The sequence below is a fragment of the Octopus bimaculoides genome, chromosome 21, assembly GCF_046866305.1.
Source record: "Octopus bimaculoides isolate indiv1 chromosome 21, ASM4686630v1, whole genome shotgun sequence".
NCBI lineage: Eukaryota > Metazoa > Mollusca > Cephalopoda > Octopoda > Octopodidae > Octopus > Octopus bimaculoides.
The window spans coordinates 31763589-31821250 of record NC_142948.1 but is presented as its reverse complement, the minus strand read 5'-3'; the positions used below and the strand labels follow the sequence as shown (position 1 = coordinate 31821250).

General features: G+C 35.4%; 7 protein-coding genes across 15 annotated transcripts in view; 3 read left to right on the top strand and 4 right to left on the bottom strand.

Annotated features, from left to right (window-relative positions):
* The window catches only part of LOC106876932 (uncharacterized), a 7559-nt gene extending 854 nt beyond the window's left edge, over nt 1-6705 (bottom strand). The window contains exons 1-2 of the mRNA XM_052975294.2: nt 5711-6705; nt 1-194 (exon numbers count right to left, since the gene is read on the bottom strand). The exon at nt 1-194 is cut by the window's left edge and continues 854 nt beyond it. Of these exons, the coding sequence (XP_052831254.2) occupies nt 1-194; nt 5711-6565 (1049 nt within the window). The 5' untranslated portion in view covers nt 6566-6705. The remainder of the gene's footprint in view (nt 195-5710) is intronic.
* A 2970-nt stretch (nt 6706-9675) lies between these two features.
* LOC106876936 (uncharacterized) lies at nt 9676-11072 on the top strand. The gene is made up of 2 exons (XM_014925691.3): nt 9676-9892; nt 10853-11072. Exons 1-2 carry the CDS (start codon nt 9796-9798, stop codon nt 10924-10926), a joined length of 171 nt encoding a protein of 56 aa, XP_014781177.2. The 5' UTR covers nt 9676-9795; the 3' UTR covers nt 10927-11072.
* Nucleotides 11073-11097: 25 nt separating this feature from the next.
* LOC106876937 (uncharacterized) lies at nt 11098-20676 on the top strand. The gene is made up of 3 exons (XM_089339494.1): nt 11098-12090; nt 12175-12339; nt 19870-20676. Exons 1-3 carry the CDS (start codon nt 11235-11237, stop codon nt 20538-20540), a joined length of 1692 nt encoding a protein of 563 aa, XP_089195620.1. The 5' UTR covers nt 11098-11234; the 3' UTR covers nt 20541-20676.
* Nucleotides 20677-30084: 9408 nt separating this feature from the next.
* On the bottom strand, nt 30085-34365 carry LOC149131553 (uncharacterized). Of its 3 annotated transcripts, none has more exons than XM_089339488.1 (2): nt 34247-34365; nt 30085-32407 (listed from the first exon to the last, which is right to left on the bottom strand). In XM_089339488.1, the coding sequence occupies exon 2, from the start codon at nt 32028-32030 to the stop codon at nt 31020-31022; it is 1011 nt and encodes a 336-aa protein (XP_089195614.1). In that variant the 5' UTR covers nt 32031-32407; nt 34247-34365; the 3' UTR covers nt 30085-31019. The 3 variants fall into 3 exon arrangements, with proteins under 3 accessions (XP_089195614.1, XP_089195615.1, XP_089195616.1); XM_089339489.1 differs by having other exon boundaries at nt 34007-34259; XM_089339490.1 differs by lacking the exon at nt 34247-34365 and adding an exon at nt 33992-34233.
* A 47-nt stretch (nt 34366-34412) lies between these two features.
* On the top strand, nt 34413-41301 carry LOC106876940 (uncharacterized). Of its 2 annotated transcripts, XM_052975376.2 has the most exons (3): nt 34413-34716; nt 35521-37500; nt 38976-41301. In XM_052975376.2, exon 3 carries the CDS (start codon nt 39344-39346, stop codon nt 39905-39907), a length of 564 nt encoding a protein of 187 aa, XP_052831336.1. In that variant the 5' UTR covers nt 34413-34716; nt 35521-37500; nt 38976-39343; the 3' UTR covers nt 39908-41301. The 2 variants fall into 2 exon arrangements, with proteins under 2 accessions (XP_052831336.1, XP_014781189.1); XM_014925703.3 differs by lacking the exon at nt 34413-34716 and having other exon boundaries at nt 35521-35660.
* Nucleotides 41302-45632: 4331 nt separating this feature from the next.
* On the bottom strand, nt 45633-46525 carry LOC106876939 (uncharacterized). Its single transcript, XM_089339491.1, has one exon. The coding sequence runs from the start codon at nt 46384-46386 to the stop codon at nt 45769-45771; it is 618 nt and encodes a 205-aa protein (XP_089195617.1). The 5' UTR covers nt 46387-46525; the 3' UTR covers nt 45633-45768.
* Nucleotides 46526-47179: 654 nt separating this feature from the next.
* Nucleotides 47180-55835, bottom strand: LOC106876933 (uncharacterized). Of its 6 annotated transcripts, none has more exons than XM_089339486.1 (3): nt 55742-55812; nt 54797-54905; nt 51567-53630 (listed from the first exon to the last, which is right to left on the bottom strand). In XM_089339486.1, the coding sequence occupies exon 3, from the start codon at nt 53402-53404 to the stop codon at nt 51962-51964; it is 1443 nt and encodes a 480-aa protein (XP_089195612.1). In that variant the 5' UTR covers nt 53405-53630; nt 54797-54905; nt 55742-55812; the 3' UTR covers nt 51567-51961. The 6 variants fall into 6 exon arrangements, 3 of the variants coding, with proteins under 3 accessions (XP_089195612.1, XP_052831427.1, XP_052831428.1); XR_016237836.1 differs by having other exon boundaries at nt 53496-53630; nt 55715-55819; XR_016237835.1 differs by lacking the exons at nt 51567-53630; nt 54797-54905; nt 55742-55812 and adding exons at nt 47180-47319; nt 48276-48392.
* Nucleotides 55836-57662: the final 1827 nt, after the last annotated feature.

The window sequence follows — 57662 nt, the reverse complement described above, 5'->3', positions numbered from 1 at the left end:
TCACAGTGATATGGCTTCTCTCCTGTATGAATGCGTTTGTGTCTTGTTAAATGACCAGTTTCAGAGAATGATTTACCACAGATATCACAGTGATATGGCTTTTCTCCTGTATGAATACGTCTGTGAGTAGTTATGCTAGCTTTCTGATGGAATGTCTTTTTACAGATATCACAGTGGTACAATATTTTTCCAATCTCTTTAGACATCTTATCAGAAAAATCAATGCTTTCATACTGTTTTTTCACATTTAATTTGGTTTTCACATAATCCATTCTCCATAATTTATTTTATATCCCACTACAATATAATTATTTCCGTTTTGTTTTTATACTTCCAATAACAATTTCTGTTGCTCTGTATGTCAACAACTGTAATAACTAGCTGTTAATATCTGAAGATACAAAGTTCTTTGCAAATTTCTCCATGTTTAATTGGTATCCAAACTCATCTTGTAATCATTCCAGACAACGAAGCACAGCAATGTTGCTAATAATCTCAAACAGAGGAAATATTACACAGTAATTGTAGTATATATACATATATATATATATATATATATATATAATTCTCCTGGAGTCTTTAAAGATGATAAATATTGAAGAAGCATCAGAAGTAAAATATTGTTACGCCAGTGACATCTGATATTCTGAAATAGAGAAATAGTATAAGAAATAGAGGACACTTAAAAGCAGGGATTTAACAGTGGAAATTTTATTACAATTCTATAAAGATGAAATGTTGACTTATACATTTACCAGAACAACTGAACTTTACTTTTAATGTTATTAAAATTACATGAAACAACATTGTGTGAAGCCTAAACATTTATGAAAAGTGATTCAATTGTGCTGCAAATTCAGGTGAAACACAGTATTGACTTAAATGCTTTTGATATACTTGGTAGTATATTATGATTGCATAACAAAAACACCATGTCCCTACCAGCAATTAATATTGTATGTTAAGTTTCAGAATAGTAGACATTAAATTTCTTCTCCTTCACAAAACAAAAACATAAAAAACAAAACATCATCAGTTGTTGATTAGCTTCAGGTGATTCCTGATTGGGCAGACTATAATCAAAGGCAGAATATTTTCAGAGATGCTACAAACGTAATGATAGATCAAGCAAAAAGGAACACTACATTAATGAAAGATGGTTGAGCCATATTTTAAAAAATTCCTACAAATCTACTTCAGTCAATGATAGCTGAGTTGGGGAGAAGGTACCTTAGCCTTTATGCTGTTTACCTTACGTATAAAGAAGCATCCATGGAGGAGAAAATTTTGTTTTTCTTTATCAGCTGGGGTGGATTAAGATGGAATAGCAAAAAATTATTACTGATTATTTACAATGTAATACAGGTCTTTATTTTCGAGGAGTGTTTGGGAAAACTTATCGTCTTTGTTGTAACGCTCTTTAAAAAACGGGATGACAGTAGGAATGCTTTAAAAAAAGAAGATTTAGAAAAGTGCAGACGGACGTTTTCACGCAAGCGTGCACTAATTCGGATGCTTTATTTAACATTTTGAAATAGGTCGACTAGCCTACCAAAAATGAAAACTTTTAATGCTGCTAAAAGACACAAAGATATTAATTCTATTCTTTGTGGCAATCTGGATAAAGTATAAGATTTAACGATAAGGTCAATTAACAAACTGCAGATAATTATCTAACGACGAAGTGCATTTTCACAGAAATTAAATGCAAAGTTCCTGTTTCTAATACTGAATGGGTAAATAATACAACGGTAAACATTTTTGAAATTATTTTTCTATCTGTCCTCAGAATTTATTGATTATATATTTGCTTCAATATTTTGAATATAGACCAAGTCTCTCTCACATTGCATACGTAGGACCCGATGACATTCCAGAATGCTTGGAACGTCATTATATCAATAATTAATTCTTTTATTGGCCACAAGGGCTTAATGATTCTCTCAAGATGCAACAAAATGTGTTTCGACACAGGATCTTGTAAACTAATACAAAGACGAAACACAAAAATATTTTCAGAGTAAAAAATAGAATCATAAAACTAAATACACCAATAAATATCATTACGTTTAGATAAAATAAACTCGATTTGTTTCGATATTGTTTAAACCTGCTTAATAATTGATTTCACAATGTGTCGTATACAAAAGTAGACCGTTATTTGACCTTACCATATTTCAGCTCAAATAAACTCCAATTCATTTTGAAAATAATGAAGATTTTTAGTGAAATAACTATCGTCAATAAGCTGGTATTTGGAACATAAATAAACACAACATTTTTGAAGGGTAGTTTTAATTTAGATCACTTGAAAACATAAGGTTTGTATCAAGGCACTAGAGGCGGTCTCGTGTGGATTGGCATCAAAAAGGTTTTTAAATTTCACTTTCGTAGGATTTGATTTGTAGAACTTAGAAGTTTAACAACGGTTAATCCAGGGTTTTCGAAAATTACAGATCAACGAGCGATTGATAGTTTTTATCCTGATGAAGTAATAACTTTTCTCAATGTATCTTCAAAGAGACACGTAATTCTATAATCTTTATTACATTTTTAAAGCCTTAAAGCAAATATTTGTTAACTTACCGTTTTAAAATATACATTGGATTGTGTCTTTTTATCAAACAATAAAATAATTAAAGCATCTTATCGTTAGACTGAGTTGTTTTCAAATGTTTGATCAACACGAAATGAACATAAGTGTAGCTCCCCTTCAGCAGTAAATTCGTAACTTGTTACAACCAAGCAACGAAGCTAACGTTAGGTCTTTCGCCGCAGTTACGATATGAAACATGTGCGTGTGTACGGAGCAGAAACTCGCTATGGAGCGAGCAGACAGTAGGAGAAATCTTTCGAAGAAGAACTCCCGTCAAACAAGTGCTTCGGCCCGTTAGTTCCTGACACTCTAAGGGAGCCAGGACCACCTAAGCAGTAACTGTAGGTGTCCTCCTACTTTTATTTAAATACCACCTTTAGTAGGGATTGAACTCGGAACTTTTGGGTAAGCTTATTGTTTAGCCATACAAATCCCCGCATGAACTTGTGTAAATATTAGGAGCAGAGGTTCTCACCATCTTTTACTTTTTAAATGTTTCAGTCATCATATGGGGGCCATGCTGGGGCACCGCCTTGGAGGATTTTTGTCAAAGAAATCGACCCGGCAGAATCGTTAGCGCGAATTAGTGCACGCGTGCGTGAAAACGTCCGTCTGCACTTTTCTAAATCTTTTTCTTTTTTTTAAAGCATTCCTACTGTCATCCCGTTTTTTTTAAGAGCGTTACAACCAAGACGATAAGTTTTCCCAAACACTCCTCAAAAATAAAGACCTGTATTACATTGTAAATAATCAGTAATCATTTTTTGTTATTCCATCTTAAAGTGCCTCCCCCTTTTGGGAGTTTTATTTATTTAATTTTCTATTTTATATTTGTTTACATGCTTTTAAAACCCATTTGTATTGTCCTGTCTTTGTGTCTTCATGTAACTTTATTTAAGTCCTTGTGGCCAGTAAAAGAATTAATTATTATTATTAGGCAGTGAGCTGGCAGAATTGTTAGCATGCCAGGCACAATGCCATCTTTACAGTCTGGATTCACATGCTGCTGGGTAGGCTTTGCCTTTCATCCTTTTGGGGTTGATAAAATAAGTACCAGTTAAATACTTGGGAAGGCAGGGGGTTGATGTAATCGACTATCTTCTCCCCACAAATTTCGGGCCTTGTGCCTATACAAGAAAGAGTTATTATTATTTCTATTATTGCAGGCAGAATTATTACTGTGCTGGAAAAAATGCGTAGTGGCTTTTTGTCTGCCTCTACTGTCAGAGTTCAAACCCCGCCTAAGTTGACTTTCCTTTTTATCCTTTCAGGGACAATAAAATAAATACTAGTTGAGTACTGGGGTTGATGTAATCACCTTAACTCCTCCCCCAAAATTTCAGGCCTTCTGCTTATAGTAGAAAGGATTATTATAATTGTGCGTCCTTTTAGGAGCACTTTGCTTGACTGTTCAGGACGAGTGGTAGGACAGATAACAGAGCAGACTTCGATATCTGCCTGGACAGCTTTCCACCATTCTTGGTGAGTGAGGCGGAATGCTGTGAAAGGCCAATAACAGCCATGGAAATACAGGAGGTGATGAAGGGCTGCACGAGAGGCAGATCACTGGATTTGGATGGTCTGCCCTGAGCTTTATATTTCGATGCCAGACTTATTTGGAGGCCTCTTAGCAGATATCTACCACAAAAGGCAGCAGAATGAGAGAATTCCCACTTTTGTCTGTGGAGGGGTGGTGGCACTGCTGAGAAAGGACACAAACAAAGGGATACATATTGCAGAATTTCAGGCCCATTACTCTGCTCAATGCAGAGCTGAAGATTTTGGTCAAGGTGTTAGCCAAGTTTCAGGGGGCCCTTAAAATACTATTGAGGATCCCTAATTTACTATTTTATGTGAACCCCTTTGGTTACTATTTTATTCTGGTGGACCCCCATATCCATTTGTTGTTTAAAACTAACTTCTTTCAAAATCCCTATTTTATTTTTCACTCATTAACTTGTGTAAGTCGAATTGTGTAAAAATGTGAGAGACAGAATCCAAGCTGTTTCTTGTAAAACATACATCAAAAGCAAAATTTTTTCAGGGGCCCTTGAAATACTATGGTGGATCCCCAATTTACTGTTTTGTCGTGTGGACCCCAAAAATCTTATTTGGACCCCCAGGGACCACATGAACCCCTGTTGAGAACCACTGAATTGAACCCTCCAATGACTGAAACAAGGAGATGGTAATATTCACAAATAGTATGCGATCAGAACACAGGATTCTGAGCTTCAGAATTGAGATGACAAAAGATTGACAAAATGTGGTATTGTCTTGTGACAGAAATGTTAAACCTATACAAGGATGCAGAATGGACATTCAAACACTAATGATAATGATTTATGTTCACAACCAACTTTGTATTTATTAACACTTGAATTAACATTAAGCTGAACCATACAACATACTTTAAATAAACTTCATAAAAGAATATATATATACGATATAGATAAAAATGTTTTCAAGATCTGGAATATATACATATATATCACAGGATATGAAATATTTCTTTTTATGGTGTATATTATTTATGACATCACTGGTTTTTGAGTATATATTTCTCAGCTATGTACAATGTTAAATAAATAAATAATTATCTTTTCTACCTTCTGGAAATATTTTAGTATATATATATATATTTTGAATGAATATTTTTTATTAAGAACATTAGTGTTTCATACTATCTCACCCATAAAGTGATTATATAAAATATAGAGTCGGGAGGTTTCATTAACTGTACTTTTCCTTTTCAGAGTCGATATATTGATGACTATATCTTTCTTTTTTCATAGAATGATTTTTGATATTGATATGCTTACTCTTTTGTTTGAATACTTGCATAGTTAAGTAATTTTTTGATAATGTTCAATCAGAGACATTAGTTGTTGTTTTTCATTCCTGTATGAATATACTGGTGTCTAGTTAAGCTACATCCAGTCCTGTTGCCAGATTTGGTGCTTGTGGGTGCTTCAGAATATTCTGGGTGAGCACTAATTTGTATAGTGGGATGATTTTTGTGAACTGTATTTTCTAAATATGAAGGTGCACCATTGTATAGCGACAGGCATGTCTACATCTTTGAAAGGTTTACCTGACACGTTGTTGTGTTACAGTCTTCTCTGTTGTATGAATGCGTTTGTGTCTAGTTAAATGATTTATTACAGAGAAGGACTTACCACAGATATCACAGCAATATGGTTTCTCTCCTGTATGAATGCGTTTATGTCTAGTTAAATTACCAGTTTGAGAGAATGAATTACCACAGATATCACAATGATATGGTTTGCCTCCTGTATGAATGTGTTCATGGTTAGTTAATGTACGTCCATGAGAGAATGATTTACCACAGATAACACAGCAATAAGGCTTTTCACCTGTATGAATGCGTCTGTGGTTAGTTAATGTACTTCGTTCAGAGAATGATTTACTGCAGATATCACAGTGGAATGGCTTCTCTCCTGTATGAATGCGTTTATGAGAAGTTAAATGACCTTTTAGCGAGAATGATTTACCACAGATATCACAGTGATATGATCTCTCTCCTGTATGACTATATTTGTGACTAGTTAAGTGACCCCTTAAAGAGAATGATTTACCACAGATATCACAGTGATATGGTTTCTCTCTTGTATGAACATATTTATGATTACTTAAGTGACAAGATACAGAGAACGATTTACCACAGATATCACAGTGATACGGTTTCTCTCCTGTATGAATACGTTTGTGTCTAGTTAAGGTACTACTTACAGCAAATGATTTACCACAGGTATCACAGTTAAATGGTTTTTCTCCTGTATGAATGCGTTTATGAATAGTGAAGTGACCTTTATGAGAGAATGACCTTTTACAGGTATTGCAATGATAAGATGTCTTTCCTATCTCTTTCAGTATATCATCAGAAAAATCAACCACTTTAGACTCTGTTTTACATTTAATTGTGTTCTCACAGAATTCATTTTCCATAACTTTGTTTTTATCACCATAATATATATATTTTATTCTTAAATATTTCTATGGAAAAATTTTTCATCAACTCTTATTTTTATTAATTTCTGAAGTGGCTGGAAAGTCTTTTATAAATTTGTCCAGGTTAAGTAAAATCCAAAGCCATCTTGTTCGCATTCCATATAGTGGAGTACAGAAATGTTGTTACAAATCTCAATTCACAGGAAATATAACATCTTCCTACAGTCTTTAAAGGGTGATAAATATTGATGATACATCTCAAGGGCAAAATTCTTTAATGCCAATGCCATCTGATATTCTGAAATAATAGAAAGACAGTATAAGATACAGAATATATTTAAAAAGTAAAGAGCTAACAGTGGAAATGTTACAACCATCTATTTTGATAAACTGTAGATAAAGGCCTTGAGTGAATAGTTGGAATTTATTTTTTAATTAGTGATTAAAATTCTATCATAGAATCTTGAGTGAACTCTTCGTATATTCAGGCTACAGATACAATGAAAAAACCTGAAAACATCTCAAGCTGCATTCTGATATTTTTTATCTCACATGTGTGGCAGGAAGTTTTATTCCTAATAAAATGGTTCCAGGTTCAGTCCCACTGCATGGAACCTTTGACAAATGTCTTCTACTATAGCATCAGGCTGGACCAAAACCTTGTGAGTGGATTTGGTAGACAGAAACTGAAAGAAGCCTCTGTGTGTGTATGTGTGCATGCATGCGTGTGTGCCTGTGTTTGTTCTCCACCACCACTTGACAACTGGTATTGGTGTGGTCTCATGGTATGTTGATTTAGTCTAGTCCTATCCAAGATCAAAACGTTTTGATCTCCCTAGCTCTGCTGGCATAAAAGTGGCTCTCATTCAACAATAGAAATGGTCACAGACGTTTGGCAATGGAATATGTCACATCTTGAAAATTTGGCGTGTGCTTTAAAGGAATCAGCAAGGACTTCAAAGCTTTCTTGGTGATATATTTTTGATTCTTTACTTTTATCGCTAATGCTTAAGCAAACAAACTGAAAGTTCACAACCTCAAGTACCTAAACGGTTTGCCGAAAAACTGCACTACATAATGAGGGTAACCAGAAAAGGATGCCGGCATGGAAGCTTCATCAGTCACTTCTCTTTGTTCGATGCCAACAGTCTCCATACTTTCGGTTATGATTTACCAAATGTGGCAATTAAACCTGAACAACTAGCATTAAAAATGCCAAATCGGCAGCACTGTTATTGATGTGATATGGGATTAAAAAGCATTTGAAATGTTAGCATTTTATTATTATTATTTTGTGTGGTTAGTTTATATGTTAAACTAAGTGTGAACTGTTCTGTCCTTAGTTGAACAACTTGCACAGATTTGTCTGTAGTGATTACATGTTTGTATTGCACAAAAGATCACTCTATCCAATTGACATTGTACAGGTGCACGGTGAGCCATACGTCAGATGTCGAAGTGATCGTAGAACATGTAATGAAGTGTTTTTTTTTGCTCAAGAACACAACGCACCGCCCGGTCTAGGAATCGAAACCACACTCTAACCACTCGCCTTTATGAAACTGCAGTGTCGTAGATTACATAATCTTTATCATCAGAAACGTAATTCACTTGTGCTCAGTTGCTGTCTAAGCCTCGGGTGATTCTTTACTCAGTTGACCCACGACCAAATTCACATTGCTTTCAGAGGTGCCAAGAATTTTACAACATACCAAACAAAAACAAATATTATACTAATGAAAGGAAGGACGATCGACAATAACAAAAATAATTTTGTATAATTCTTTCTCCAGTAATGATTGTTGAATTCGGAGAAAGGTGTTTTGATTTCTATCTATCCACCTTTTACTATATTTCCAATAGTTAAAAATTATTGTAGCTTATTTTACATGCGATTACAGTTGCGACACATAATGGTAAAGCGTTGAAGAGAAATATACCTTGCGAGTGAAATTTGGTAGATAGACACTGTGCAGAATATGACCTAGTTCTAAGGAATGAATGATTAGTACTCAATGGATTTAGGGTTTAACACTGAGAGAAAATGTTTACCTTAGTTTATTTCTGGATTAAAGATGTAGCGGAAGTAGAAATATTGGATTTTCATTGGTCAGCTTAGGTCATGTGATAAGAGGTACACCAATGCTGAAGAGGTTCTCTGAAAGGGTATAGAGCTGCATTATCAATTATGATGTATTCCCAAACTTATATTATATATATATACGTATATATATATACAGAGAGAGAGAGACAGACAGATGTGTAGGTGAATACATGATGCTGGTAAAGATGCACAATACGCTGTCAGGGGAACTAACTCTCATTTTACTGTATGTGAGAAAGTCTAGATTCCTCATCTTTCCCTAATAAGTTTTCCGTATTAATTTTTTAAAAAATATTTCCCAAATAAAGGCACGATGAAAGTTGAATTATTGGATTTCTATTGGGTGTTTCAATAAAACGATTAGATCTACAGCAACAACGTAGAAGAGGTTAAGTAAAAACGTATAGAGAATGGATATTATTAACTTTCTTCTAATATTAAAGAAAATCTGAAGGGAATAGTAGTGTCCTGATAAGAAGTATAATTGAGCGAGCGTGCATGCTTCTTTCTTTTATGTATTTCGAGGGATTAGCTCTTAATTTCTGATCATTATATGCCCTATTTTTGAGAGTCGCTAAAAATTGCCCCCCTTGTTATTTTATAGAAAGAAATTTCTCTCAAATATGATTTCTTTTAATTCGGAATTCTTATTTCCCAATCGATTGGTTTCGGGTTCAGTCCCACCGCGTGACACCTTGGGCAAGTGTCATCTACTATAGCCTTAGACCGACCGAAGCTTGTAAGTGGATTTGGTAGACAGAAGCTGAAAGAAATGTCGTGTGTATGTGTGTGTATGTTCCTGTTAGTTACCTGCCAGCGCTTGGCAACCGGTGTTTGTTTACATCCTCAATTAACCGATACAATAAGTGCCAGGTTAAGAAATATGGGTAGTGGAACCTATTTCTTCGACTAAATCCTTGAAAGCAATGTCCTAACACGGCCGCAATCAAATGACGCAGAAGTAAAAGATACAAGACCAGTCTTCTGTACTTAAAACGGGGGTCATATATTTTGCATCGAAACTGCGGATAAACATACAATGTTAGCTTTACTGTGACATAATACGAATTTACTGCTGCAGACGAAGGAATTATATGATCATTGACATCGTTGAAGGAATTTGATGAAAGCAACTGAAAACCTTAGTAACAACAACATCTATTTCATAGTTTTTAAAGAAGTCACACTGTTTAACGCTTCTCTGTTTACTTCTCAAAACGGTAAGTTTATAAAGATTAGCTTTAAAGTTGTTATAATTTGTGTAAATAACAATGATCCTTTCAAAGATACAGAAATTTGAAGTGGAAGTATCGATGAAAATTTTTTTCTTTTCGTCCTGACAGGTACAGGATGGACTTTCAAGTCAAATATTAATCTGTTATTCTTGAAAACGTAGAGTCGGCTGTTGTGTGCAATATAAAGTAAATTCAATTTTTTTTTTCTATGTAAATTTGAATTTCATTTGAGTATTTGAAATAATTTGCCGCATAATTTTAGGGAACCGATGAGCGAATTAAATGTACTCAGTACTGGATTAAACACAGAAGTATAAAAGCTAAAGACCTCCGAAGGCATGTCACTAAATACCGATCTTTCGAATTAACTACAAGCAGTGCATACATCCTATCATGAATGAGTTTTAATGCCCTCGTTACTATATTGTAATATTGTCTTCTAATTTTGGGTCAACCAAAGCCTTGTGAGTAGATTTGGCAGATGGAAACGAGAAGAAACCTGTTGTGTGTGTATCTTTGTGCTGTGTTTTACCCCGCACTACTACTTGACAACTAGTGTTGATTTGGTTTTATGTCTCCATAATCAAGCATTTCAGCAAAAGATAGAATAAAACTTTAAAAAGTACTGGGGTCGATTTATTCAACTAAACTCTTCAAAGTGGACTTCATTATGTTTGTTTTTTGGACAGTCATTGCAAGTTACTATGTGTTTCCAGCACTGCTTTAGCTTATATAATGTTACACAATGTAGAAATATATTTGTAAACTGTACATATATAGATTTTTAAATCTCATGACATAGTTTTAATAGCTAATTAAAAAGTAGTTCAATCGTTAAGATGTTTATTTGTACAGTGTATCTGTATAAAAACTCACTAAAATACTTCTGTTGAATCTTTATTTTTAAATATTTTCTATCATCTTTGCTTTTCTCTTTTATTTCAGAAATATCTGATGGCATTGGCATAAAAGATTTTGTTTTTACTTCAAATGCATCGATTGTATTTACCATCTTTTAAAAACTGAAGGAAGATGTTATACACACAAAGTGTAACTATATAAATCTATGGCAGAATTACCATGAAATATATCGTCTGTATGAGATTATAGGAACATTTGTCTACTTCACTGTCTGAATTGTGCATGAGAGAGTTTTTGCATTTGAATTAAACTTGGACACATTCACAGAAGAGTATATGGCATCTTCAGATATTGATAAAGACAAAGTTGTTAGAAATAAATCAGTAGAAATACTTGTTAGGAATAAAATATAATAAAAAAAAGAGGAGAGAAATATTTCTGTGATGTGGTAAAACGAGTAAAAATTATGGAAAATAAATTATCTAAGAAGCAGGCTAAACGTAAAAAAATATCTAAAAAGATTGATTTTCCTGATGAGATGCTGAAGGATATAGGAAAGGTGTTGTACCGTTGTGATATCTGTAAAAAGTCATTCTCTCAAAAAGGTAATCTTGCTACTCACAAACGTACTCATACAGGAGAGAAACCATATCACTGTGATATCTGTGGAAAATCATTCTCTCATGGAAGTACCTTAACTACTCACAAACGCATTCATACAGGAGAGAAGCCATATCCTTGTGATACCTGTGGTAGATCATTCTCTCAAGTAATTCAGTTAACTAACCACAAACGCATTCATACAGGAGAGAAGCCATATCACTGTGATATCTGTGGTATATCATTCTCTAAACGAAGTACTTTAACTACACACAATCGTATTCATACAGGAGAGAAGCCATATCACTGTGAGAGCTGTGGTAAAGCATTCTCAGTAAGTAGTAACTTAATTAACCATGAACGCATTCATACTGGAGAGAAACCATATCACTGTGATATATGTGGCAAGTCGTTCTCTCAGATAGTTACCTTAACTAACCATAAACATGTCCATACAGGAGAGAAACCATATCCCTGTGATATTTGTGGCAAATCATTCTCTCAAAGTGGTATCTTAACTATTCACAAACGTATTCACTCAGGTGATAAGCCTTATCACTGTGATATTTGTGGTAATTCCTTCTCTGAAAGAAGAGTCTTAACTACACACAAACGTGTTCATACAGGAGAAAAACCTTATCACTGTGATATCTGTGGCAAATCATTTTCTGTAAGAAGTACCTTGACTAATCACAAACATATTCATACAGGAGATAAACCACATCACTGTAACATTTGTGGTAAGTCATTTTCTCAAAGAAGTAAATTAACTATTCACAATTATATTCATGCAGGAAATAAACCACATCACTGTGATACTTGTGGTAAATCATTTTCTCAAAATGGTGACTTAACAAGACACAAACGCATTCATACAGGAGAGAAGCCATATTATTGTGATATCTGTGGTAAATCTTTCTCTCTGAGAGGCAGCTTAACTCGACACATGTATATTCATACAGGGGAAAAGCGATATAAATGATATTTGCATTGTATCATTCTATAAAGAAAGCTACTTTACAATACATGTACCTATTTATGCAGAAGCATAATGTCACAATGTCAGAAGTTGTCTTATGAAAGAAATATCTTATATGACAATAAATATGTCCACATAAGGAGAAGATATAATAACAAGCACATAACTACATATATATTTATATATGTATATATATAGTTTGTGAAATCAAATTATAACATCTTAGTTAAAATCAATCATTCTTAATACTTTCCAGAAGACACTATTGTTTTATTTGATATTGTGTGTTAATGAGTGGGATGCTGCCACAACATCACTATACTTAATGCTGCAAATAAATCCGCAAAGAATAAAAAAATGATTTTCAAAACATTGTAATTGGGTGTATGGAGGGTAACATATTCTGAATGCTATTTATATTCTTTCATGTGTAGTATGTATAGTCACAGGTACGGTTGTGTGGTTAAGAAGTTCAATTCCCAACCACATGGTTTTGGGTTCAGTCTCACTGCACAGCACCTTGGTCATTTGCTATAACCTCAGGCCACCCAAAGTTTTATGAATGAATTTGGTAGATGGAAACTGAAAGAAAACCATCACACACACACTCCGACGCTACTCTATCTCTTTCTCTTTCCTTTCTCCCCCCCCCTCGTTCTTCCTCTGTACTACTACGTATCTCGCCTTACCCCTCTTGTTCTTCCTCTGTTACTACTACGTATCTCCTTTTCCCCCTCGTATTTCCTCTCTTTCTTTTTTCCTCTCGTTGCTCACCATTCTTCTACTTCCTCCCTCTCTTTCTCCCTCTACCACTCTCTCTCTCTTCCCTTTACACCGGCATGGTCACATGCTTCCGGTCAATAATCCTTTCCTTCTTTGGCTTTCGCCAAGTAACACACGCTACCACTGTCTCTCTCGGTTCCGTGCCTCATCGCGTTCATACACACATAATTTTTCTCGTCTGGCCGTAAAATATATATACATACAGGGTGTCCACAAAGTCTGGGTACATGGGGATTAACACACTTTAAGAAATTATTTCTTATATTTAATTGGTTATGTTATGATTTTATTTACTCCATGTACCCAGACATTGTGGACACCCTGTATATATATATAGACATCTCCATGTTATTATATGGAAACTGACATAGCTGCAGTGTTTCTGTTGAAAGTTCCCTTGTCAACAAATCATCTGCTCCTTTGGCACTTCAAAGTTGGGGTGAGTGATCCCTAAGCAACAGAAAGGGCATCTAGCTGTAAAACAATGCCTCAGCATATTTATGTGATCCATGCAAGCTTAGAAAAAGAGACATAAAATGAATATATTCTGTGGAGGAAATAAGTATGTCTTTTGTAGGGTGTATATAATATCAAATCTTTTATTGATATAGTAATTCTGTCAACTTTATGATTAAGCGGGATATTCATTTTCAAGCATGGTGCCATGTAAAAAGCACCCAGTACTCTCTGTAGAGTGGTTGGCATTAAGAAGGGCATCCAGTTGTAGAAACCGAGCTAAAACAGGCTATGGAACCTGGTGCAGCCCCTGGCTTTGCCAGTTCCTGTTCAGCCATCCAACCCACGCCTACATGGAAAATGGACCTTAGATGCTGATGAAGATGACTATAACAAACTTAATGAAAGTGTAAAGTTGATGGTATGATCTGCTAATCATACTCATCATTATTTTAATGTCCATTCTGCATGATGGGATGGGTTGGATATGTTTATTATGCAAGATATCACCACGTTTATTCATTCACATCTGTGAAACCCAAAATTTTGAGTTCTGACGTTATTGCACTTTGTGAATATTCTTTACAACCTGAAATCTAAATAAAGCTGATTTAATCTTTAATCATTATTTTATTTTGTACAACTGTCTTCATTATTATTATTATTATCATCATACAAAAGCAGCCAGCTTACAGAATAGTTACTGCGCCAGACAAAATGCTTCTTCTGATTCAAAAGCCATTGGGTTGACTTTGTCTTTCATCCTTTCAGGGTTAGTAAAATAAGTATCAATTGAGCACTAGGTCGATGTAATCAACTGTAACCCTCCCCCGAAGTTACTACCAAAATTTGAAGCCATTATTATTGTTATTCAAGGAATGGTAGATTAGCATGGAGATCATTTGGGAACTGTTAAGAATATTCATTTTTATGAAGAGGTAGACCCAGGAAGACCTGGCATGAGGTGGTGAAGCACCACTTTTGAACATTAGGCCTCACCGAGGCAATGACTAGTGACCGAGACCTTTGGAAATATGCTGTGCTTGAGAAGACTCAGCAAGCCAAGTGAGACCATAACCTGTGGCCTATGCCAGTGGTGTAACCAGCCCACATATGCATACCTTTCCTTCATTGGACACTAAACTCTGCTTGTGAAGACCTGTTGAGACAAATGAAATCAAAATAAAATTCGACGACAGCACCGCATGACTGGCATCTGTACTAGTGGAGCGCTAAGAGCACCATCTGAGCAGGATCGTTGCCAGGGCCACTGACTAGCTCCCGTGCACCAGGTAATGATTTTCAATCCCACACTATCGGCCATAAAGTGAAATTTTTATTACATTCCTGGTTACATTTTCTTTCAGACTCAATCCATAAGGTTACTAACACTCCTCCTGTACATTAATAACTCACTTTTTGTCACCTCACTATTACGTTTTATGTCTCTTTGATCTTCCACTTGCAACATAGCTCCAGCATACAATAAATCACTGGATAGAGACCTAGAGAGCAGCCTTCTATAAGTTCATAACAGCCTAATTCAATCATCTCCCTTTAAAAAAAAAAAAATTCTACCCCCCCCCCCCCCCACCCCCCACCCCCCCACCCCCCCACCCCCCCACCCCGTTTTCAGCCTCGGAGAATACGAATCTTTCTTCATTTTTAACTTTCTTCAGAATTTCTTTTTTCTTTTTTTTTTCAAAATATGCGGAAAAATATGGAGATTATGATTCTGAAAATAATTTCCGAAAATTTTTGTAGTTAGGGTAGGGTTAGTGTTAGGGAAAAAAGTGAAAAAAATGAAGAAATCGGGGGGAAGGAGAAGCCAAAATTTCAAAATACCGATTTTTGGCAAAAAAAAAAAATGGGAGAAAATAGGGTGACGGGAGGAAGTCTTTCCCCTTATTATTTAACACACGCGCCGGTTCGATTTCTACTCATTTATTCATTTTTTTCTAAAATTTTCGTTGCGTCCTGCAACCTTTTCAATAGTCGTTGACTCCACACACTCATAAACATGTAAGCGTGTGCTGTAATTTTGTGCGCATTTACCTATCACTCCACTTCTGACATTATGCGCATGTTCAACCGGATATTGTCCTGAGGAAGAACGTGTGAGCCTAACGTTGATGGAGTCATATCCGTTTGAATGAATAACCCATCTAACAGTAACCTATAAATTAATAAATAAGTAGTTATATTTCTCTATTTTATTATAATGTATATACGTAGTAGTAGTCCTTCTAGAAGCACTATCTCACTTCGCCACTATAAAGTGATATTTGATTGCTATATGTAAACATTATTTAATCAATGAAAGACGATTTTATGAGGTACGTTTTTTTTCTCTTTGGTTTGTCATTAAATCGTCTTTTGTTCGTTGATCTGTTATATTTCTGATTGCTTTGATCTATCATAAAATTCGTTACACCTGTTTTTTGATCATCTGTCCGTGTTATTAGGTCCAGCCTGGTGCTCAATTAGAAAAATTACAATAAGCAGGAATTACCATTTTGAAGAATTAACCCTCTTTATCTTGTGTATACATACACATATACGAATGTGTGTCTGTGTATATATATATATATATAGTTTTAGGGAAAAGAACCAAGGTTCATAAACTCATCGATGAAAATCCACTGTTACATATAGAAAAATTAATAATTAAAAGCACAATAAATGAGTATAATATAATACAAAGTAAATATCATAAGATCAAGATAATATGATATTTACTTTGTATTATATTATACTTATTTATTGTGATTTCAATTGTTAATTCTTCTATATGTGACAGTGGATTTTCATCGATGAGTTCATGAACCTTGGTTCTTTTCCCTAAAACTGTATATTTATATATATTTTACTCTGTGAAACTTATTTAATTTTGATTTTTAATAAATTGATTTTAATTGAGTTTTTACCTGTAATTTTGGATTTTATCTTTAATATTATATATATATATATATATATATATATATATATATATATATACCCACACATTCGTGTATATATATATTAATTATACGATTAGTATCATTGTTACCATTCACCTGACAAGGAAAATCTAGATCATCCATTAGGAAGGAAGAAATAAAGGAACTAAAAACAAGCCTAGATCGTAGAATTACCAATTAAGCAGGGGAGATCCTATTTTAGTCGCTTTTTAAATAATAATAATAAATGCTCCCTTTTGAAATTTTTATATGTATTGGAAAGATGATAAAAATTTCATAGCAACAACGAGAAAAAATCCGTTTATAGAATTAGATGATTAATCAATTTCCTCTTGTATCAGAAATTTGATCTCTTCACATAAATTTACGAATATATCCATTGAAGAATTGCTTTTGGTATTATATACCATATACGTTTTTGACTTATATTTTTTAGCATAATGTCAAATGTGAAGACTAGAACCCTCGAGTGATATCAAATTTAAACTCATCTCTTCAGCATCGAAATTATTGATATTTTTATTTAAAAAAAAAAGACGTAAGCTCTTCATCCTACATTTCGGTTCCATTTATTTTCTTGAGTGTTGATCCGTCTCTTCTCTTAACAGGCCATTGAATACATTCTTCATGCTGCATTCAACACATCTACTAAAAGACATTTATTGCATTTTCTTTCATAAATTTCATTTAATCTATTTCGGTAATAATAGGATCTGCATTTCTTTCTATCCCTCTAAGTTAAGCTTTACAATGATCAGTAGTTTCTCGTATTTTTTTAATACATTGTATACATTTTGTATGAAATAATAAATACCTTGATATATAAAAATGATAAAAGTTAATGTATGCATATTCTTAGTTGTAGGTCATAGATTACTACAAAGGTAGTTGAAATTTTGCATAGTGGTACTTCTTACGAAGAAATGCTACAGGCTGTGGTTTTTCCGTATATTTACCATAAGAGCGAGGTTAAGTACTACTGCTGCTAATTATACACGTACAGTAAGTAATTGTGAATCTTCAGAAAATTTATCGTATTCAAACTGTGGTTTTACATAATTACTACTAAACCATTTGTATTCATCCAGTGGTTTTTTTTTTCTATTTGCTGAAAGTCTCATAATGTCCACGCTTCAATTCTTTTTCTGTGTCCAAGTTATGTTGATTGTTTAATTCAGATGTATCTTTCTCTTAGTAATAAGATCTCATTAGCATAAAGTATGACATTTTTTGAGTAAGACAAGAGAAAAGCTATCTTTATATATCTAAGCTTGGGGAATCGAGCAACCCAATTAATTTTTAATTTCTGCGGATGCAATTAATTTTGTCTTTTGTACCTAATGGAAAAGTGGCGTAATTAAATTTGAAATTAACCTGAAATTGTAAAACAGATTATAAATTTTAATTTATAAACTTGGAAGTTTTCAAATTAAGTAAAAATAATTTTAGTTTAAAAGCATTTGTTAGTGACCTTGAATATTACCAACCAGTTGTAATCTACTCAAAGTTTAGATTATATAATTGGAAAAAAAAAGCGAGTAGATAAACTGTCAATAAGATGAATAATCAAAGCAGCTTATTATCAAATCATTTACTATGGTGCCTAGAGATCCAAAAAGAAATTGAGAATTGTAGATAAAATTTTGAACAATCCAGAGACTTAGGATGAAAAGTATGCAATTGGTGTGAACATCAAATAAATTCAAAATATGCTTCACAAATAGGATATCATATATTTGCAGGTTTTGTGAGTAATTACAGAAACCTGAAAACAAATGTGTGTGTGTGTGTGGTTGGTTAAGAAGTTCATTGTGCAACCACTTAGGTTTCAGAATCAGTTCCACTGTATGGCTCCTTGAAGAAGTGTTTTCTACTATAACCACCTCAAACTGACTGATGGCTCATGGAACTGTATAAAAGCCTAATCAGGCATAAAATGACAGTATATGTGTCTGTGTGTTTGCATTCATGGGTCTTCATATTGACTCACTCTGGTGTTGATGTTATGAATGCCTCACTTAAACAGCAGTTCAATGTAAAAGGCATGGAATAAAGTACCTTATTCGAAAAACAAGGCTTGTTGTCAGGAAGGTACACAGTTTGGGAAGCAAGCTTCTTAACACACAGCCACCTCTGTTTCAAACAAATAATGTACCATTTGAATGGATTTGTGGAATAACAGAAACAAAAACTCAAGCACAAGCATGGCTGTATGGTTTGTAACCCTATAGTTTCTGTTTCATTTCTACTGTATGACACTTTGGGTGAGTGTCTTCTACTATAACCTTTGGCTGACTAAAGCCTTGTGTGGGATTTAGGAGATAGAAACTGTGTGGAAACTTGTTATATATGTGTTTGTGTTTCCCCCTCCCCTCATAGCTTAGCAACCAGTATTTTGTTTACGTGTCCATAACTTTGTGGTTTGGAAAAAGTGGTGGGGTCGAATTGTTTGACTAAATCCCTCAGGATAGCATTGAAAATCCCAGAACTGATAACACAGCTACATCATCATCATCATTTAACATCCATTGTCCATGCTGTTGGGCGGTCTGGCCAGAGCTGGCAAACTGGTGAGGGTGGGCTGATCCAGACTTCAGTCTGATTTGGCATGGTTTCTATGGTCAGAAGCCCTCCCCTAACACCAATCACTTTACAGAGTGTGCTGGATGTTTTTACTTGGCACCGCACAGGCCTACAAATGTGTAAATTTCATGCAAGGTTTAATTATGTCATAACAAATTACAAAAAGAATTCATTTGTTCAGTTAAAGTCTAATTTTTCAGTATAGAAATGTAGTAAAATTTTCACTGTTAAATCACTGATTTTTTTTTTTTTATTATCCTCTCTATCTTATGCTGTTTCTTTATTATTACAGACTATCAGATGATACAAGCATAAGAGAACATTTTTTAACTTCGGATACATCACTATTTATCATCATTTAAAAACTAAAGGAAGATGTTATTCAGAAGAGATATAAAACTGTTTATGTAATTACTGTGAAATATTTTCCTCTGAAAAACCTCTGTGTTGTCTGGGACGTGAAATAGATGATTTTACATTTTAATTAAACTTGGACAAATTTTACAAAAGGATTTGCGGTGACTTCAGATATCAACAAAATCAGAGATGATGAAAATATAGAAAATTGGAAGAGGATAAAATACTTAAACAAAAGTAATTTATACATTATTTTTTCTCTTTTTGTGGTGAAAAAAGAACAATGATGGAAAATGAATTATGTGGGAACCTGGTTAAGTGTAAAACAGAGCCTGAAAGTATTGATTTTCCTGAAAAGATGCTTAAAGAGATAAGAAAAACATCATATTACTGTGATATCTGTAAAAAGTCATTTGCTCAAAAAAGTAACCTTACAGCTCATATACGTATTCATACGGGAGAAAAACCATACCAGTGTGATATGTGCGGTAAATCATTCTCACGAAACGATGATTTAAGCATACATATTCGTCTTCATACAGGAGAGGAGCGACATCGCTGTGACATTTGTGGTAAATCATTTTCTCATGGAAGTACATTGACTACTCACAAACGAACTCATACAGGAGAAAAACCATATCACTGTGATATTTGTGGTAAATCATTCTCTCAAAATTCTCACTTGACTAAGCACAAACGCATTCATACAGGAGAGAGACCATATCAGTGTCATATCTGTGGTAAATCATTTTCTCGCATATATACCTTAACTGCTCACATACGCATTCACACAGGTGAAAAGCCATATCATTGTGATATCTGTGGTAAACCATTCTCTCTAAAAAGTCACATAGCTTCTCACAGACCCGTTCATACAGGAGAGAAACCATATCACTGTGATATCTGTGGTAAATCATTCTCTCAAAAGTATCATTTCAATAAACATATGTGTATTCATATGCAAGAGAAACCATTTCAGTGTGATATCTGTGATAAATCATTTTCTCAGAAATGCCAGCTAAGTGCACATGTACGTGTTCATATAGAAGAGTAATTGGGTCTGTCAAAATCCCTTCAATGAGAAAAAAATATGCCCATAAATATATTCACACAGGACATGAGACACATAAGGACATAAGTGTGATAACCTCCTCCCAACATGTATTTTATTTAATCACAACTATGTCTGCATTTGGGAGATAACTTACAACTGTGATATTGTTAATAAAAGCATTGTTTTTTAGCAGGAAGAAAAGATTCTATTATTTTATGTGACGTTGAGGATAAATGGCTAAGAAATGTATACTCATGAATCAAGGACAACATCACCGAAGAATACACAAACCACAAAAGAAACCATTTCAGTTTACCATTAGATGATGTGTGAGATATCTGATGGATATTCTAGATTACACATGTATCCTGTCAAGGAATTCATGCATAAACTTTTTTATTTATAGCATCTTTCCTAAAAAAAAAACTTAACGTTTAAGCTGAATGCTAATTTACAAGTGTAACTGTAAACTTCAACCTAATGTCATTTCAAAAATGGTGATATTTGTGAACTATCTTCAGTGTTTATATGTTAATTCTACATGCTGTCATGAGTGGGACATAGCTCTCCTCCAAGATATAACATCAACTTTTGTCAATGTTTTGTCTCGCTCAGAATCTTGAATTCTGACTCCTTAGGCATTGCAAATATTTTTAATAACCTAAAATATAAATAAAGCTGATTTATTCTAAAGTTATTCTTTTATCATTTTTGACGTAACTAAAAATTGCACTGTCACAATGATAAACTGTAGAATTTACAAACTGTATCATTGTCGTATGATAAAAGTTACACTTTCCTCTAAATTCATTTTTACTTTGAAGCTATAAAATTAGGTGCGTACATGGCTATGTGGTTAAGAATTTTACTTCCCAACCACATGGTTTTGGGTTCAGTCCCACTGCATGGCACCTTGAGTAAGTGCCTTTTGTTAAAGGTTGATCAAAGCTTTGTGGGTGGATTTGATAGATAGATAGATAGATAGAAAGAAGCTCATTGTATGGGTGAGTGTGCATGTAGTTGTGTCTCTATGTGTTGCATGATGGTTTTAGAGTGTCGCTGTTATACAAGCAAACACTCATTTCCAATATTCTATGAAAAGCATGTCTGGCCATGGGGAAATATTACCTTGCTTAGAAACGGGTGAAGGTTGGCAACAAGAGGGTTATCCAACCATAGAAAATCTGCCTCAATAAATTCTATCCAACCCATGCAAGCAAGAAAAGGTAGACGTAAAAATGTTGATATTCTATACTAAATAAGGTAGCGAACTAGTAGAATTGTTACCATGACACTCAAAATGCTGCTGAGCATTTTGTCTTTATGTTCTGAGTTCAAATGCTGCCGGAGTCAACTCTGCTTTTTATTCTTTTGGAGTCAATAAAATAAATACCATTCAAACACCGGGGTCAATGCAATCGACTTGTCCCTTCCCTAAAATTGCTGGACTAGTGCCAAAATTTGAAATCAATATTATTTTATACTAAATACAGCAGAATTATTAGTGTGTAGAACAAAATGCTGAGTGGGACTTCTTCCAATACTTTACTATGAGTTCAAATTCTGTCCAGGTCAACTCTGCCTTTCATCTTTTGAGGTTATAAAACCAGTATCTGTTGAGCCCTGTGATCATTATGGTCAACTTAAACCCTTCTCCCTCACAAAATAGCTGACCATGTGCCCAAATTTGAAACCAGTATATTTTGTGTTCAAATACCACCGAGTTCAACTTTGGCTTTCTTCCTTTTGGGGTCAATAAAGTAAGTACCAGTTGAGCAATCGGGTTAATGCAATCATCTTCCCCTTCCCCTCAAAATTGCTGGCCTTGTGCTTAAATTAGCATTATTTTTATACTAGATACTCAGAAATGAGAGATAAGCAATATGATGATTTTGTTGATTAAATAAGTTTAGTGACTGTTGAGTTAGTTTGTGATATATCTAATTGGTTGATGGTATCCAAGTTAGAAACAGTCTAATGAGTAATGAGAATATATATATACAAATCACTGATCATCATCATCGTCGTTTAACGTCCGCTTTCCATGCTAGCATGGGTTGGACGATTTGACTGAGGACTGGTGGACCAGGAGGCGACACCAGGCTCCAATCTGATTTGGCAGAGTTTCTAGAGCTGGATGCCCTTCCTAACGCCAACCACTCCGAGAGTGTAGTGGGTGTTTTACATGCCACCGGCTCGAGGGCCAGTCAGGCGGTACTGGCGACGTCATACTTACACAAAGTGCAGCAACACATTAAATGCATACATGACCTTTCAGTTTTATTAAATGGAAATGCTGTAAAAGAGTAGTTAGGAGCTCCATATGCTGTACCCTGTGCCACCTTCAAACACGAGATGTAGTGGAATCACTTGCAGGTTAACAGACATAGATAGGGTTTGTGTGTGGCAGATGCAGTGGAGCAACATGTACCATGAGCACACTGGAAATCATGTGATTGGTCAGACTATCAGATGTTCCATGTCACTGGTCACAATGTGCTTTGCATCGTTTTAGCCTTGGAATGACTCCAACAGCTGGCTAAGTGAGCCAACCAATGTTCCCTGCTGAGTGAAAAGGGAACTGAAGCAAGGTAAAGTAAAGTGTTTTGCTCAAGAATACATGACACTGCCAGGTCTGGGAATTGAACCCATGATTTAACGATTGTGAGTGCAATAGCCTAACCACTTGACCATGCACATTCACACACTGGAAATAGTCTCCTAAATACCTGGATGGCTCACTATGGTAACAGTCAATAGCTTCTGGTACCTAGCTGACAAATATTAGCAAGGGAGGTGTTTGTTCAGAAAATATAGTAATCAGGGTAAGAACAGAATGGTAAAAGTCCTGAGATCCAATTCCATTACTAACAGCATTAGTCTTTTCCTTCAGGATGAAGGCTACATTGTGTGGTGTTTGTGTTAGAATTGTGATGCTACTTGATAGCAAGACATGGACCTTGAATGTAGAATACTTTTGAAAAATAAAAAGAAAGGAAGTGAACATATTCCAATGAACAACAGAGCACAAATGAGCTGAGAGAAAAACTGGGTATAAGAGGAATCCAGTGTAACATGCAAAGGAGATGGCTGTATTGGTATGGGCATGTGATGTGCATGGAGGTTGGCTGCAGCATAAAGAAGTGCTGAGCTCTCTAACTTAATGGAACCTATGGAAGAGGGCAAAGAAGGGGTGACGGTTGGCCTTAAAATGCAAGTCTCATGGATGATAAGGACCATTCTAATTAGTGATGCATAGTGCTGCAGAAGACCCATCTTCCCATGGCAAAACATACCGACACAAGGGTAGTGTTTAGAAGCCATGATGTATATTTTTTGCACTCTGCCAAACATATCTTTGTTACTCCCTTGCTTTACGTCCTCACCCACCTTTCCTATCTTACATCTCATCACTTGAAGCTCTCCATCCTCATTTCATCATTCCCTGTGCTGATCACACCATACACTTCTTCACATTTACTTCCCCCTTCATTAGGCCTTCATATAAGAGACTGTTTTGGATCATCCTCATCCTCGCTACACCCAAATTATTCATTTTCTACACTGAAATTATATGTGTGTGTGTATAGATAGGTATTATTATGTACATACATACAGTAAATGTAGGCGTGGCTGTGTGGAATTGATCTTTCCAGAAATCAAGGGCTATGGTTGAATGATAAAAGTACACATGGATGTGGAGGCGCAGTTGCCTTGTGGTTAGGGCAGCGGACTCGCGGTTTCGATTCCCAGACCTGGCGTTGTGAGTTTATTGAGCGAATACACTTAAAGCTCGACGAGGCTCCGGCAGGGGATGGTGGCGAACCCTGCTGTACTCTTCCACCACAACTTTCTCTCACTCTTACTTCCTGTTTCTGTTGTGCCTGTAATTCAAAGGGTCAGCCTTGTCACGCTGAATATCCCTGAGATCTACGTTAAGGGTACACGTGTCTGTGGAGTGCTCAGCCACTTGCACGTTAATTTCATGAGCAGGCTGTTCCGTTGATCGGATCAACTGGAACCCTCGACGTCGTAAGCGACGGAGTGCCAACAACAACAACGTGGATACATGTCAACAATTCATTCTCATCACCGGGGACATTTTGTCATGCGCATGTTCAACCGGATATTTACTTCACACTTTCAAAATCGAAGAGATACTTCGTTGCCATTCAAAGCCCGTCCATCTCAAGAAAACCCCATTTGTTGTGAGATTTTAAAGTTATATAAAAGAAATTAACATTAACATATTATGCTATAACATATACGAAGTAACACACTTCACAACCAACACTGACTTTTAATAATAACAGGGGATTTGTGTAATATTTGTCTTTTTCTTTTCTGTTATTCTTCACTCAGAGCTTTACTGCTTCATTCACTGAAAGAGATATAGACGAGGTAATTTTTCAAATAGTTATTTTCTTCATTCAATCGTCTATTTTCCGTTCATCAATATAATGTTTCTCTTTGTTTGATCTATCATAATATATTCGTAACACCTCCTACTAGACTGATAGAACACCTTCACGTCACCGAAAATTTCTTTAGTTAAATATTAAATTGATATTGATCTTAGCCATAAGGCTAACGGTCAGTGCTATAATTATTTACAGTAATACCTCGCTTTACGAGACCCGGGTTTACGAGTTTTATTCTATAATAAATATTAAAAAATGTTAAACAGTCATTTTGTGTGTGGCATCACTGGTTCTGACACGTCTACACATAGCGACGGAGTAAAATGACGGGATAAAGTTTCAATGTCTTAATTAGCACGTGCGCTTTGTTGAATGAGATTATAAGCTAATTCTTCGTGCTACATATTTTATATTGTATACGTGTACTTTACTATTTTCGGCATTTTGAAAAAACCCACACGATATGTCTAAACGAAAGTGTACAACCGATACCGACGGGAGCAAAAAGAAACGAAAAGCCATAACTTTAAAAACAAAGTATGAAATTGTAAAAATGCACGATGGCGGTACAACTGTGAAAGACATTTGTGACAGATTTTCACTTAAATCGTCGACTGTCTGCACAATTCTCAAAGAAAAACAGAAATATTTATCTCAAGTGAGAAATGCGCAGCCTTTGCAATCAACGTGGTCTCGTAAAAGAGATGCTGGAAGCATTATTCCGGAAATGGAAAGACTTGTAAATGCATGGATAAGGGACACAACACAACGCATGAATATGACTGTTGATCAAGCGTCGATTCGTAGCAAAGCATTGTGTCTTTTCAATCTGCTTAAAGAAATGAAAGGTGACACAAACGAAACTTTTGTTGCGAGCAGAGGATGGTTTGTGCGATTTAAAAATCGACATGGGTGGCATGCTGTTAGAATGCAAAGCAAAGCATCAAACGCTGATCTCCATCCAGCAACAAAAAAATTTCCAGAAACATTGGCAAAAATAATTGAAGAAGGAGGCTACATGCCACAACTGATTTTTAATGTCAGTGAAACAGGACTTTTCTGGAAACGTATGCCACCCAGAAGTTACATTGCTAAGGAAGAATCTGCGCTGCCTGGTTTTAAAGTTGCAAATGATCTACTGACATTATTATTTGGAGGAAATGCATCTGGGGATTTTAAATTAAAACCAATGCTAGTTTATCGAGCGGAAAATCCTGGGGCACTCAAAGGTATCTTAAAAAGTACTCTTCCAGTCATATGGAAATCTAATGAAAAAGCTTGGATTACGACAACATTATTTGAAGAATGGTTTTCATATCACTTTGTGCCAGAAGTTAAGGAATATTGTGATAAGAATGAACTTCCATTTCATGCAATGTTGATTATTGACTATGCACCTAACCACCTTCCAATTCTGCAACATCGCCATCCTGATGTCAAAGTTATTTTTTTGCCTCGGGATACATCACTTTTGCAACCAATGGACCAGGGTGTTATTGCAACATTTAAAGCTCATTATTTACGCTACACATTTGCAATGCTGAATGAAGAAACAGTCAAAGAAGGGGGACCTTCTGTAATGGAACTCTGGAAAAGTTACAACATTTATACTGCTGTAAAAATCATAAGAAAAGCATGGGATAATGTCAGTGAAAAGAATATGAAGAGTGTTTGGAAAAACCTTTGCCCTCAATTTCTTACTGATTTTGAGAATTTTGAATCACTACAAGAAAATGTACTAAAAGAAATTGTAAAGCTGGCAAATGAATTGAATCTCGACGTGTCAGCAAGTGACATAGATGAGCTGCTTCAATCACATAGTGACGAACTCACCAACGAAGAACTTGTTGCAATGCAAGAGGAGGCAACAGCAGAAAAGGAAAAGGACACTGTTGATGAAACGCCAGTTAGTACGTTCAAATTGAAAGGACTCGAGGAAGCATTTCAGCATTTGGATAAAGCTTTGGAAATTTTTCAAGTACAAGATCCAAATTTTGAACGAAGTGCAAGAGTTTCTACTACCATAACAAATGCTTCTTTGTGTTACCGAAAAATTTATAGAGAGCAAAAATATGCTTCTTCTTAGCAAACAACTCTAGACTTGTTTTCTAAAAAAGAAATCTACAAGTCTGTCTTTGGGTGCTTGTGAATCAGTGACTGTGTCTACTACAAGTGATGGTGTGTGTGAGTGTAAGTGATTCAGAAAACAATTATAATATATTTTATAATAAATGATCTTGACATTCTTTTTACTTTACATTCTACTGTTGTTTTATTGCCATTTATTTACGAGTATTACAATTTTTATAGGTAAAATATCTTTCTGGGAACGAATTACGATTTATAAAATTGCTACTATGGGAAATTAATGCTCTGTTTTACGAGTTTTCACTTTATGAGCAGTGTCCAGGAGTAAATTAACTCATATACCAAGGCATTAACTGTAGTTTATATCTCTCTCATATATACATGGATAAGATGAGTTTCAGTAGAATGCACTGCAAAATTTGTTCTGGCTTTCGGCACTTTGAGTTCAAATCCCAAACTTCACTTTTTATCTTTTCCATCTTTGTAATCATCAACCCCTGGACATTTCTGTCTTGAGTTGTATGACTCATGCAGTTGATTACCCAGTTTTTATGGCATATGGATGACCAAAATCAGAACATTCTCCTGGAACGGGACACCTGTCCATTGCAGGTTAACTCATTTACAGTTGAATGGAGCCACATAAAACGAAGTACTTTGTTCAAGAATACAACGGTCCACCAAGTCTGGGAATTAAAATCACAATCTTGCAGTCATGAGTGCAACACTCTAACCACTCGGCCACATTCCTTCACCTGTCTTTCTGGGATCAATATTTTATCCTTTTACTTGTTTCAGTCATTTGACTGTGGCCATGCTGGAGCACCACCTTAAAGGGTTTTAATTGAAGAAATTGACCCCAGGACTTACTCTTGGTAAGCCTAGTACTTGTTCTGTTGGTCTCTTTTACCAAACTGCTAAGTTACAGGGATGTAAACACACCTTACCAGTTAGACAGACAGACACACAAATATATATATATATATATATATACATGTTTAGAAATAAATGAGAGTTCTTTCACAAAGAAGAAAGAGCTGTTGGGGTTCCTCATTTATTTCTCTTCAGGGAGTTCATTGACATGCGTTTTGCTCCATTTATTATTATCCATATCTTCTCAAAATGTATCACTTAAACTTGGTATCTCTACCTGTAAAACGGCTGTGATATCTTGTTTTTTAGTGTAATTTTACTACCTCCGGTAACTATTAACGTATGTAAATTATCAAAAGTTTTAATAACTGAGATAATATTAATATATACATAAACTTATATATATATATATATACGATAGGCTTCTTTTAGTTTTCGTCTACCAGATCCACTCACAAGGCTTTGCTAAGCTTACATTAAAACCTCTCAGTTCTATTATGTACATTAGTCAGACCTGTGTCATCTTCATTGTTGCTTTCACTACATTATTGTACAGCTCTAGTAATCCATTCATCTACACCTAGTTTCCTGAGTGAACACAAAATTACTGAATGCAGTATCCCATCAAAAACCATCTTTAATGCAACAAATAGCAGAAATAGTGATCCGCCCATAGCTAAGTACTTCTGCTGCTGTTACTTCACTAGGAAGATTGTATCCATGTTGCCTCTTCTGGGCATGAAGCCAAACTGCATTTGATCTTGGTTTTCTCTGTTAAATCTAAATTGTGCTACTAACTTTTTCCAACTTTCATAACCTGATTCAGTAGATTGATTTCTCTAAAACTTTTCTCTATTTAACCCATAAAGCATTGAGATTTGGACTTGCTTAGCATGGACTGCTGAGCACATTGAATTTTGTCAGAATAAAGCAACAAAGCTGACTCCACATCGTTTGCCACTGTTTCGAAATGAAACATAGATGCAATTTCTTCATTAGAGCACTGGAATTCCCAAGCACTATACATATATATTCCATATAGGAAAGACTTCTTTTTGTACCCCTCATAAAAGATTTAAAACTATTACACATGGTTTGATTTCCTACCGTGTCTTATAATAATAATAATGAGAAAGTCATAAAAATGAAGAATTTTTATTAAAAAAAAAAAAAAATTTTCTTCTGTTTTATGTATATTCATGTCCCAATTTATCAAACGTTAAGGCCTAAATTCCATAACTCTATGAAATTTGCCTAACCTTGGGACATGAATACATAATACAGAAATGAATTTTTTTAAAAATAGAAATTCTTAATTTTTATGACTTTCTCATCATAATTAACTACTTTCTGTTTGTGGCTTTTCAGATGACTCCTAAGGCCTGTCTTACTCAGGACAGATGTGAACATAATTGTTACATGTTGAATTGGGCTGTATGCCAATACATTCAGGCAAGTTAACATTAAGCCCCTAACAAACATATCTCTTGAGCTTTTCATACTTGCTACAATTTTGTTTGAATCCTTTCTTTCCATCATACAGTACTTCCCTTCAAGCTGATCAATCTAGAATGCAGTTTTCTCATCCATTTTCGACCTTCTCCAGTGTATTCTTGATGCATTCATTATACCTTAACTTCAGTTTGTGGGCTGATCTTTGTGTTTTTCCCACACCACCACTTAACAACCAGTGTTTGGGTGTTTACATCCTCATAACTTAGTGGTTCGGCCAAAGTGACCAGGAGAATAAATACCAAGCTTTAAAAGAAAAAAATAAGTGTTAGTCAAATACTGAGATAAGCTTTATCCAGTCTGAACTTCCGTAAAGTATGTAGTTTTGAGCCAATGTTAGAAATTAATGTTTCCATGTTCTTGAAAAGCCAAAACTATGCAAGTTATAAGAGATCTGTCAATAGTTTGCACATTTATATTTTGGGGTTGAGACCCTGCTCTTCAGGGAAAAACTGTTAATATATTTTGCACTTGAAGTTCTGGGGTCAACTGGGCTTATTCATTTGGGAGTTAAGTAATTATCAGTTATATATTGGTGGCTAATACATGCCGTCTGCAATTATTTGGTATTTCTGTTACTGAAATGAAAAAGCAAATTATATCCATCATGGTAGTTTGGAGAAAGAAATGTAACAACAGACAAAAATTGCAACAATTCAGTTATATTTTTATTATAGCTTCTATGTTGCCATGTTGTTTGTTCAAAAATGAAGAAATATCACAAATATAAGTTTATTTATTACAACCAACAAAGATAAAATAGTTTCAGATTTTAAATACACTAGGGCTTTGGGAATACAAGTTCCTGAGTTAGTCTGCCTCTCACTTGGCTATCATTGATTTATTGCCTACACATGTTCACTGGATAACCATTATGATTATAATTTAACCCTTTAAAGACAGCAAGCTGACAGAATCATTAGCACGCTGGTTGAAATGCTTCGCAGTATTTCGCCTGTTGCTATGTTCAGAGGTCAAATTTGCTTTATATTCTTTCGGGGTCAATGTAATCGATTAGGCCACTCCCCCAAAATTTCAGGCCTTGTGCCTTTAGTAGAAAGGATTATAATTTAACCCTTTAGCACTCAGATTACTCCACCAAATGTAATACTTGTTTATTCACAATGATTTGAATTATTCATGCAGTGTTTTGCAATTCTGAGATTTCAATATGATTGTTTATTATTTTTTTTTTTTGAGAATAACATCATAAGGTATGCATGAGGCCAAATTTGACCAGTGTGAACATAAAACAAAGTAGACTACTTGGGCCAGTTTAAATGCTAAAGGGCCAACATACTAAATTAAGTTACTCTGTAGTTTATCTTTCAAGCACTATATGATAGTGTCTGGAGTCAGGTTCTCCGTATCAAATGATGTCAAGAAATTATTCAGCATCTAAGTAAACAGTTAGTGGATAACAGTTAAAAATATGGTGCTATATTATTTCACCAACATAAATATTGCAGTAGTTATACAAAATGTAGTATTGGAAGGTTGTTATCACAGTATTATATCTTCTCTCTTGTGGGAATACAGTTGGATAATGTCTTTCTTTTATAGAAACTTTTTATATAGGACATGGTTATTCTGCAGCATGAATACAGACATGTGTAGTCAAGTGACTTTTCTGAGAGAATGATTTATTGCAGATTTCACAGCGAAATGGCTTCTCTCCTGTATGAATGTATTTGTGTTTAGTTAGTGTACCATTTCGAGAGAATGATTTACCACAGGTATCACAGTGATATGGCTTCTCTCCTGTATGGATGTGTTTATGTTTAGACAGGTTACTTCCTTCTGAGAATGATTTACCACAGATATCACAGTGATATGGTTTCTCTCCTGTATGAATGCGTTTGTGTTTAGTTAAGTCACCACTTCGAGAGAATGATTTGTCACAAATATCACAGTGATACGGCTCATCTCCTGTATGAATGTATCTGTGTGCAGTTAACTGCACTGTTATAGTGAATGATTTACCACAAATATCACAGCAATATGGCTTTTCTCCAGTATGAATGCGTTTGTGTATAGTTAAATCATGACTTTGAGAGAATGATTTATCACAGAACTCACAGTGATATGGTTTTTCTCCTGTATGAATGCGCTTATGTGTAGTTAAGTGACTTCCTTCAGAGAATGATTTTCCACAGACATCACAGAGATATGGCCTCTCTCCTGTATGACTACGTTTGTGTATAGTTAAGGTATCATTTTGCGAGAAAGATTTACCACAGATGTCACAGTGATAAGGTTTTTCTCCTGTGTGAATACGGTTGTGAGTATTTAAATGACTTCTTTGTGAGAATGATTTACCACAGATATCGCAATAATATGGTCTCTCTCCTGTATGAATATATATATGACGAGTTAAACTAACACTTTGAGAAAAGGATTTACCACAGACATCACAGTGATATGGTTTTTCTCCTGTATGAATACGTTTGTGAGTTGTCAGGTTACCTTTTCGAGAGAATGATTTTTCACATATGCCACAGTGATATTCTATTTTCCCTATCTCTTTTGGGATTTCATCAGTAAAATCAATTCGTTTACTCTGATTTACATTTAACATTGTACTTACATAATTCATTTTCTATATTTTTTTTTCTTATGCCAATCAACAGAATTTTTTTTGCCTTCCTTCAGTGTTATGTTTTAATTCTAAAAAATATTTCTACAATTATACTTTCAACAAGAGTGATTGCTTCGGTTTCCTTTGTAAATTTGTCCAAGGTTAATTTAGAATGAAAACCCGTCTTGTGCAAATGCCAAACAGTCGAAACATAGAAATTTCGCTATTAATCTTATTTGAGAACATTTCACAAAATTTAACTGTAGTTATATATATATATATATATATATATAGCAGTTCTGTAGAATATCTTTTCCTTTAGTTTTCAAGAGATGATAAATACTTATGATGCATCTGAAGTAAAATATTCTTCTACACCAATGTCATCTGTTATTCTGAAAAAATAAAGAAAAAAAATATGATATAGAGAATGCTTAATAACAGAAAGCAGACATTCTAGTATAATTGTATATTAATAAACTGTAGATATAAGCTTTTATCTTAACAACAAAACTTGACTTTTTAATTTTATATAAACTCCTTAGTATTTGAACCGAACACACATGGCTGAAATATTCTACCAGTTATGGAAGGAAGGAGCCAAAATCATGATCTATACAAACACACACACACAGACAAATAGGTGCAGTCGCGGTTGAGAAGGCTTGCTTACAAACCATGTCATCTCACGCTGGGTTACAGGAACGTAAACACACCATCACCAGTTGTCAAGCAGTGTGGAGGACACAAAGTCATACACACACAACGAGGTTTCTTTCAGTTTCCGTAATCCATTCACAAGACACTAACCCAAGGTGCCACGCAGTGGGACTGAACCTGGAAGCAAAGTTCTTATACATATATATCCAATTTAACACGTTTTGACCGTTTAGCTCGGACACATTTTTTCTTTGTCTCTTCATCTAGCCTTTTATTAGAAGAGTAGGCTCGAAACGTTAAAGGCTTCTTCCATTTTCCCGGAGTGTCAAGCTAATACACTGTTTGTTGTTCTTTAACCTTGTCTTTGCATTTTCGGACGATCTCTCTTCGGTCATGACTGACCATGAGGTTGCACCTAGAAAGTTACCCTCCGAGGCACAAGGTCGTTTATGGAGGACCAGCCTCCCCATCGATGTTATCCAAAGGAAAAGGCCGATACAGCTTGTTGCTAGTGACACCGCAACTCATTTCTACTGAACTGGAGCAACGTGAAATTAAATGTCTTGCTCAAGAATACAACACACAGCCCGATCCGGGAATCAAACTCACTGCCTCACGATTGTGAGACGCTCAGACCACAGAGCCATGCACACAATTTTAAAATTTTATTTCTAACAAATTGTGCTAGAAAAATCTCAGAAAAAAAAATATAAGAGATTAGAAGAAATTCTTTAAAATATTGGAGCATTAACTTAAAAAGATTACAATATTCTGCATATTGTAATGAATAAAAGTGACATATCAGTTTCTCATCTCAATACCCGGTCCTTTATTAACTATTTTGATCACATAGTTATATATCTTTTGCTTTTAAAACAACAAATCTAGTATATTTTCAGTGAAACATCGCTTGATGAAACAATAAAAAAAAACATAGATTGGACATAAAACGCATTATAGAAAACCATAAAATATATTTAACACAAAGACAAAACGTGGACGAAGAATATCGATGATGTTTCTCGATTCACTGATGAATCAAGTTTCATTATGGAATGTATGATTCATGTGAATATATTTTCAGAGAACTCGGACAATCGCAGATCGTAATAGGTTGTATTTAACGATTACTAAAGACTAAGTTACATCCATGTCTCGTAAAAATATCCAAACTTTACTTAAGTAAAATATATCACAAATAGAGAAACACAAGTGCTTTATATATTCCAGATCTTAACTGTGTTAAGACACAAGCGAAATAGGATAAAAAAAAATAATAATAAAAACAGATACCTAGTAGAATAAGCTTATATACATACGTATGAATGACTTACAGGTAAGAAGAAAGCTTTTCAATGTGTGGCATGTAGAAATTGTATCATTAAATTCACCAGCAACAATATTATATTAAATCATTTAGTGAAATAATGTAACCGATTTGCTGGAACGGGCAGCTGTATCTCATAGAGCTTAGCCTTCTGTGATCAAATATAGATATACTACAATACTACATTCGATAATGTAGTTGTAGAAACACTCTGACTCATGTAAAATATGGAATGAATAATACTTACATATCAATAACGTAGCAGTGGTGGTGGTGGTAGGACTACATAAAATATGAGAGATGACCTCAAAAGGTGAAAGGGTAAAGTCTTGAGAGGTCAGTGAAAACCTTCACATAACTTCCGACGATACTCTTCCCTCTGTTGGATAAATAATGAAATATATCTATACAAAGGGGAACAACCCTCACGATGCATGCCGCGTAAAGTCCATCAAGTTTGAAAACATCTACGGCCACGTGGTCTGAAATGTTAGGAGAGGAGACTAGTTAATTTCATTAACCTTTTTAGCTGCACTGGGACTTTATTTTATCGATTCCGAAAGAACGAATGAATGCCTGGGCGGGATTTGAACTTAGAATGGTAAAGAACCGTTAGAAATGCCGCTAAGCATTCTACCAGCCCGCAGTTTTACGTGTATGGTATAATATTTAACACTGATTTGTTTTTAACGGACACCTTTTAGTTTTATGAAACGGGTAAGTTGACAAAAGATTTGTTGTAAGGCTGTTATAAGGTGTATCTATGGCATAATATATTTCCTCATTGTAGCTTTTACGAATAGGATAAAATGTGTTTCGAAATTCATATTTATCTCTTCATTACCAATGAAAACTTTTGATATACGTTTTTGACCACCTTGCTTGCATGCAAGGGATGTTATTTTTTATTCATAATTACTGATCTATTTATTTTTTGACCTACCAACTTGCCCAAATCAGCATCCAATTTGTAAAGCAATTTCTGAAGAAGGTATTCTTTCGATATGACTCGACAAAATCAAAATTAAACTCCGGTATTTTCCGAAATTCCCCACCCACTACGGCGTGGCGATCTTTCGGTACTAGTACGCAACAACATCCGGTCGTTGCGCGCACGCATACTGATTACATGATCGTATAGTGTGTTTATGTGTTTAAAGTTTGAGAACTGTATGCATCTGAGGGGGAGAAGGTTTGAGTTTAGTGGGCCATTCATTTCTTTTTTCTATTTAATGTTGTCTTTTCATCCTGAATGTTCCGAGACGCCTCACCGGAGCCAAGAAATAAAAGAAAAATAATGTAATAGATGTAAAACGACTTGCTCTGAACGAATATAAAAAAATTAAAAAAATTCGTAGTAATTTTCATTGAAAAATATCCATTTTACTAGAAGTTATGATCATCCAGAGTCGGGAAATCGATAGCAAAATATTCGATGTAAATTGGATTAATAAATTTATTATTTATTTATGATTGTTATATACAAGATCAAGTATATAGGTTGCATTTGTTTCTTTACAGTTAAAGAAGACAAGATTGGTACATTCGGTATTACTTATTCGGTAAATTTGGACAAGTATACCCGGACTCGGTTCACCAAGAAAATAAAAGACCGGATTTTTCACGTGGAAAAGTATCTTTCTCGCCAAAACTCTTATAGGGTAACTAATGCGTTTCATTTTTGCGTGTGGAGAGAGAGAGAATCTTTCTACAAAGAAGCGATTTAAAATAAATATATCTTAAATGTGCTCGTGGAAAAATATTGTATCTTTTAAAAATATCCTTAATTGGCACTGTCATGCTCACTCGTCCACCTTATTAGAAAACACAAATTTAATATAAAAACATATTTCCTGAAATTGCAAATTATTTAAAATATAAAAATATAATTTTCAACAGAGAGAATTTATCAAAATAGAAAACAAATGAAGTTTGAAGTTTAAAAATAATAGGATCGACCACTCACGACTAGCTAGCGCGGACGCGAGTACCCTTATACTCTGTGTTGTGTTTTCAAACGCATGGATATAGGTGTCAAATTTGTTCCAATAACTTTCGAGTAATAGATAGATAGAGAGAGAGAGACAGACAGACATATAGCTGGCTTTGGCCAGTCATGGTATTAGCTGTCAGTAGCCAAAGAATCGACAGGCATGCAGGCAGACAGACAGATACTTCACTAGCAGTGAGCACTTTCACTTCTGACAGCTAATAGCATGACAGTGCCCCTTAATTTACATATTGTATGTTTGTTTTTTTTTAAATTGTTTTCTCCTCCGCAGTACTTATGCATTACTGTGTGTGAGAGAGAACTGAAAAGCATACAAAAATAAGTAAGCGGAATTTGCCAAGCTGTTCGCATTTAGTTCTACTGTGATGTCGTGTGCAACCTGTCAGTTCACATACTTTGATGGCATCAGAATTTGTTATATAAATGATGAAGAAAGTATTGTATTCCTCCGGGACCATGGTGTTCTGCCCACCAATATGATTTGTCCACACTGTCGGATTGAATGCGTGTATAGAAAAGAACAGTGTCTCTGGCAATGCATGAGCTACACGGTCACTAAATCTAAAAAAAGGCAGCAGTGTGATTATTCTGTATCGGACTTTGAAGGATCCTTTCTTGATAATGCCCGTATTCCTCCGTGGAAAGTCGTTCTTTTCGTAAACGAATTTCTACGTAGTACTTGGAGTAATATCATAGAGACAACCCAGGAATTATTGTTTTCAAGAGCTGAAGAATGGAGGTCATTCTGTTGTGGAGTAACAGAAAACTGGCTTCACAAACAGGAACGAATTGGTGGAGAATCAGTTGAAGTTGAGATTGATGAGACCTTAATTGTCCACCGGAAACCCGGGAGGGGTAGGATTCTGAGCCAAGTTTGGTTGTTTAGTGGAATAGAGTGAACCAGTAAGCGTCGTTTCGTTGTGCCACTAATAAATAAGAAGCGTGACAAAGCGACACTGGTTCCTCTGATCCAGTCATTTATCAAACCTGGCTCGGTTATTTATAGTGATACATGGGCTGCCTACAATGATTTAAGCAGTTTGGGTTATCGCCATTACGTGATAAACCATTCTGAAAATATTGATCAACCAAATATACACATACAAAATATTGAACAATTGTGGAGGAAGATAAAATGGAGTATGAGAAGGCTGCCAAGTGTTGAAACAAAATATTTCCATCAATATCTGGCCAGATATTTATTTATTTCCTCAGAGAAGAATAAGAAATTATTACTCCACAATTTTTTTCGAGAGGCAGCCCAATTATATGTACCCCTCTCAAGTCAGCCATGTCCTTCAACTACATAAAGACTCTTCTCTCTTTCATAGAAGGCTCTTTTTTTCTCCATAGTCTCTCATCTCTCTCTCTCCGTACCTACATGCACGGAAATGAAACGCATTAGTTACCCGATTTTTTTTTTTTTAACACTCGATACTTTTTCAATCTATTCTGCAATCTGGGATTAATGTATCCAGTGATCTTAAGAGGTATGAAAAAAATATTTTATTTTGATATTATACCTTTACTTGTTTCATGCAAACACAAAAATTCTCCAGGGGATACATTCTTCAGAGTGTAGATTACAATTCAGGTTTATCTTTCTTTTAGTTGTTTCAGTCACTGGATTGCGGTCACACTGGGACAAAGCCTTGAAAGGTTTACTCAAACAAATCCTTATATTGATAACATTTAGAAAAACGTTTTTTTAGAAGAATTTTATATCATTCTTTATCTCTCCTGCCCAGATTTCGTTACCATTTATTTCCTATAACTTCAGCATTTTCACTTCCTTCCTAACTTGTTTGAATTTTCAATCTTGTATAATCCACACTCTCGAGAATGTATTTATGCGAAATGTTATCTAAAGTTATGGGTGAAGAAAGAAACAGCAAAAGAATTTTCCCTGTGAAAACAACTCCTTTTTTGAGGCCGGAGGCGATGGACAAAAAGTATTTTGTGCCATATTAGGTCACCGTAATTCATTCAGCGTTAAAAAAGTATTTTCCAGTAGTTCCAGGTAGATGGGGTGGGGGTGGGGGTTCGTACGTTCCTCCACCCACCTTCTTTTTTTCTCTTAACCAAATTAAGTTGCATGCAGCATATTTGGAGTGGTTGGTGTTGGGAATGCATCCAACTGTAGAAACCAAGCCAAATCAGACTGGAACCTGTGCACCTCTTGTGAAACTGTCCAACCCATGCCAGCATGGAAAATGGACGTTGAAGGATGATGAGCTGAGTTAGAAATGTAAAACTGTAGCATGTTTTCAAAGATCAGGGTAGATTCCTGTAGAGAGGTGCTGATGAAAGCTTAGTGAGATTAGGGATTAGCTCTGAGGTGCAAAGTTTGAAGGTAATGGAAGGGACGTTATCGGAACCAGTGACCTTATGATTTAAAGGGACTAAATATGTCTTGATTAGTTCATCCACCTCACATGAAGGAGAACTGTTTCCTATTTAGCAGCTTCATCACAAGAATGATTTTTTAAAAATTAACTCAAGAATCATATTTGATATATTTATTTCATAGTAATAAAAACAATAAAATTCAAATTGTATTTCTATTTTAGCTGAAACATGTCAGTATGATACTGAATTTTGTATTTAAAAGAATGATAATGGATACTGATTTTTAATCAGAAACAGTAGTCTGGGTGGGAGAGGGAGTTAAATTGTGAGACACGAGCAAGAATTTTTCAAGTCAGAAAGGTAGCAAGCGAAAGAAAGGCAATTAATGTACTCAGTTTTATTTCTTCTCAAACATGCCCAATAACTGTAATAAGTTATTTGAGCAAGTGTGTGTATACACTTCGCACAAAGTTGTATGATGTAATTTTAAAAACAAATTTTAAAGTAAAATTCATATGTTTAAGTAAAGGATTATATCTACAGTCTATCAATATAAAAATGTAAAATTTCTACTCTCCTTAAATGACTTATATTTTGTATTTTCTATTTTTTTCAGAAAAACAGATGACATTGTCATTTTATTCAGATGCATTATTAATATTCATCATTTGCTAACGACTAAAGGAAGATATTTCAGATTTTATTTTGGATTACCTTTGAATAATATTGCCTTTGGATAAAATGAGTAGCAAAATATTTATTTTGCCACCTGGAATGCATACAAAATGATCAAATTTGCGAAAGATTTTGCAGTGTTTCAACATGAGGATTAAGATTTCAGTTGAAGGAAACTTAGAAAGAAAATGCAAGATCAAGTAAAAGAAAATATCTGAACATTGTGAAAAAAGAAAATTTATGGGAAAGGAATTATGAAAGAACCAAAGTAGAGGTCAAATACAATCTAAAAGTATTGCTTTTTATGATATGCTGAACGAGATGAGGAAAACATACCACTGTGATGTCTGTAAAAAGTCATTCTTTCATAAAAGTAACTTAACTACTCACAAACGCTTTCATACAGGAGAAAAACCATATCAGTGCAATATCTGTGGTAAATTATTTGCTACAACTAGTAATTTGACTGCTCACAAGCGTATCCATACAGGAGAGAAACCATATTGCTGTGATATCTGTGGTAAATCATATGCTCAAAAAAGTAACTTAACTACGCACAAACATGTTCATACAGGAGAGAAGCCATATTACTGCAGTATCTGTGATAAATCATTCTCTCAAAAGAGTCTCTTAACTACACACAGCCGTATTCATACTGGAGAAACACCATATCATTGTGATATTTGTGGTAAATCATTTTCCGTGAGTAGTGCCTTAATTAGTCACAGACGTTTTCATACTGGGGAAACACCATATCGCTGTGATATGTGTGGTAAATCATTCTCTCAAACTAGTGAAGTAACTAAACACAAACGCCTTCACACTGGAGAGAGGCCCTATTACTGTGAGATCTGTGGTAAATCATTCTCTTAAGATTATCACTTAACTAAACACATACTGGTGAAAAGCCATATCATTGTGATATCTGTGGTAAATCATTTTCTCAAAACAGTCACTTAACTGGACACAAACATATTCACACCAGAAAGAAACCGTATCACTATGACTTCTGTGGTGAATCATTCTCTCAGGCACGGTTCCTTACCAGACACGTGTATAGTCATACTGGAGGAAAGACCTATCAATGTGATGTATGTGGTAGAGCATTCTCTCAAAAGGTTCATTTAAAGAGGCACAATCACATTCATACAAGAGAACAAAACCTAATGTGATACTTGTGAGTAATCACTCTTTTAAGCCAATTACTTAACTACACATTCCTATATTCATGCAGAAGAGTAACTGTACAGTCATTCATTATCATTTGATGTTCATCTTCTGTGCTGGCATGCATTGTATGTTTTGACCAAGAGGGCTGCACCAGGTTCCAGTCTGATTTGGCTTGGTTTCTACAGCTGGATGCCCTTCCTAAAACCAGCCACTTTACAGAATGTGCTGGGTGTCCTTTACATGGCGCCGGCATGATGCTGACAAGGGAGCTTTTTGCATGAAAAGTATAAAAGATATAGATATATTCTTGCAGGAAAGAAAAGAAAACAGCAATAACAATTTCCACCAATATGTTTTTATACAGCCACAACTAATATATTGCTGAGATAACTTAACACTGATGATTTTAAATATAAGCATATTCTCAGAAAACTCCTATTCTTGCTAACATATTCTCAAGTGGAAGAAAAATATAGTTGCGGTTTATTTGATTATGTGCATGACTAACTGAGAAATGTGTCTTTTCCTTCTGCTTATTCCAGTAAGCATAACAAGAGGAAATATGTGGAATTGTGAGTTGCTGAAAAGGTCACAGAATGTGTGATGATTAAAGAACTTTGACAAAGAAATTAGAACAATAGTAGTTCATAGATAGGAAGGCAAATACACATCTACAATCAATCAAAAAAAATATTTTTTCTTCAAATGGAAATATTTAAAAGTTAACTCAGCTATGGTTGTCCACAATGCAGAAAAGAGAAAGATGAACAAAGCCTAACCATTATTAGTTTCTGCTGGTTACTGTTGAGACCTCAGGTGTTCTTGGACCACACACTGCTGATTTTCTCCCCAAAATCATATCTGAGAAATGAGCCCCAATGTGGAGGGTGGCTGTTTTCTGCAACAATGCCTTTGCAATCATGTTTAAGAAGCATGATTAGAGACACATCATTTGCTCTGGGATATACAACCCATTACTCCCCCCACCATCTGTTGCTTTTTCTTTCTTTGTTTTAATGTTTTTCCTTCGTTTCTTCCTGTAAAAATGTGTTAATAAAAACTGAAGATGTTTTTAATGGAAAAAACAAAAACAAAAACGTGTGATATGTATTAATTTCTTTATTTTTACACCATTGAAGTAATTTAACATCCTCCTCTATTGCTGGCATGGTCTGACAGGAGCTGGCAAATTAGAAGACTACCAAGCTCTACTATCTACTTTGGTATGGTTTCTCCAGCTGGATTGAGTGTCCTGCATGCTGGGTGGCTTCGTGCCAGTTGATGAGAGGTTAAAGTCGTAATTCCCAGTGTGGAGTATACCAATACGAGGAAGGGGAACAATTCACGAATAAGTTTATTAAAGAAAGAATTCTTTACACCCCCTCCATATCAATTTTATCAAGTTTTGACACTTTAGAGACATCAAATCGGGCTCAAATTTTGACACTTTAGAGACATCAAATCGGGTTGCGCGCGTCAGATGAGATTCGGGATTTGATGTCTCTAAAGTGTCAAAACTTGATAAAATTGATATGGAGGGGTGTAAGGAATTATTTTTTTAATAAATTCATGAATTATCCCCCTTTCTCTTATTAGTATTACAAACGTGTGGGTGGTAGAAATCTATGGTTACACAAATCAGAAGAAGGTCGTCACACCGTTGATTTCCGCGCATTTTTTCCAAATTCGTTTCCTAAACATTTTTTTCTTTTTGCGTCCGTTGCACTATTTTTTATTTTGAATAACAAAAATTAAATATTACAAGGGGTCATCAGTATTTTAGAAATGATTCAGTAGGGCATGGCCAAAAATCGGTTGGGAACCACTGGGTTAGATAGAGAAAGATAAGATGGGAAAGGGATGGGTGCCATACGCCTAAGTTACAGGGAGGTGTATATAAGGAAATGGACCATGGACAGCATGTGACTGGGTTGGAGGAGAGAGAAAATAGTGAGTGTGGACATGGGTAGAGGGAGAGGGTGTTTGGAGGATATGTTTAATGATAGATGTTTCTAATTTAAGCAGAAAGCCAGTAATTTTCAAGGGGGAAAGAGTTAATTACATTGTCTCTGCGAACTGACTGGTACTTTGTTTTATTGCGCCTTGAAGAGATGAAAGTCAGTGCTGACCTGCGTAGGGTTTGAACTAAGAATACTGGAAGAAAATACAACAAATCAATTTTTCTGATGCTCTAATGATTCTACCAATCCAGTGGGTTTTTTTTTAATAATTGTTCTAATTTAAGGCAGTGAGCTGGCAGAGACATTAGCACACTGGGCGAAATGCATAATGGTATTTCATCTGTCTTTACATTCTAAGTTCAAATCCCAGAGGTCAACTTTGCCTTTCATCCTTTCGGGGGTCGATAAATTAAGTACCAATCAAGTACTGGGGTTGATCTAATCGACTGCCCCACCACTCCCAAAATTTCGGGCCTTGTGCCTACTCAATGCTAGCAATTTTGAGGGAAGAGATGAGTTGATAACACAGACTCCAATACATGGTGGACGAAGCTGACTTTTGACCTTTTAGCATTTAAAACAGCCAAAATATTCTGTTTTATGTTCAGACTTCTCACACCTACCCTACAATGTTATTCCAAAAAATAAGTGCTACAAAATAATGTATGATTAATTCAAATCAATGCAAATGAATAAACATGAATTCCGGGTAGAGGTAGGGGTCCACCAAGGTTCCGTCCTCAGCCCCCTCTTATTTATCATAGTCCTCCAGGCAATCACAGAGGAGTTCAAGACAGGTTGCCCCTGGGAGCTCCTCTATGCTGATGACCTTGCCCTAATTGCGGAGTCACTATCAGAACTAGAGGAGAAGTTTCAGGTGTGGAAGCAAGGTCTAGAATTGAAGGGCCTTAGAGTCAACCTAGCTAAAACCAAAATCCTAATAAGTAGGAAGGTAGATAAAACACAAACCCCTTCAGGTAGATGGCCCTGCTCAGTATGTAGAAAAGGAGTAGGTAGTAACTCTATAAGATGTACCCGGTGCAAGCTATGGACACATAAGAGGTGCAGCAACATCAAAGGCAGGTTAACTAGCAAGTTAGTTTTTGTTTGTGGCAGATGTTCAGGTGCAATAAAGACTGTAAACAAACAGGAAACAACTTCTATCTCATTCCAGGGTGAAAAACTAGAGGTAGTCGATAGCTTCCGCTATCTGGGCGACCAAGTTAGTAGTGGGGGTGGGTGCGCTGAAAGTGTAGCTGCTAGAATAAGAATAGCCTGGGCAAAGTTTAGAGAGCTCTTACCCCTGCTGGCGACAAAGGGACTCTCACTCAGAGTAAAAGGCAGACTGTATGACGCATGCGTACGAACAACCATGCTACATGGCAGTGAAACATGGGCTGTCACTGCTGAGGACATACGTAAGCTCGCAAGGAATGAAGCCAGTATGCTCCGTTGGATGTGTGATGTCAATGTGAATACCCGTCAGAGTGTAAGTATCTTGAGAGAAAAGCTGAACATTAGAAGCATCAGTTGTGGCGTGCAAGAGAGACGATTGCGCTGGTATGGACATGTGGTGAGAATGGAGGAGGATAGCTGCGTGAAAAAGTGCCACACCCTAACAGTTGAGGGAACCCGTGGAAGAGGTAGGCCCAGGAAGACCTGGGCTGAGGTGGTGAGGCAAGACCTTCGTACATTGGGCCTCACCGAGGCGATGACTACTGACCGAGACCTTTGGAAATGTGCTGTGCGTGAGAAGACCCGGCAAGCCAAGTAAGATCGTTGCCAGTGCCCCTGGACTGGTTCTTGTGCGGGTGGCACATGAGATGCACCATTTTGAGCGTGGCCGTTGCCAGTACCGCCTGACTGGCTTCTGTAGGATTTTCGAGCGAGATCGTTGCCAGTGCCCCTGGACTGGCTTGTGCGGGTGGCACATAAAAGACACCATTTCGAGTGTGGCCGTTTTCGTGCGGGTGACACGTAAAAGCACCCACTACACTCTCTGAGTGGTTGGCGTTAGGAAGGGCATCCAGCTGTAGAAACTCTGCCAAATCAGACTGGAGCCTGGTGTTGCCATCCGGTTTCACCAGTCCTCAGTCAAATCGTCCAACCCATGCTAGCATGGAAAGCGGACGTTAAACGATGATGATGATGATGATGATGATGATTACACTTGACAAAGTAATCTGAATGTTAAAGGGTTAAAAAAACAAAAAGAAGTTTAAATCTTTAAACCAGCCATATCTGGCCGAAATATTCTATCTGTTTTATCTTCAAACTGGCCAGATCTGGTCTCTCACACTTACTCTACAATATTATTCTAAAAATAAACAATCACGTCATTGAAATCTCAAGGCTACAAGGTAATACATGACTAATTCATATCAATGTGAATAAATATTTTATTTCACAGAAATCTGAATGCTAAATAGTTATCTCTAGCATTTAAAGTGGCCATATCCGGCCAGTATATTCTACCTCATTTATCTTCAAACTGGCCAAATCTGGCCTCTTACACACATCTACGTCATTTGAAAAATAAACAATTATCTCATCAAAATCAGAGTTAAAAATATCAATTCTAATTAATGCAATTTATCTGAACTTACAAACGTTTGTTTGAAGGTTCATGCAAACATCATTAAATAACAAGTTCCAAGCTCTTTTTTTCTAACTGCAGAAATGAAGAATGTTGTTTATTGCATATATCAATATTCTGTTTACACTTTTACTTGTTTCAGTCATTTGACTGTGGCCATGCTGGAGCACCGCCTTTAGTCGAGCAAATCGACCCCAGGACTTATTGTTTGTAAGCCTAGTACTTATTCTATCAGTCTCTTTTGCCGAAATGCTAAGTTACGGGGACATAAACACACCACACACCACCATCGGTTGTCAAGCGATGTTGGGGGGACAAACATAGATACACAAACATATACACACACATACATATATATATATATATATATATATATATATATATATACAAATATACGACAGGCTTCTTTCAGTTTCCGTCTATCAAATCCACTTACAAGGCTTTGGTTGTCCTGAGGCTATAATAGAAGACACTTGCCCAAGGTGCCACGCAGTGGGACTGAACCCAGAACCATGTAGTTGGTAAGCAAGCTACTTGCCACATAGCCACTCCTGCGCGTAGTTGCACTTTTTGACACAACTCTGGTAAATATAAACCTGGACACATACATACACTCACACATACATTAATAAGGTGGGCAGTATCCATAGACCAAATTTCACGTCAACTCACAGCTAGTTACATACACTTGCCTAAGATGATGTGCAGTAACCACATAGTTTGTGAAACAACTTCTTAATCAATGGGTCTGGCAGCACCAATAAATCCATCGAATTTGTGAGTTCTGAAGTTTGTGGTTAGATTAGCACAGTCATGTTACATGATCTCCTCCTCCATCACATCCTACTTCTACACATGTGTAACTTAGTCAATTTTTGTTTTCTGCTGCAAATGATTTACTACATGCAACAGTGATATGACTTCTATCCTGTATGAATGTGTTTGTGAATAAATAAGTGATGATGCTGAGAAAATGATTTACAACAGACATCATACTGATGTGGCTTCTACCCTGTATGAACACGCTTGTGCTTAGTTAAGTTACTGTTTTGAGAGAATGATTTACCACAGATATCACAGTGATATGGTTTTTCACCAGTGTGTGTGTACATGTGTTTAGTTAAACAGTATCTGCGAGAGAATGAGTTACCACAGAGATCACAGTGATATGGCTTCTCTCCAGTATGACTTCGTTTATGAGCAGCAAAGTTATTTTTGCTAGAGAATGATTTATCACATATATTACAGTGATATGGCTTCTCTCCTGTATGAATACATTGGTACATCCTTATGTCATCATTATCACTTTGCGAGGATGATTTAAAACAGATACTACAGTGGAATAGTGTCTGTTCTGTATGAATGTGCTTGTCACTAATTAGGTTAGGTTTTTGAGAGAATGATTTACCACAGATATGACAGTGATATGGTTTTTCTCCTGTATGAATACGTTTGTGTTTTTTCAAATGATCATTTCTAGAGAATAATGTACCACAAATATCACAGTCATATGACTTCTCTTCTTGTATGAATGCGCTTGTGAGTAGTAACATTAGTTTCTTGAGAGAATGATTTACCACAGACATGACAGTGAAATGGTTTTTGCCCTGTATGAATACGCACATGTTTTGCTAAGTGATCATTTCTAGAGAATAATTTACCACAGGCATCACAATGATATGGTTTCTCACCAGTATGAATGCGTTTATGTTTGGTTAAATGAGCAGTTTGAGAAAATGATGTGCCACAGATATCACAATGATATGGTTTATCTCCAGTATGAATGTGTTTATGTTTGGTTAAATGATTATGTTGAGAAAACGAGTTACCGCAGATGTCACAGTGATATGGTCTCTCTCCTGTATGAATACGTTTATGACAAATTAAGTTATTTCCATTTGAGAAAGATGCGCCACAGATTTTACAGTGATGCAGTTTTTCTCTTGTATGAATGCATTTATGCTTCGTTAAGCTACGGATTTTAGAGAAAGATTTGCTACACATATTACAGCAATATGGTTTTCCTCCTATATTAGTGTGCATGAGTTCAGGTAAACAATCAATTTCAAAGAAGAATTTCCGACAAATTTCGCATGATAACAATCATGCTCAGACAGTGCTCTTAGTGCTCCACTGGTAAAGGTGCCATCACGATTTCGAATTCACTTGCCCCAGCAGGTCTTTGCTGTAATTATTCTTTCACAATATATTGATATTTTCTTTCTTTCTATTTTTACATCTCATTTGTAAAAACAATACTTACTGCTGTATTTCTATCAACAGTGATATCTGTCAAGTGCTGAAGATATTGCAAACTCTTTTTTTACATCTATCCACGTTTAAGTAGAGTGCAAAATAAGCTTGCACACATTCAGATAGTCACGTAAACAAAGTTTGTAAATATTATCACTCAGAGGTGGTATTCCACATTACTTGTTCCACAGATTTATGTAACCAAATTTACACAACTGTTGTATATAATATATTCCTTAGTCTTTAATAGGCGATGGTGCTTCTGAAGTAAAAAATCTTTTTTAATGCCAATGTCATCTGATATTCTGAAATAATAAAGAAATATTATTAGTTATATAAGATACTTAAAAATTTAAGATTCAGCAATTATTTTACTATAATTTTAGTAGTGTACATGATACTGATAAACTACAGATACTAGCTTTTATCTGTGTACTTTATTTAAAAATTATATTCTACAACCTTATGTGAAGTTTACACATTTGCACACTTGAGCTATACACTTTCAGATACTCTTTACTCTTGACTTGTTTCAGTCATTTGACTGTGGCCATGTTGGGGCACCGCCTTTAGTCGAGCAAATCAACCCCAGGACTTATTCTTTGTAAGCCCAGTACTTATTCTATCGGTCTCTTTTGTCGAACCGCTAAGTTACTGGGACATAAACACACCAGCATCGGTTGTCAAGCAATGCTAGGGGGACAAACACAAACACACACACACACATATATGCCTAACGTTAAAGCCTAAAATTGTCTAACCCTAGGACATGAATACATTATACAGACATTAAGTTTATTTAAAAGAAATTCATAATTTTCATGGCTTTCTCATTATTATTATTATGGTAGGAAATCAATTATCTACCATGGGGGGGGGGATGCAAAAAGAAGTCTTTCCAAAATTCCCCACAAATGGTTTCAATACAGTTTTAACAGAAAGGTTTGGAAGAATTAGACGGAAGTTCTCCAGTAATTTTCTTTAATGTAAATAAATGTATTTATTTTCAGCCAGGTACTTATTGCATCGGTATCTTTTGCGAACTGCTTATTTACGTGGACAGACACAAACCACCACCGGTTATGAAGCGGTCGTAGGATACAGACAGACACGACGAGCTTCTTTCAGTTACCGTCTGTCCAGTCAAAAGGTTTGGTCGGCCTCGGGCTATAATGTATGAGCGGTCATAAAAGACCGACAGGTCAAAAACGAAAGCATACAACGATAACGGTCATAGAAATAGTCTTTACTGAGTACTTACGGAAACGTTTTTAAAATTGTCACTTGCAGCCGAGAAAGATAAACAACGTAACACATGTTTATTTTGAAGACGGAAGCGGAAATAGCGCCACGCCCACTTCGCATGCGCATATATTTTCCTTAATTGTCCTTTTGAGAAGGGAAATTACTCTTACAAGACTTACACTACAATGTGTCCACAAAGTCTAGGTACATGGGGATTAACACATACTTTAAGAAATTATTATTTCTTATATTTAATTGTTTGTTATGATTTTATTTACTCCATGTACCCACATGGGGGTTAACACATACTTTAAGAAACTATCATTTCTTATATTTAATTACTCTTTTACTTGTTTCAGTCATTTGACTGCGGCCATGCTGGAGCACCGCCTTTAGTCGAGCAAATCGACCCCAGGACTTATTCTTTGGAAGCCTAGTACTTATTCTATCGGTCTTTTTTGCCGAACCGCTAAGTTACAGGGACATAAACACACCAGCATCGGTTGTCAAGCGATGGTGGGGGGGGGACAAACACACATACATATATATATATATATACGACGGGATTTTATTTACTCCGTGTACCCAGACTTTGTGGACACCCTGTATATTGTCGTCAGCAGCACCTTGTATTTTGATGTTTGTCTGACAGCAGTCTGTTGTACTCAATTGCATCCTCTGGATTTCAAATACAGTAATACCTCACTTTACGAGACTCCAGATTTACGAGTTTTGTTTTATAATAAATATAAAAAGGTTATATACATTTGGTTTGTGTGTGACAACACTTGCTTACAGCGGAGTAAAATGACGGCATAAAATTTCAATGTCTTACTCGGCGTGTGCGCTTAGTTGAGAGTGACTATTACAAGCTAATTCTTCGTGCTCCATATTTTATTTTGCATACGTGTATTTACATTCTGGGGCACCGCTTTGAAGAATTTTAGCCGAATGAATTGACCTCAGTACTTTTTTTAAATATTTTTAAAACATGGTACTTATTCTATGGACCTCTTTTTTGAACCGCTAGGTTACGGGGGATGTAAATATATCAACACCGGTTGTAAAGCAGTGGTGGAGGGACAAACATAGACACACATGTAAATATATATATGCATATATATATATATATGATGAGCTTCTTTCAGTTTCCGTCTACCAAACTCCATTCACAAGATTTCGATCGGCCTGAGACTATAGTAGAAGACACTTGTCCTAGGTGCTACGCAGTGGGGCTGAACCTGGAACCATATGGTTGGGAAGCAAGTTTCTTACCACGTGGCTTCTCCTGTGCCAATAGTGTACTTTGGCGGGGGGTGGGGTGGATTCAGTCCTTAATAAAAGAATTACCAGTAGACTCTTTTGTATTAAATAATTGTGATAAAATATTAAATATAAAATTGTTTTTCCAACCACCAATGGGACATACATTTTTCTGGATAGTTGTGGTGGGGCCTGGAGAAAAATAGGCAGGGAAACACTGGTCTCAAGGATGAATACTGTTGAACTAATTCTTCTACTGTGTGTATTTCAGTAGCATATGGTTTAATGTTTCTTGGCTCATCAGTTCTTATGCTCTTGTTTTACTAGCATGTAGACTGATTGATTCTTCTGTGTCTCAGCTAGTTTGATAATATCTGTTAACATTTGAGGCTAATACAGTCTTTCTTTTGCTCTCTTTCAGTACAGTGAGCAAACTAAATATGACTTGAGCCACAGACCAAACTTTAAATAGTGGGACCAAGATATGTATCACCTCATCTTCGCAGTTCCAGTAACTAACAATCACACTTGGCAGTAGACACTATTTTTCAGGCCAAGTACAATTAATTAGGACAAGTTCTAAAACTTGTACTAATTAAGTTAGTTGATATCATTAGCAATCTGTTTTATAATTTTTGCATCGTATATTTGAAGAGTCAGTAACAAATCAGACTGTCACACAAGTGGGAGAGACCAGTTATATGTTGCACAACAAAGCATATTATCAATTTGCAGTTCTTTTTATCCCTTTAGAAAGTTTAAAGTGCAATCATAATTCTATATTTTTTATTACCATTTTCTGCAACTTTGAAGGAGCATGTAAATTGGTTTGTTCAGAATCAAAGATGATATGATCTGTCCCTACTCATAATTATATATCATTCACATCTCAGGCAATTTGCAACAGAAAATGTTTTACTTAACCCTTTAGCATTCATATTATTCTGTCAAATGTAAAGCTTATGTATTCACACCATTTAAAATTAATCATACATTATTTCATGGCTTTGAGATTTCAATGATGTGATTGTTTATTTTTAAACTGACACTAATGTAGCAATGAAAGACAATATCTGACCAGTTTGAACATAAAACAGGTAGAATATTTTGGCTGGATTTGGCTGGTTTAAACACTAAAGGGTTAAATTTCATCTTCATAAACAAATCTTTAAAAAAAGCTACAAAATTGTTCAAGCTTTTTAGAAGTGTAATTAAGGTCAAAGTAACCAAAAAATAATTAATAAAATCATTAAACATCCTCATTTCTATGCTTACATGGTATTTGTTGAAGTGGGAATTCTATGGTTGGATGTCCTTCCAGTTACAACCTTCACCTGTTTAAAAGTAAGGTAATATATCCCCACATCCAGACATGTTTTCACAGATTGGATATGAAGGACACCACATGAATTACAAATATCATGTGATGTGAAGGCAACGAGAGTAACACACACACACACACACATCTATCAGTACACATGGCAAATTTCTTCAGTTTCCATTTACCAAATCTATTTATAAGGCTTTGGTCAGTCTACAGCAAAAGTAGAGCCATGCAGTAGGACTGAACCCAGGACATGTGGTTTGGAAGCAAACTTCTTACCACACAGTAATGCCTGTATTAATATTCTGTACATCATTTTACATTTTTTGTTTTGATTTCTTCAGTGAAATAAAGGAAAGAAACTGGAAAAAGAAAAAGAAGACATTTTTATGCATGGAAATATTCTTTCTCAACAATATTTCCATGGTTCCACTTTTATTTTTTTGAGACTCCATTCCAGTTATTCAAATGAACTTCTTTAGAAAGCCAGGACAGCAGAAAAGTGACTAGCAATGTAGCTGATAAACATAATGCTGTTTATGTAATTTCTTTTTCTTTTGATAAATTGTGATATGTGAATTTCTATGAGCAAAAGTTAAGAAATAAGTGTACTCTTCATTTTCACAAGTCCAACATCTTAACCACTAAGCAACACACCTCCACCAAAATATATATAAGGGCTTACATGCACATACATACTACTAAAGTATGACAAAAGAATTTTTGTCATGAATTATGTGTTTATTTCTAACATAATAACTGTACAGAGAAGTTAATCCTGATTTATGACAATTCATTTTTCAGTTATTTATTCACATTGTCAAATAAATCAATACAATGCTTTTTTCCCTCTGGAAATATGCTAGATGGAATATATATGAGTCTTCTAAAATGACTGGTAATTTGTCTCACCAATGTAGGTATAGTTGAGGACATGTGTGTATAATGAAGTGTTGGGTGGTTGTTTTCACACAATCATAATTTTTAAAATACATTTATTGTTAGATATATCTTATACAAAAAATCCCTTTTCACATTGGTACAGTGATTTCTTCAGTATGCATAAATGCATGTGTAGCTCAGTAACTTTTATGAGAAATGATTTACCACAAATATCAGTTATATGGCTTCTTCCCTGTATGAATAAATTTGTGTCTAGTTAAGCAGTATCTTTGAGAGAATGATTTGCCACATGTATCACAGTGGTATGGTTTGTCTCCTGTATGATTATGTTTGTGGTTAGTTAAGGTAATTACATGAGAGAATGATTTACCACAGATATCACAATGATATGGCTTCTCTCCAGTATGAACACGTTTGTGTTTAGTTAAATGATCATTTCGATAGAACGATTTACCACAGATATCACAACCATATCGTTTCTCTCCTGTATGAATATATCTGTGGTTAGTTAATATAGATTTTAAAGAGAATGATTTACCACAGATATCACAGTCATGTGGTTTTTCTCCTGTATGTATTAGTTTGTGACTGGCCAAGTAAGACCTTTGAGAGACTGATTTACCACAGATATTGCACTGATATGGTTTTTCTCCTGTATGAATATGTTTGTGACTAGTTAAGTCAACATTTCGAAAGAATGATTTACCACAGATATCACAGCGATATGGTTTCTCTCCTGTATGAATACGTTTGTGAGAAGTTAAGTAGCTATTTCGCGAGAATGATTTACTACAGATATCACAGTGATATGGTCTTTCTCCGGTATGAATACGTTTATGTGTAGTCAAGGTGCTTCCATGAGTGAATGATTTACCACAGATATCACAGTGATGCTGTTTTTCTCCTGTATGAATAAATTTGTGGGTAGTTAAGTGACCCGATGCAGAGAATGATTTTCCACAGATATCACAGTGATACGGCTTCTCTCCAGTATGAATACGCTTATGAGTAATTAACTGACTTTTTTGAGAGCATGATTTACCACAGACATCACAGCAATATGGTTTTTCACCTGTATGAATGCGCCTGTGAGCAGTTAACTCACTTGTTTGAGAGAAAGATTTACCACAGATATCACAACAATATGGTTTTTCTCCAGTATGAATATGTTTGTGAGTAGTTAAATATCCATTTCGAGAGAATGATTTACCACAGATATCACAGCGGTAAGGCTTTTCTCCTGTGTGAATGCGTTTGTGTGATGTTAACGTACTTCCATGAGAGAATGATTTACCACAGATATCACAGTGATGTGGTTTTTCTCCTGTATGTATACGTTTGTGAGTAGTTAAAGTACTACTTTTGCAGAATGATTCACCACAGATGTCACAGTGATATGGTTTTTTTCCTGTATGTATATTTTCATGACTAGTTAGGTTACCTCTTAGAGAAAATGAATTACCACAGATATCACAATGATATGGTTTTCCTCTTGTATGAATACGTTTGTGAGTAGTAAGCTTACTTTTTTGAGAGAATGATTTTTTACAGATATCACAGTGGTATAATTTTCTTCCTATCTCATCAGGAAAATTAATCATTTTAGACTGTGTGTTACATTTAAACTGGTTCTTGGACAATTCGTTTTCCATCATTTTTCTTCCCTCATCACAATATACAGATAGATATTCTTCTTCTTCTTCTTGTTTTCATATTGCCTTTCTAGTAAACATTTCTACATCATATTCTCATCAGTTGTGATCTTTGCTGACATCTGAAGTTGCTGCTAACTAATTTATAAATGTTTTGTGTATAATAGCTTTCTTCAGTCTTAAATAGATGATATATATATATTACTTTATACCAATGTTGTTTGATATTCTGAAATAAAGAAATAGTATAAGATATAGGGGGTACTTATGTAAAAATTCAATAGTGGAAATTTTATTACACTTCTATATTAACAATCTCCCAACAGAAACATTTATCTGAATGACTGAAATTCACTTTTTAATTTATTAAAATACCATCATATAACCTTGTGTGAAATCTACATATTTGCAGATGACAGCCTTTCAGAGTGTGTAACATTATATAAGTTAAACTATAAAATAGTGGACAATTAAATTCTTCTCTATCCAGGAACTTCATTCATTGTGTAGCTTTGTCTAGACATCATGTGATGGCTATTAATGAGCATCATTGCCACACAAGCAATAACAGTAATTAGCAACAGACATTTGATTGTGTGTATGAATGTATGTATATATAACATGCTAGTAATAGCAATTACATTACCCATCATTACAAACTGGGGGCGGGGCTAACCCATAGAAATATTGAAAAACAAACACTTTAAATAAGACCTGAACCTGAAAAATAAAAGACGGGATGTCTATGGTTGGAATGCCTTTGGTCATAGGTGTGTTGGATCGGAGCTGACCTGAGCTAAAAAAAACTATAACAATTAGTAACAGCCTAACTGAGGACTTCTCTGTGCAGTCACTTGATTCGTCAGAAATAATAACCAAATCATTACTCAAACATCTTTAATCAAAGACATTTGCTTGATTAAGGCTGACGTGAGGCTAATTGCCAACAGATTTTTAACCATCTTTCCAGGTAGAGACCAGTAATCTATTTCTCACAGATCAAGTTAACCACACAGAGGGCTTCTCTTTAAATGAATCAAGCCCGTCACTCATTATAATAGTTTAGTTCCAGTTCAGCTCTTTTTATTTATTAATTCATGACAAAAATCAATTTCTTTTCCATTAGCATACAAAACTACATCAGTACACCAAATTTGAAAACAACTGGAACAAAATTAAGAAACAGAAAACTGTCACAACAACAGAAAAGATCCCAGCTCTATTCCAGTAGACCAGTGACTGAAAGCATTCCAGGCTTGACCATCCCATCTATTATTTTTTTAGAGAATCATAGTATGTTGACATGTATCAGTTTCTAGTTAACAAGGAAATTTATATAACGACGAACAATGTAGCTGTTATTTCTAGCATGTTGGGTCACAACAGTTGACATACAGAAGTCTTTCGCTCGTTGTTGCTCTCATCTACAGCCTTATGACGAAAGGCATTCATTCACGGTCACTTTTATTTTTCGGGTAAAGTAGACTACGTTATCCAATGCATCCTTTAAAAAGAAAATGGATAACAGGGGACATTAAAAGCGACACGATGGTTACAGTTAAGACGTTTAAAAGAAGAGATGGTCATAGTTGGAACAGTTTAAAAAAAAAACAGTATGATCACGGCTGGAGTATCATTGAAGACACATTTAGAAAACGTATGCTTTTGCCTCCCAATGAGTTGCACAAATGAAATGGAAGTGCTATTTTTTAAAATTTCCATTGTGTAGATAATGCACCACACGGATACTCATATACTCATCTTACGGCATTAGTGTACTCGGGACTACATTATCCGTTTTCTAAATGGGTACATTAGATAATATAGTCCAAGGTGCGCTTTGCGAGAAAAATGGTAGATGAGGGAAATTTTGATATAATAAAAACATGAGACATTCCAGGATAGAACACATTGAAAGACAAGCACTTAAAAAGACATGTTCGTGCGTCCGCATAATTACATATGCAGAAACGAACCGGACGTGTTATTTTCCAATTTCATTCTTTGGAAAATCAATAATAATAATAATAATAATAAGTCAATAAAAAAGACAAAAATAAAGAAATAGGGAGCTGTCTTCTGGAATAAAGAGAAGGGACTTTCCTGATTGTGTGAAAGTGTATAAACATCAATGTCAACGAAGAATTTTCTCTTAGGTTTGTCGTTTCTGTAAAATTACTGCGGCGTCCTTGAAGATGGTTATTCGGTGATCTTTCGATACTCGTTATTTCGGACTCGTATCGAAAGATAGCCGGTTATTCTATCATTTAGACACATTACCTGACAGATATATTGAAATCTTCGTAAACTTACCGACCCAAGATGTAAACAGCGATTTACCTTTTCGTGCCTTGAGTTTTTCGAAATGACGTAAATTATTTCAAAGTTAGATTCTATATCCTTAGCCGCAGTTTCGATATACCGGGTATCCCAGAAAGGTTTACTGATGGTTAATAAAAAAAAAATTCTCGAAAATTATTGGACAAAGCAATTATATTTTTGATTGCATTCAGCAATTCGCACATGCTTCAGCTTTAAGTGTTTATATTTTTTGTTTTCGTTTATAATAATTTTGTCAACAGATATGGCATCTCAAGTTAAACGTGTTGCCCGTCGTATATATGTATATATATATATATATATATATATATATATTATATATGTGTGTGTGTGTGTATGTTTGTGTGTCTGTGTTTGTCCTCCCAACATCGCTTGACAACCGATGCTGGTGTGTTTACGTCCCCGTAACTTAGAGGTTCAGCAAAAAAAAAAAAACGATAGAATAAGTACTAGGCTTACAAAGAATAAGTCCTGGCGTCGATTTGCTCGACTAAAGGCGGTGCTCCAGCATGGCCACAGACAAATGACTGAAACAAGTAAAAGAGTATTGGAAAAAAGTGGGTGGGGGGAATATTTACACAAGGAAAGTAGGTAACAAACGTTCTTCATTCAAGCACCTTTACCTATAATCTGAAGATTGTTCTGGTTTGAGCCTTTGAATTACAACCAGCCTCTGTGAGTGTGTCTGTTTACATTTGCACTCTATGAAAGTCACAAGCTATGAGCAGTGTTGTTGCTGTCACTTCTGTCAACAAATCTTCTCGCCTTGCACCATAAAAGGTAACTGATTGTAAAGCAAAGCCTCAATAATGTACTCATTTAATCTATCCTACCTGGAAAAAAAAAAGATCTAAAATGAATGAACAGCCAATCAACTCAACCATTGCTCTCCTATTTCTGGATAACTGACTGATACTCCAAAGTGAGAAAGAAAGTAATATGTGACAGAAAGTCTGGCAAAGAATGCTGGCCAGAGCCATCTAGCATGGATTTTGATGCTATATAAAAATTATTGGATTGTCAATTGAAGCAATTTAATCTATTGTTTATATGTACATATGCATATATACACACACACATACACAACAAGCTTTTTTCAGTTTCCACTTATTAATTACTCTCAAGAGGTTTTGGTTGGCCCAGGGCGATTGTAGAAGACATCTGTCCAAAGAACATTGCACTAAGACTGAACTTGAGATCTCATGGTTGGGAAGCAAGCTTTTTAACCACACAGCCATGCCTGCACTTTGTGGAATATATCTTTTTCACAAAGGTAAACGTATATGAGAGTTGAAACAAAGCAAAGGTAATGGAAAAAGGAGAGATGTGTATTGAGTAGAAGTAATATACACAGTAGTTTATAGAGTAAAAGCCATTTTAGAAGTAAAGGGAGTCAGTTTGATTTAGGCCAGATATAGCAAACTGATATGTGAATCTTTGCCAATTAGATGGATGGCATTTTAACAGCTTTGTGGGCTGAGATAATATAATGTATATTCATTGATATGTATGAAGGACTTTTAAATTAAGTTTACATTCTTACATTTCTCATCTCTTACCATGTCACACTATTTTCACTCAGTGCACTTACCTATACACATATCCACCATTTCTGCTCTTCATTCCTGTTCTGCATCATATTCACCTTATGCCTTGACCTCACATTCGTTTTCCCTCCCTTTACCACCACCTTCATCATTCAACCTCTCAGGTTCATCTCAAATTGATTTCAAATTTTGGCACAAAGCCAGCAGTTTTGGGGCAGAGGGTAAATCAATTACATCGACCTCAGTGCTCAGGTGGTACTTAGTTTATCAACCACCAAAAGGATGAAAGGCAAAGTTGATCTCAGTGGAATTTGAACACAGAAGAATGTGAAGACGGAACGAAATGCTTAGCAGCATTTCACCTAGCATGCTAT

Bases quoted from the DNA above. Each gene is read 5' to 3' on its own strand.
- LOC106876936 (XM_014925691.3), top strand. From the start codon at position 9,796: ATGAAAGCAACTGAAAACCTTAGTAACAACAACATCTATTTCATAGTT. The intron at 9,893-10,852 runs GTAAGTTTATAA...CTTTTATTTCAG, and splicing joins TCTGTTTACTTCTCAAAACG to AAATATCTGATGGCATTGGC.
- LOC106876937 (XM_089339494.1), top strand. From the start codon at position 11,235: ATGGAAAATAAATTATCTAAGAAGCAGGCTAAACGTAAAAAAATATCT. The intron at 12,091-12,174 runs ATCACTGTAACA...GAAATAAACCAC, and splicing joins TCATACAGGAGATAAACCAC to ATCACTGTGATACTTGTGGT. The intron at 12,340-19,869 runs GATATAAATGAT...TAAGAAAAACAT, and splicing joins TATTCATACAGGGGAAAAGC to CATATTACTGTGATATCTGT.
- LOC149131553 (XM_089339488.1), bottom strand. From the start codon at position 32,030: ATGAATTATGTAAGTACAATGTTAAATGTAAATCAGAGTAAACGAATT.
- LOC106876940 (XM_052975376.2), top strand. From the start codon at position 39,344: ATGCTGAACGAGATGAGGAAAACATACCACTGTGATGTCTGTAAAAAG.
- LOC106876939 (XM_089339491.1), bottom strand. From the start codon at position 46,386: ATGTGCGTATTCATACAGGGCAAAAACCATTTCACTGTCATGTCTGTG.
- LOC106876933 (XM_052975467.2), bottom strand. From the start codon at position 53,404: ATGATGGAAAACGAATTGTCCAAGAACCAGTTTAAATGTAACACACAG.